Below are 72,089 nucleotides of genomic sequence, written 5' to 3'. Positions count from 1 at the left end.
AAAGAGCCACATGGCACTGGCCACAGCCCAGGAGCTTCAATTAAAATAAAAAGATGTTCTTTTTTTTAGGGGTAGCAGGGGAGAACTCAAGGGTCGCAGATGCGACCCCCAAATGTCGTCTGTTAGGAGAAGTGTGGTTAGCTGAACACGCGTTGTGCATGGTACTGCGCCGGCTAACAGCATTCTCGCCTCTCCTATGCAGGTGTCGGACTTGCAGTTTTCTAAAGTTCCTGGGAATATGTTTAAGGTTCTTAGCAGTTCCTCAAGGTCATTGTTGATTTTCTTTGTTCTACCTCTTATTTCCAATACCCAGTCTAGAAATCCATTTTGTGGTTTGTTCTTGGTAAATAGATGTATTTTGGGAGAAATAGTGATCAGGGGTTTGGTAGTGAATGGGCCTAGCCGGTGCATCTGGGTTCTTGGGAAAAAATGTAACCTATGGATATTCGGGTCCATGTTCTGGGATGGTGAAAATGTAGCATTTCGGGAACTGTAGTGCAAACGTATGTGTGGAGTTTGTAAAATGATATGGTCAGCTGACTGGATTCCAAACAGGCAAAGGGTACTCTTGTGGAATGTAGCTTTTCCTGGCAGGTTTTTCTGTTCCATACGGTTCAGACTTTTTAGGGCCTGCTCCGTTTTTAAAAACGAAAATGTGATGCATTATGGGAGATGTAGTTTTCAAATCTCCTCCTCTGTCCAGATGCTGCCTTCGATTTGAAACAAGTCAGGACTGATGACCCAGGCGTTGCAGAGAATGGAAAATGGATCTATGAAACCCCCCTCATACCTCATCCAGAGTGCACTTCACAGCGCAGATGGGCAATGCTGGTCCCCAAAGTGGATCCAGCCTCTGGATCTAGCTTCATGTGATGGGTGAATTCATCACAGCATCTATCTGCTCAAACTCCTCCCCTTTCCTACAGGTTATCACCTTCCCTGTTCTGTTGGATGCTCATCTATCTTTCTTCAGGTCTCAGAGAACTAACCTTCCTGTGGACCACAGATCTGTATACTTGGACGGGGTCAGGAACCTGACCTTGTCAAGAGGGAGTGGGGACCTCTCTCAACCTTGGGCAAGAGGCATACCAGGGTGTGTTCCAGAGCCTGTCCTCCCACAGAAGTGGGGTGAAAGAGTTGAGGGACCCAGACTCTGTTCCCCCACAAGAGCCTGCTTGCAAAAAGAAAGTACCACCTTTTTATCACCCCATGCCTGCCTTATAACAGCATTGCGATCGAAAAAAGAGGGAACCACTATGAGAACTCAAGGCTACTATGAGTCTTGGCAGTGAACCAAAGATGCTCTCACCCACCCGAGGGAAGAATATGAAATGCCCCAATCCCACTCATCTGTGGAGACAGAAATTGCCCATGGCCTGGCACGGACACTGAGACAGGCAATCCTAACACTGGGCCGAGAGCATGGAGTCCCGGTGGCTCCATCCTGAAAAGGGGGCGGGCCAGAAGGATCATATCTGCAACACAACCCAGCCCCTGGTGAAAAGGTAGTAAGTGGTTGGCTCACGGGGGCAGGTAAGAGTGGCAGCCAATAGAAGGGAAAGAAAGGGCTACTTTGTGAGGGAAGTACTATAAAAAAAGGGGACGATGGAGGGACTGAGTGTGGGATGTTGGGGTGAGGTCCAGGGGCAGAAGGTGAACAAAGAGACCAGGGCGAGGCAGGACGGTGGAGCAGAGCATGGAAGAGACATACAGAGAGCATGTGCAAGAGGAGGTATTGGTTGGTTGGAGTAACTGGTACGTAGGTGTGAAAGTGGATGTATAATGGGTAAGGTGAGTGCGTGAGACAGTGGGAGTGGAGGAGTAAATGAGGTTGAATGACAAAGGTGATTAAGAGAGTGAAAGGAGTGGGACTATGAGATAAGGCGTCACGTGTCTGCCTCTTTACCTCTGGGTGGCACTGTCTGCAGACCTGCAGGGTCTTGTGAACCATCACCAGAGAAGACCCGGAGTCATTATTTAATATTTTCTTTCATAAATCTGTATTTCCAAAAACAGGGACTTCCATTCCCATAATGCACCTACAAGATATCTGGAAAACCTGTCATCCCAATCCATAAACATTTTTAGAATCTGAGTTGCATGCACACTACTTTCACCATGACTGGAAGGATACAGACTCATTTCAATGGACTGCAACATTCAAAACGTCACAGCAATTATTGTGTTTTTGTTTTTATACAGTAGCTCCTGACGTTTGTCAGCGCTGGATCTTCTCCCAAAGACCATGTCAGGGATATATCCGTCAACCAGGCCCCTGACTGCGTGTGTGCAATCCAATCCTACAGCTCCCCTTGTCTTTCCTCCCAGCCAGCACTGCTTGTAAGTTGATACGCCCTCACACTCCCTATTCTTGCATTGAATTCTGGGAACCTCGTGCAGCTGTGTCCCATTTGGAATCACTCCCTGCCTTGCTGACCGTTCTGCCTTGAGCTTTGCTTATATTGTATTGTATGCACCATGTATATAGCTCCCTTTGCTCATTTGCATGGCCTCAATGCGTTCTGTGGTTGGAACACCCTCGGTGACCATAATCCATATGTAGGAGGTTCTAAGAGTTTAAGTTAAAGATGCTTGTGTGCATTTGGCCAGGTTAGAACTTAGGTGGACTGGCTGGGCTCCAGTAAGCATCCTGGAGGTCAGGCACATGGTTGGGTGCTGTAGCTGGGTTAGGATAGATTTCTAGTGCTGTAGATTCAATGTGTGCCCAGCTAGACTGATATTTTTAGTTGGTTGTCGCTGTATACTAATGACAGAGGAGTTTATGTATGTCAGGGGTTTCAGTGTCGACGGCTATGTGTGCTGTTAGACCGTAACAGCGTAGGCATAGCTGCATTCTAGGGTGCAAAGATGGGTGGCTGTGCCTGTGTCCACTGACGTGATGTAAGGTATACGGACCGTAGACTTGGCTGGGTTAGAGTGCAGTGTTCTCCTTTTCTTGGTCCAGTGCAATTGGCTGGTCTTGTTGTTCGTGGTTTCCCTGCAACGAGAGTCTGAATAGTAGGATGGGGCCAGGAGGTATGACGGGGGTTGAGGGAAGGACAATAGTTGTTGCAGTGTGTCTCTGTGAATGCTGCCTGCATCTGTGGGTTATTATTGTGCTCGGAGAGGAGGAGGTGTCACGGTGTGCTGCTGCGTGCGCTGCCGGCATCCGCAAGGTAATGGTGGGCAGATGTGTTGTGTTTGGGAGGGATACGTTTGTCTCGGTATGTCTTTGCGAATGCTGCCAGCATCTGTGGGTTTTGTTGTGTTTTGGGAAGAATTAGATTGTCTTGGTGTGTCGCTGTGAATGCTGCCGGCGTCTGTGGGTGCTTAGGGGGTTTGTTGGGTTTGGGAAGGAAGAGATGGTCATGTGTGCCACTACGAATGCTGCCTGCATCAATGGAGTATTGGCGGATAGGAGTTTTGTTGTGTATGGGTCAGTGTTTCTGTGCACCTATTGAGCGAGTGGAGAGGGACGGTTTCAAGCAGAGGGAGGGAAGAGCCAGATTTTGAGGACTTCTCTGAATGCCAGGTGATCGTCAATATTATGCATGTGCAGGGCTAGGGAGTTCCAAATGATTGGCGCTCGGACGGAAAAGGAGGATCTGCCGAATCTGGAGGAGTTGTTCTGTGGGACTATTAGGAGAGATGCTGTGCCAGATCTGAGTCCCAGATCTGAGTCCTTTAGGGTAGTAGCGGGTGACTTTGTCTTGAAGGAATTCGGGCCCTGTGTTGTGGATGCCCTTGTGGGTGATGCACATGGCTTTAAGGATAGTGCGCTGGCCAATAGGGAGCCAATGGAGGACACTCAGTGTAGGGCTGATGTGTTCTCTGGGCGGAAGGTTAATGAGAAGGCGGGCTGCAGCGTTTTGTATTCCTTTCAATTTCTTTAGCTGAAATGCTGGTGCGCCTAGGTAAAGGCAGTTTGAATAGTCTAAGCGGGAGAGGATGATGGATATGATAGCTGAGAAATGGTGAGGGTAGGAGAGGTAGGGGAAGATATGTCTTTGGATGCATAGGTTGAGGTAACTGGTTCTGGAGACAGTGACTTGTTGGGAGAGGGATAGATCAGAGTCCAGTGTGCATCCAAGGTTTTTCACTGAGGTCAAGGTTGCCGGTGGGTGGCCTAAGGATTGTGGCCATGACATTGGCCCTGAGGTCCCTGATCACCCTCCCTCCTCAAGAACATCCTAGCCTCAACCATGCCCCCCTAACACCTGGAACTTTCCCAGAATTCCTGAAAGCATCCTACATCAAACCCCTCCAAAAAATAAAACACTCCCAAACCCACTCCTCCCCCAGAACTACCGGCCAATCTCCAACACCCACTTCATGGCCAAACTCATGAACGCATAGCGTACAAGCATTGTGGCCTGTTCACAGAAGCCAACAACCTCCTGGACCCTGCGCAATCTGGGTTCAGACCACTCCAAGTCTTTGACACATTGTGGGGCAAATGTGAACCCGACTGAAGGATGTGTGTGAATTCATTGTGATGATAGAACTGTGTGAAGGCTGACTGGGGGCTTTAGAGAAAGCCTGACTGGGGGCTGAGACCCAGACTTAGGTAAAGGGAAGAACCTACGGGTTCTAAGATGACTTTTTGTTGAAATATGAACTGTGACAAATGTAAACCTGACGGAGGGATGCCAAGAGAAAGCTAGGGGAAGGGAATCACTGCTTTCTGATGGGATGTTGAAATTGTGAACTCTGGAAAGTGTGAACCCGACTGAGGGAATTGTGGAACTGGCGTTTGCGCCCAGCTGAGGGAAACGCTGTGCGAACTGTGATTTTGTGAAGCCCGCACTTGCCATAGGTTAGCAGAGTGATCCAGCGAGACGAGATCGCCCTTAAGAAGCCTCTGTTTTAATTGGCTAGGATTTTGAGCGAGGCTGACGATTGAGAGAAGGATTGGAGCCTGGCTGAGGGGGATCCAACGGTGAACCACAACCACTGACTTGAATAGTAACTGAAGGAACTTTTGTTTTTTTGTATTTTTGCCATATCAGACGAGTTGAAGCAAGAAACTTTGCATGAGGCGAGAGTTGGGTACAGAAGGCCCTGATATAGAGAAAATGAACTGTAAGCTCGTGCCAGAGAAGCCCAGGAGTGTGCTGTGCTTAAGAGGCCCGCCTTGTCCCGTGCTAGAAACATGGCCTGACTAATCATTTCGTGAACACTTCTTTCGTTTCTTTTGAACATCATCCCTCACTATTTTGTAGCATAGTGTTAAGGATTGGCAATAGTTATTTTTTAGTATAGGCCCTTTCTTTTTGACTAGACTCTACTAGGACTGAATTATTATGATTGACGTTCATAGCTTGCTCCCATCTTAGATTTAGGTTTAGATTAGGCGTTTATCTCGCCCATTTTTACAGTTTAATAAACACCCTTGATCCTTGCAGAGGTTGGACTTCTGAAGCCTTTCTTATAGAGATTGGTAAAAGTCTATAAACTTATTGGTGACACTGGGCCTCATTACACGGACGGCGGTAACCATGGCGCTATTAGCGCCATGGTTGCCGCCGGTATTTTACCGAGTCTACCATGGTGAATGGCGGAATTACCGCCCTATTCCAGGGTGTGTGGGGGCGGTAATTCCCCATTCACCATGACACTTCCCCATTCCCACTTTTGCCCCCATAGGGCTCAATGGGAATGGGGAAGCTGGTACCGTAATTACCGCCTAGGTCACTTTGCGGGTCCCGTCCTTAACGGCTGGTAAAACTGGATTGCGTTTCCATAGTACTATCTTTTGTCAAGCTTAGAAGCGTAAACTAGTGCTTTTATTATTCGATGAAATGATGGAGATTGCTCTTGCACAAGCTTTAGAAGCATTTGTTATTGGTGGGCAACGTATCTCTAGTATTGGTGAACTCAAATAAGTTCGAGATTGTTTTAGACCAGGTGTCCGTATTCCACCAGGGCAAGTTCGGTATTCATACGCCAACCGTGGAGTTTGTGGACAGAATTGGGGGTTGCGAGGCATAGTGAAACTGTCAAGGGATTTGAGCTACGCTTGATTTCAATCCTGGGGGAGTTTATCGATTGAACGAGGCCTCTGGAAATGCAATGTAATCTAACTTGGAGTGGGAGCCATAAAGGCAGAAGAAGACACACACTTTAGTGACATTTAGATGCAGAATGTAAAAAGACAAGGATTGGGGAACCTGTTCTCTGTAAGCCTATCAAAATGTGGAATTATATTTTAGGAGCAATGCAGTTGATTTGCGACCACCATTGTTAGAAATATGTCAATGGGCTATGCATCACAGGTGATGCCTTCACCTAGTCCGGGCTGGTGTGGTGTCAACCTTTTGCACTGTGGGGCTTATGGCAGATATTGATAAAGGGCATAGACAAAGATACAAGTCTCGAAATTAGCCATTTCAGGCCAGTTGGGTACCACTCACTAGGTTACGTGCATTCATCAACGCGTCACTTCCTCTTGTGCAGTGTTATGGTCTAAGGAATGTCGTAGGACAATGCGTCACAACTTCCTGGAAGCCCCCTGTTGCAGGACACTTTTTTTGAATCTGCCCTGTTCTGTTCCTTCCTGATTGCGTGGCATCCCTCTACCCACGCTTCTCTGCCTCCCCGGAATTATTATTCTGTCATTCTTTCAGCTGTGCTTCCCCAGCTGCTTCCTGGTCTGCTGCCCGTCTCTATCCGCATTTTCCGCTGGGTTCCTGGGCTACTGCCCAGACCACACTAAATCCCCTGCTGACCTTCTGGGCTGTTGCTACTGCAATCTGCTAACCCGGCTACGTTCCAGGCCTGTCCCCGCTTCTCACTGCATCTTCTGCTGGTCTCTGCACTTCAAGCCTGTCCTTCCTAGCCTCTCCTATGGAATGGGCAAATGATCATGAGAGACTCAGATTGAGATCATGTGATAACGTTCTAACAGCTTTATTTTCAAGATTGCAACATGGGTTAGGGTTGAACAATCACCTATAAGAACTTGGGGAAGCACTACAACTGAAAAGGGTCTTCTATATAAAACAGAGTCGGGATGGGCTAACGAAATAATTGATTCTCAGTTTCTGATTCTCTCAATATTTCAATTCAAAGTAATGCCTAATCTTTATACGTCATTGTTCCTCCTGGGACACTGTACACTGTAAAGGAAATATTGGAACGATGTGGCCAGCAGAAAGTCTTCAAACCTAGTCCTAATTGTTTTTAGCCCTCTGGGCTACTCTTCACCAGAAAACAATTTATCTAAAGTTTGTCCAACAAAAGAGTTCAATAATCCTAAACTATAAGCGTCCAGCCCTGTGATAATCAAATCCAAAACAAACAACTGTTCGTGGGAAGACTCTTTTGGGAGTTACTCACAGTGTAGAGGTTCATACAGCTTGTGTGCTTTCCCTTATGTCCCAGTCACTCTGCATTGTATTTAGCTCCACACGTGTCTCTTTTTAGGTCCCTTCAGGCCTTCAATATTCACTGGTAGGTTTCTCCCCTCTCTCTTGTCTTAAGGATCCTCATGAGGTCTCTCGCGGGTGTATTGTTTCTCACAATGATTTTACAGCCGTTCCCTCCTGGACTTTGAAACTGTAGAATTCACACTTTGGATTTAGGATTCATGACAGGTCCCTCCTGGAGTTTGCCTTTAATTAGTATTTCAGGCAGCAAATATTCTCTTTCCTAGGGGTCGCTGATGGAAAACCTTTGGATCTGGCTATGGCTTTCCATTTGTTCCAAAGACTTGAGTGGAGCTGTTATGCCCTTCTGGACCGCTTTCCTCCTCCAGGGATTTAATACTTTCCCACTCTCTTCTTTCAGTTTCTCTAGGCTTGCACTGCTTTCCCAGAGGTGGCAACCTCCTCTTGTATCAAGGGAATACTCTGGGCAATACTCTCTGCTTATATCAAGGGCTCCAAGACAAGCATTATGAGCTCTTGCTGGGTGGGCTGAGTCTAGCGAGCTCTTGGCCAGTTGGAGAAAGGGGATTGGTCCGTTTCCTGATCGGTTAGTTGTACAGACAGGGAGGGAGGAGCAAAGGTTTCAAGAGGCGATTCAGCAACCTTGATTTCCCCATTAGTGTTTGGTATGGATGCTTTCAGACAGGTTGTTTGTCCCCTTGACCCAGGGTTTTTATGACGTTTGTACGTGTTTGCTGGAGTTTAAGACCTGTCTCATGAAAGCTTGTACCATTAGAGCCTCCAGTACTGAGAACATCTCACTGCTTGCTGAAAACGTTGCTTTCATTATGTGTTGGTGTAAACCAGGGACATCATTTCACCAAAATGCCAGGGGTAGCAGAAGTGACATCACACGACCCTTGACCTCTGAAGACATCACAAGAAGTGATTTAATTTGATCCCACCCTGAAGTGACATCAAAGGAAGCAATGGAACACAACATTTTACCCCTTTAATGAGTCTCGCAATTATTGTATAGAATTCCAGAAAGACAAATAATGTGTTCAGATTCTTTCTTTTTTAGGGTCACTGCACAGTGTTACACTTGTGGAACTCCTTGTTTTTTTTTTAAAAGGCCCCAACAAAAAAAGCCATCCACTCCAGAAACAAAGAGCCACATGGCACTGGCCACAGCCCAGGAGCTTCAATTAAAATAAAAAGATGTTCTTTTTTTTAGGGGTAGAAGGGGAGAACTCAAGGGTCGCAGATGCGACCCCCAAATGACGTCTGTTAGGAGAAGTGTGGTTAGCTGAACACGCGTTGTGCATGGTACTGCGCCGGCTAGCAGCATTCTCGCCTCTCCTATGCAGGTGTCGGACTTGCAGTTTTCTAAAGTTCCTGGGAATATGTTTAAGGTTCTTAGCAGTTCCTCAAGGTCATTGTTGATTTTCTTTGTTCTACCTCTTATTTCCAATACCCAGTCTAGAAATCCATTTTGTGGTTTGTTCTTGGTAAATAGATGTATTTTGGGAGTAATAGTGATCAGGGGTTTGGTAGTGAATGGGCCTAGCCGGTGCATCTGGGTTCTTGGGAAAAAATGTAACCTATGGATATTCGGGTCCATGTTCTGGGATGGTGAAAATGTAGCATTTCGGGAACTGTAGTGCAAACGTATGTATGGAGTTTGTAAAATGATATGGTCAGCTGACTGGATTCCAAACAGGCAAAGGGTACTCTTCTGGAATGTAGCTTTTCCTGGCAGGTTTTTCTGTTCCATACGGTTCAGACTTTTTAGGGCCTGCTCCGTTTTTAAAAACGAAAATGTGATGCATTATGGGAGATGTAGTTTTCAAATCTCCTTCTCTGTCCAGATGCTGCCTTCGATTTGAAACAGGTCAGGACTGATGACCCAGGCGTTGCAGAGAATGGAAAATGGATCTATGAAACCCCCCTCATACCTCATCCAGAGTGCACTTCACAGCGCAGATGGGCAATGCTGGTCCCCAAAGTGCATCCAGCCTCTCGATCTAGCTTCATGTGATGGGTGAATTCATCACAGCATCTACCTGCTCAAACTCCTCCCCTTTCCTACAGGTTATCACCCTCCCTGTTCTGTTGGATGCTCATCTATCTTTCTTCAGGTCTCAGAGAACTAACCTTCCTGTGGACCACAGATCTGTACACTTGGACGGGGTCAGGAACCTGACCCTGTCAAGAGGGAGTGGGGACCTCTCTCAACCTTGGGCAAGAGGCATACCAGGGTGTGTTCCAGAGCCTGTCCTCCCACAGAAGTGGGGTGAAAGAGTTGAGGGACCCAGACTCTGTTCCCCCACAAGTGCCTGCTTGCAAAAAGAAAGTACCACCTTTTTATCACCCCATGCCTGCCTTATAACAGCATTGCTATCGACAAAAGAGGGAACCACTATGAGAACTCAAGGCTACTATGAGTCTTGGCAGTGAACCAAAGATGCTCTCACCCACCCGACGGAAGATCGAGGGAAGAATATTAAATGCCCCAATCCCACTCATCTGTGGAGACAGAAATTGCCCATGGCCTGGCACGGACACTGAGACAGGCAATCCTAACACTGGGCCGAGAGCATGGAGTCCCGGTGGCTCCATCCTGAAAAGTGGGCGGGCCAGAAGGATCATATCTGCATCACAACCCAGCCCCTGGTGAAAAGGTAGTAAGTGGTTGGCTCACGGGGGCAGGTAAGAGTGGCAGCCAATAGAAGGGAAAGAAAGGGCTACATTGTGAGGGAAGTACTATAAAAATGGGGACGATGGAGGGACTGAGTGTGGGATGTTGGGGTGAGGTCCAGGGGGCAGAAGGTGAACAAAGAGACCAGGGCGAGGCAGGACGGTGGAGCAGAGCATGGAAGAGACTTACAGAGAGCATGTGCAAGAGGAGGTATTGGTTGGTTGGAGAAACTGGTACTTAGGTGTGAAAGTGGCTGTATAATGGGTAAGGTGAGTGCGTGAGACAGTGGGAGTGCAGGGGTAAATGAGGTTGAATGACATAGGTGATTAAGAGAGTGAAAGGAGTGGGACTATGAGATAAGGCGTCACGTGTCTGCCTCTTTACCTCTGGGTGGCACTGTCTGCAGACCTGCAGGGTGTTGTGAACCATCACCAGAGAAGACCCGGAGTCATCATTTAATATTTTCTTTCATAAATCTGTATTTCCAAAAACAGGGACTTCCATTACCATAATGCACCTACAAGATATCTGGAAAACCTGTCATCCCAATCCATAAACATTTTTAGAATCTGAGTTGCATGCACACTACTTTCACCATGACTGGAAGGATACAGACTCATTTCAATGGACTGCAACATTCAAAACGTCACAGCAATTATTGTGTTTTTGCTTTTATACAGTAGCTCCTGACGTTTGTCAGCACTGGATCTTCTCCCAAAGACCATGTCAGGGATATATCCGTCAACCACGCCCCTGACTGCGTGTGTGCAATCCAATCCTACAGCTCCCCTTGTCTTTCCTCCCAGCCAGCACTGCTTGTAAGTTGATACGCCCTCACACTCCCTATTCTTGCATTGAATTCTGGGAACCTCGTGCAGCTGTGTCCCATTTGGAATCACTCCCTGCCTTGCTGACCGTTCTGCCTTGAGCTTTGCTTATATTGTATTGTATGCACCATGTATATAGCTCCCTTTGCTCATTTGTATGGCCTCAATGCGTTCTGTGGTTGGAACACCCTCGGTGACCATAATCCATATGTAGGAGGTTCTAATAGTTTAAGTTAAAGATGCTTGTGTGCATTTGGCCAGGTTAGAACTTAGGTGGGCTGGCTGGGCTCCAGTAAGCATCCTGGAGGTCAGGCACATGGTTGGGTGCTGTAGCTGGGTTAGGATAGATTTCTAGTGCTGTAGATTCAATGTGTGCCCAGCTAGACTGATATCTTTAGTTGGTTGTCGCTGGATACTAATGACAGAGGAGTTTATTTATGTCAGGGGTTTCAGTGTCGACGGCTATGTGTGCTGTTAGACCGTAACAGCGTAGGCATAGCTGCATTCTAGGGTGCAAAGATGGGTGGCTGTGCCTGTGTCCACTGACGTGATGTAAGGTATACGGACCGTAGACTTGGCTGGGTTAGAGTGCAGTGTTCTCCTTTTCTTGGTCCAGTGCAATTGGCTGGTCTTGTTGTTCGTGGTTTCCCTGCAACGAGAGTCTGAATAGTAGGATGGGGCCAGGAGGTATGACGGGGGTTGAGGGAAGGACAATAGTTGTTGCAGTGTGTCTCTGTGAATGCTGCCTGCATCTGTGGGTTATTATTGTGCTCGGAGAGGAGGAGGTGTCACGGTGTGCTGCTGCGAACGCTGCCGGCATCCGCAAGGTAATGGTGGGCAGATGTGTTGTGTTTGGGAGGGATACGTTTGTCTCGGTATGTCTTTGCGAATGCTGCCAGCATCTGTGGGTTTTGTTGTGTTTTGGGAAGAATTAGATTGTCTTGGTGTGTCGCTGTGAATGCTGCCGGCGTCTGTGGGGTATTGGTGCTTAGGGGTTTTGTTGGTTTTGGGAAGGAAGAGATGGTCATGTGTGCCACTACGAATGCTGCCAGCATCAATGGGGTATTGGCGGATAGGAGTTTTGTTGTGTATGGGTCAGTGTTTCTGTGCGCCTATTGAGCGAGTGGAGAGGGACGGTTTCAAGCAGAGGGAGGGAAGAGCCAGATTTTGAGGACTTCTCTGAATGCCAGGTGATCGTCAATATTATGCATGTGCAGGGCTAGGGAGTTCCAAATGATTGGCGCTCGGACGGAAAAGGAGGATCAGCCGAATCTGGAGGAGTTGTTCTGTGGGACTATTAGGAGAGATGCTGTGCCAGATCTGAGTCCCAGATCTGAGTCCTTTAGAGTAGTAGCGGGTGACTTTGTCTTGAAGGAATTCGGGCCCTGTGTTGTGGATGCCCTTGTGGGTGATGCACATGGCTTTAAAGATAGTGCGCTGGCCAATAGGGAGCCAATGGAGGACACTCAGTGTAGGGCTGATGTGTTCTCTGGGCGGAAGGTTAATGAGAAGGCGGGCTGCAGCGTTTTGTATTCTTTTCAATTTCTTTAGCTGAAATGCTGGTGCGCCTAGGTAAAGGCAGTTTGAATAGTCTAAGCGGGAGAGGATGATGGATATGATAGCTGAGAAATGGTGAGGGTAGGAGAGGTAGGGGAAGATATGTCTTGGGATGCATAGGTTGAGGTAACTGGTTCTGGAGACAGAGTGACTTGTTGGGAGAGGGATAGATCAGAGTCCAGTGTGCATCCAAGGTTTTTCACTGAGGTCAAGGTTGCCGGTGGGTGGCCTAAGGATTGTGGCCATGACATTGGCCCTGAGGTCCCTGCCCACCCTCCCTCCTCAAGAACATCCTAGCTTCAACCTGTGCAGGCAGTATGCACGCTCAATCCTCAACCATGCCCCCCTAACACCTGGAACTTTCCCAGAAGTCCTGAAAACATCCTACATCAAACCCCTCCAAAAAATAAAACACTCCCAAACCCACTCCTCCCCCAGAACTACCGGCCAATCTCCAACACCCACTTCATGGCCAAACTCATGAACCGCATAGCGTACAAGCATTGTGGCCTGTTCACAGAAGCCAACAACCTCCTGGACCCTGCGCAATCTGGGTTCAGACCACTCCAAGGAACAGAATCCTCCCTAGTGTCCGTTTGGGACGACCTTAAATGAACAGCTGATGCAGAATTTGTTATGGGCCGTAGGGATGGTTCTCCAGGTCCGTTACAACCGATGCTTGAAGGTTTTTAATGATTTGAGGTCGTTGGTGTACCACCTGGGTGTGGGTCCTGATCTCTGAGAGGACCGTTTTGTTGGTGTGGGGGGTGTAAGGGCATCTGAGAGCCAGCGGTTGAGTGGTTTGAGCAGCGTTGACCCTTCCTGGAAGGATAGTGTTGTGAGGGAGGAGAGGAAGGAGTTGGCTAGCTCTGGGGTGATCACTTTATTACATATTGGAATGAGAGGAGTTAGGGTTGTGGAGGTCCGCGTTACTTTGGGTGTGAGTCGCAGTGATCAGTGGTATGGGGAAGAAAATTGCTGAGTGATCAGTCCATGATAAGGGACGTGGGGACAGTGTAAGTTTGCAGTGGTGACGACTGCATCAAGGGTGTGACCCCCGGTTTGGGTGGGTGTGGAAACGTGCTTTGTCAAGTGGAATGTTTCTAGGTTGTCTATGAGAGATCGGGTCATGGGGTTTGAGGGCGAGTCAAACCAGATGTTGAAATCTCCTAGGATGGTAAGTGTATGGTAAGTGTTGGGTGGAGATTGAGGGTGGTTGCCAGTGCATCGCAGAGCATGTCTGCAAAGTTTTTGTTGTAGCCTGGAGGTCTGTAGATGAGTAGGAAACAGCGAGTTGGAGGGCGAGAGTTGAAGTTTTACCAGAAGGGATTCGTAGTCCATGCTGTTGAGTGAGGTGTCCTTAACTATTAGTGGGAATCGTTATTTTTGTAGTATTGCAAGTTGTCCCCCCGATTATATTTTGTGGGGAAAATAACAATGTTGTAGCATAAACCTTTATGCAGCACCCCTTCACAGTACCAGCATCGAGAAGTAAGAACCAGATCCAAAATGTAAATTGCTTTGCACACTCGTAGATGGTAAACGTACTTTAATCCAGCGCTGTGATAGCGTTCATGGGGCTGGGCGATAAGAACCAAAACAATAGCGTCCCAGGCCAGCTCCCCAAACACAAAAACACTTGTCGCCTGTGTGACTCTATGAGTCTTCAGTAAGGCCAGGGCTAAAAAACATAAGCAAGTATTGGAGGACTCCTTGAATGGGGGTGGGAAGGAGCTCCCCAGGTTAAGGGTGGTCTCAATATAAGGAGAGGCCAGGACTCACAACAGTTGCTTAACCTGTAATGGGTGGACTGTGCAGTACCACAACTGTGCCTAGACCGAGTACATACCTCTATGGAAAAGCTACTTAAAGCACTGCAAAGAAGTGTGTGATTTATTCTAAAAGGAAACCTTGTTTGATTTGAAAGTAAGGAGTTGAATTCTATGAGATTGGTGAACGATAACCAAGGCACAAAAGCTGGGAAGGATCCCCAGGAATTGTGTTGTATTAACTCTGTAGAAAGACTTGAAAGCTTGAGGAAGGGAAACCTTTTGACACAGAGCTGGACGAAGTTCAGAACTTTTATTTGAACACTTATCATGTTGAGGCTGACATCCCTATACATTGTATACGAATAGATGTGAAGGCAAGTATAGGTTTTGGATACAGCCAGACATTTGCTTTGGACGTCCTGACACAGACTATGCTTAGTTTTATTTAGGTAGGGAACTCTGACGTTAGCCTCTTTATTTTAATAAATGTTTGTAGCCCAAACTTTCAGTGAGTTGTCGGTGCTGTGTCTCATTTACGGTGCCTTTACAGTCCCCAGTAACACAGCTTTCCCTTTATATATAGTCAACATGTGTGCTCGTGAGGAATGCCTGAAGTTTTCCGCAAATCTAAATATCCCTCCTGTAGTCTGCCTCATTTTTGTTCCTAGTTTCAAAAGATGGTCAGGTCAGCTTAGTCCGTCATTAAATCTCAATCCAAGATAATCAAACCTCAATTAGCTGCCCATTCCAATAGATCCTTGGCAGAGACCTTAGTTTCCCAGGTGGACACATTATCTTACATTTATTTGCATTCCCTTTAAGGCCCCTATCCGCCTTGTATGACCCGTACCAACCAACAAGCATCTGCAAAGCGATCGGAGTGGTGGCAATCAGAACCACATCGTCCGCATAGCTAAGCACCGGGAGTCTCCTCTCCTTGCATCTTAGTACGTCTGCCCCTAGAGTGAGCAGAAATTCCTCTAGCGAGTTTGTGTATAAATTAAATAAAAGAGAGGCCAGGACTTACCCTTGGCATACCCCTTTTCCCACCTTAATTTCCTCAGTTGTCTCACCTCCTATTCTTTATCGGATCCTAACCTTAGAATCTTCATAAAGGGCTACAATGGCTCGCAAAAGGGATACTGATACACCTAAGCCTTGCAGTATTGTCCACAGGAGATTCCTGTTAACCTGGTCACAGGCTGAACTCAGATCCTTAAAGGCCACATAGACAGTGTATTAAGAATACTTGGCAAGTATAAGAAAAAGTTTAAGACCCTGAAAAATCATGCCTGTACCTTACCTAAAAGCGATTTGGGTGTCCAGCAGTATGTTGTTACCCCCAGCTCATGCCTCTAGTCTCTTAAGGAGCAGGCCTGCACAAATCTTAGATGTTTCATCCAAGAGCTTCAATGTCCAGTAAGCACAGGGATCTGATACATTCCTCTTTCTTAAAAATGGGGACGACGATGCCTGTGCACGAACTTGATTTGAAATAGTCCCTGGCTGAGAGTGCCTTAAGCACCTGTGCCAGGGCTGGGCCCCAAACTTCCTGCTGATTCAAGAAAATGTAATTTGTCACCCCATCCATCCCAGGGGATTTAAGGCGCCCATGCCTCAATAATACCACAAGTATCTCTTCCAAAGCAAATAGTTCCATCGATTTGAAACACTGTTTGTATCTTCCACTCCCTCCATGATGGCAGGAGTACAGAGATCAAAAATGATCCTCCCAAACTGACTCCAAGTTATATTGATCCCAGGACATACGAGTGCCCACATCTAACTCCTTCATGTTCCTAGATACCAGGGACCAAAAGTCCCTAAAACTATTCTGTCCACACACTACCAGGAATCATTCCAAACACTCTGGCAATCTCCTGCCTCCTTTCAATCAATTCCTTCCTGTACTCTCTTCTTCTTAATCTAAAGAGGTTAGTGTCAGGCGATTTAGACTTCAGAGCAGATAATAACTCTCTCCTGCTTTCCTTACATTTCCGGGAGAGCCATTATCTTCTAGGTTTAGTAACACCTTCCCTGCCCTTTCTTGGAAAAACAAACCTCATGTCACATTTTTATAGGATGTTAGAAAAGGCACCACAAATCCCCTCTGGGTTACTTTGAGGTTGCAAACAAACCAGGATCTCCTACTTACATGAACAGAAGATCCTATTTGATAATATACCCTCATTTTCAGAAGCCCACCGGACTATTTTAAGAGCCTTCTGCATTTTATTCATCGTCCGAAGAGGTGAAGGTCCAAAGTCAATATCCTTGGTTTCCCATATACAGCTTAAAATCAGGCGGTTTAGGGTCGCTTTCTAACCTGTGACGAATCTCGAAGCCCCACACATTTGCCCACCATGAGACTGGAATTAAAATGTAATCCATTATGCTGCTAAATCCTCCATTTGAAAAACTATAATGGTCCGATACGGTGATACAGTCCTCCCATCTATGACTCTATAACCTACGTTAAATAGCATCTCCCATACCATTTGCGATCCATTGGATGTAGTATGGTCCGCCAACACTGCTTTGTGTATACATAGAGCCACTTCTTCTTCGTCTTCGGTTAGCAGGTAACCCCCATACCGATTCTGATGTTAAAGTCTCCCCCCACAATTACAGGACATTTTTGCCCATCACCTTGTTCATGGGCAATAACCTCTTTTAATAACTGGAATGATGCGTAAACTGCTTTGCCCCCTTTGCTATTATAGAAATGTATCAACTTGAGTTCCTCACACCCTTTCCATTTAAAAGAGATTAGGGAGAGGTTTTAGTCCGTCCTAATGGCCCAAGCATCAGAAAGTACCAAATTGTTTGTTATGTAAGTTGCAAGGCCTCCCAAAGGTCTCCCTTTTGCACACTGCCTCAATCAGTATCATCTAATAGGTTTGTCTCTTGGGAAATGGGGAATAGTGCTTTTTTTGTAGGGAGTATTCTCGTGATTGTAAAGGAGGATTTTAACATAGTCCCTGTAATCTGGGTCCATAATCCTTTCCATCACGTCCAACCCATGTCCCCAAGCCTAGCATGACTTTGATGCTCCTCGTATATATATGTTCCTTTGGGAGGGGCTAGGGTAAGACCTGTGGGTATTAGGCATCCTTCGCCTGGAGGTATTAATATCTCTGTAGTACTTTGAAGATCAAAGCTGATAGATTCTCAGGTAGTTACCATGGGTGCTTTGGTCTCAGGACTTAACTTGGTATAACGTATGGATTCCAAAGTTTTATCATTTGGTTCCTATCCCACCCCTGACACCATATGTGGTGGGTCAGAAGAACGATGCAGACTTGGATGCACCATTTTACTTGTGTTTTTATTAAAGAATAGAAAGAGGAAAAAAAAACGGACTCTCCCTATTCTTCAAGGCTTCCCTGCCTAACATAACTAACTAAGGTGCTCATCAGTGAATGTCTCAACATAAACTGTCTGCCGTCCCAACTAACTTAACTGACCCTACCACTATAACAAAAACTGAGTACAGGAGAATGACTCTCTTCTCCTGTGGGGTATTTTGCTTCTTACGCCCTTTTACTTCAATAGTTAATCTTCCAGTAATCTTTGGTTCGGTTTTCTTTTGATTAGTTCATATAGTTCATATGTGACTTGTCTTGTCTTTGTCTTTTTGGATGCTTCTCCTTTTGGACTTAATTACCTTCCTCTTGGTTCTTCTGACAAAAACCTATTCTTTTCTCTTGCTTAGATAAATGGTTCCACCATTTATAAGTCTCTTCTACTTTACTTTCTTTTGATTTACTCGTAGGCGACTGATTGGTCAAGTATTGACTCTTACTCCCTTCTTGAGGGTTCACTATTGAGATTTCTTCAGCTTCACTTAGATGAGTAAGATTGTTCTTATAACGATTTCTATTCACTTCTCTTGCTTGGTTTAAGTATTAAGTTATTAAGTCTCTTTATTCCTATTGGGATAAGTATGATTAGTCCCATGAGGAATTTCACCTACTCCTCTTGGTTTTATTATAACACTTTCTCCTCTTGATTCAAATATCACAGTCTCCTTAGCTTGACTGGGACGAGTAGGATTAGTTCCATAACGATAACAATTATCATTCACCTCTCTTGATTCATGTATCACAGCCTCTTTGCTTTGACTGGGACGAGTAAGGTGAGTCCCATAATGTTTACCATTCACCCCTCTCCCGGGTCTCCCGTTCTCCCCATTACCTGGGATCTTTAGGGGCAATGTCAATGGGGCTTCTTGCGGCTCAGAGTGGATTCTCGGTACTCTGTACTCTGTGCAGTATTTTGTTATAACCATGATGGGCTGTTAATCCTGCTTTTTTTAAGGCTCTTACTAAAGTATATAGATGCTACCAATGGTCTTCCCAGGTTGGACTGTGGATTACAATGTTGTCGATGTATGCCCCTGTAGTGATACACAAAATTGCAGCCTTGCCAATCAGGGCTTTAGATGACAGCATTAGCCGCTGAAAGCCAATAGTGTATTCAAAGTATGTGCTAAAAATGCTGACAGTAGTCTGTTGTAGCACTTCTATTATGCAGTAGTGAGCTACAAGGAATATGCAGGCCTAGTATGAGTGATAGGTCACATTATGCATTGTTGATAGACAGGCAGGGAGAGGGCCCTAGCTCTGTAGCTAATAGACATTTTTGGAGTGTTTGGAACATTATGGCACCTATATAGCGCTTAGATAGCCAGTCTTAAGCGCTATGACCACTAAGCTATGAGTGCATGCCTTTTAGAGCTTGCAGATGGGGTTAATACATCCCTGCTTCCCTTAGAATATTCTGCCTCACTAACGGTAGCCCTGCATGGCCCCTAAGCTAATCTCCTTTTCTCTGGGAAGGCACTGATAAGACATTCCTGAGCTTTCGCGCAGATGTGCTCCAAGGAGCCAGGGAGGGGCTCAGAAGAAGCACAGTGGAAATTAACAGAGTTGGGTTTTTTCCATGAGCCAGCCTATATTTTGCACAGGGAAAGTTCTGGAACTGTGCGTCATGGATGGGCAGCACGAGATTATAAAACATGCATGCTCACATGACTCAGGTGGGAGATCGTCCTGTGGACTTGGTTCGAGCAAGATCAAGTGCCCGGAATTGGAGCTCTGACGGCACCCAGCAGCGCTGTCCTCTGAGCGGGGCTTGTTACAGCTAGCTTATGAGGGCCAGGGTCTCCCAGTGCTGATTGAAGGGGCGTAAGACTGTGTTTCTCTATGTTTCTCTATGTTTATCTAAGTTTTATGTTTCTCTATATTTTGCATTTCTCTAAGTTTTGTGCTTTGTAATCTTCTCTAACTTGAATCCCAAATGTATATGAAATTCACTGTTTAGAATAAATACTAAAACTTATTGAAGGTGTCATTTGTCACTAGCATGAGATCACTGCTCAGCACAATAGAACCTGTATTTTGGGCTGAATTGGGTAATTATTGCTCCCGAGGGTTGGTCCCGAGGACGATTTGGCCCATATCAAGACAGCCCCGCAAAATTCCAAATAAGGCTGGAGAATCTTATCCATCAACCTTTGGAAGGTTGCTGGGGCACAATGTAACTTGAAAGGTAAGACTTTAAACAGATATAGACCTATCAGGGTTGCAAAGGCTGTCTTTTCTTTATCTGGTCCTTGTAGTGGGACTTGCCAGCAACCCTTGGTTAAGTTTAGGGTAGACAAATAGACGGCACTACCCAGTTTATCAATAGGATCGTCATAGCGAGGCATTGGGTAGGCGTTGAAGGCTTAGATGTTGTTCACCTTTCGGAAGTCTATATAGAACCTCCAACGTGTGTCTGTTTTTTCCACTAGCACAATGGGAGAGGGCCAGGGACTGGTATATGGTTCAATTATTTGGCCTGGAGCATTTGCTCTACCTCTTTGATGACAATATTTCTATGGGCAGTGACAATATTGGTTGAGGTGAGTGGACACCACCTATCCTTTCTTCTTGAAATAGTTCCAAACAAAGTTGAAAAAATATCTGTGTAAATATGTGAGTGTGATGCAGCCCACTAAGAAGTGCCTCCGTATAGGGCACTCGAAAGTGAAATCAAAGGCAGGGGACCTAGGCTAATTAGCCATTGGTGTAGGTTGCACATCCTAATAAACACTCCTTGGTTATAAATGTTTAAATTCAGTACTAAACATTCAAAATCAACCTATAATAGTCTTTCAGTGTAAGGAAATGAATTCATTGATATTCAGGTTTTCAAATAGTATCTTTTTGTTTTAATCGCAAATCATAGTAGTTGCAGATGCAAAAGTCTGCCAATGCATTTCTGGTACAAAAATAAGGTCCTTCATCAGGGTGTTAATACTTCATCTGATCAAGAACAACATTCCCAAGGTAATGGACATTCCCCAATCCAAAAGCCAATGTAAATTCAATAATTCAAAATGTATATCCATAGTGGTCACAAGCATCAAGTAAAATGCAACAAAAATCGATTTGCCATATAATCATGTTAAGCAAAGATAAATATAAGTAAGGCATCCATATGTGTTTATCATGGAACATGATCAGGTCATGGTACATCCAATTACGAATCAAAATAATAATTTGACCAAAAGACGCACATACACAAAACAACAGATAGCAACATATAAAGAAAGATAAAACAATAATCTCATAAGACATTGTACAACCAGTTACGTAATTATAGGTGTGCAGTTGTGATCGCATATGTTGTCAGTAAACATCCATCCTTGGATTCACTATTACGGTATTACGGTTACCATTAGTGAATAAGAAAATGTACAAAACTGTGACACAGCGTGTGATCTTTGTCAATGGTTAATCCTAGCCTCATATGGTGCTAAACCCAACCATGTAGACTCGTAAAGTGCAAACAAACAACGTGGTAGGTAAAATAGTCTGCAGAGTACTAACCTGACGTGTCTTAGAAAAAGTAATCGACTCGGGCCACACCCGTGCACGAAGAAAGATGCGTATCTAATCCAACACATAACACAAGCGTGTCTATCAATGAGACTAGCATTAAAAATATAAATGCCTAAATATAATGTTAGCTGTGTAAGGAAGGCATGGTATCAAGAATAGACAGACACAAGTGAATACAGTTCAAGGGTGTTTATTAAACTGTATAGGTAGGTTGGAAGAATGCCTAATCTAAACCTAAATCTAAGATGGGAGCAGGCTACGACCATCAAATAATAATAAGGCAGTCTTAGTGGCGTCCTGTCAAATAAAAGGGCCTATACTAAGAAACACCTACTGCCAATCCTTACAGCTAATACAAAAAGAGTGTGGGATAGTGTTCACAAGAAAGAAAGAAGTGTTCATAAATGATAAGTGTGCGATCTCAAGCACTATCTGTTTGCAACTTTGGGGAACCACTAGCTTGTTTTTGGTATCCCTTACGAAGTAACATCTCCTCTATAAAGGAGTCCTTTCTTTAAAAAGAAAAATGGCCCCCCTCCTTTCCGACTCACAGACTCCGGTATAACTTGTAGGATGGCTTCAGCGAGTAAGGGATTGTTTTGCTGAGAGAAGGCTAAATCGCGAAGTATGTCCGAATTTTCATCACTGATGGGTGGAGGTTGGATAGAATTAGGTTGGGCATCAGCTTCCCCAAAGCCTAAAGCACCTCTCTCAGTGGTATCTTTCTCAGCCTCTTCTTTGAGAACAGTTAGCATCATCCTTTCAAGTATCTCCTGAGCTATTTTATCCCCTGCCTGGATCTGAAAGGCCCCTTCCCCATGATTGTGGAGTAATACTTTCACGTTACTTTGATTCATTTCAGTTTGGGCTTCTGCCTGGGAGAGGCACTGAATCAGTCTTGAACTCAGTGCTGGACGACCTGGTGCGGTTGGAGGATCAGGTTGCTGTCGGAGCATTCTTGCTGTTAGATCTCTCTGTTGCTTTCGACACGGTTGATCATTCCACCCTGATTTCCTGTATCTCTGCCGCTGGTCTGTCTGGCCGAATCCTTGCCTGGTTCATGGTCTTTCTGGCCGATCGTTCCCTCCATTTCGTTCTAGCCCTGTTTCACTCTTTTGTGGTGTCCCACAGGGATCGGCGATGTCTGCTATTTTGTTTAATGTTTACTTTAGGCCTCTCCTGCTTCTTATTCTGTCTCATGGGTTTCCTTATTATTCATATGCTGACGATACTCAAATCCTGGTCTGCCTGGACCTCACCCAATCTGATATGGCTATCCAGTTTAGGAAGTGTGTTGAGGATCTGGGGGCCTGGATGACGACAAACTGGCTAAAGTTAAATGGCAGCAAGACCGAGGTATTGGTTGCTGGTACTACTTCTCCTCTTCTGTTTTAGACTGCAGACTTTTGGCCCACATCTCTTGGCCCTCTCCCCACGCCTGTCTCGTCCGTTAGGAATTTAGGTGTTAAAATCTCTGCCTCCCTTGCCATGGACGAGCAGGTTGCAGTGGTTTGTAAAACTGGCCATTTTAAGCTCTGTATTTTTCGGAATGTCCTCCCTTTCATTCCTGTAAAGTGTCAGGCCCCGGTTGTGGCAGCACTGGTTTTGAGCGTATTGGATTATTGCAACTCACTTTATCTGACACAGCCCTGCTATCTGATTAATAGGCTTCAGCTACTCCAGAACGCTGCCACCAGATCCATCCTTCAACCCCCGTTTGGAGCCCACATGTCTCCGCTGTTAAGGCAGCTCCATTGGCTCCCCATTGAAAACCAGATTTTTTTTTAAATCCATGTGTATTGTCCATTATGCCTTTTATGGCCTGGGGGCAGAGTACTTTCATGGGAAATGTTCACACTATGTGCCTACTCACGCTCTCTGCTCTTCTTGTAATGGTACCCCGTATCAGACTGTCACGGACGGGTGGGCAAGCCTTCTCGGTGGCTGCATCCAAAGCCTGGAATGCCCTTCCTCTCATTCTACGGGGGACTGTTGATCACCTCACCTTTTGCCGGCTACTGAAAACCTAATTATTCTAGAGTACCTTGACGTATTATTAAAATCTCCTTCCACATGTTCAGCGCCATGATGCCTCTGGGCGTACGTGCGCTTAATACATTCAATTGACATAACATAGCATAACATCCCCTCTAAAATCAGGGTCGATCACCTCTGCCAGGACATCAATGCCAAACTTCCAAGCAAGTCCTGATTTGGGTGCCAACCTGATGTAAGTTACGGGAGGTGGAATAAGGACAAGATCAGTAGGGATAAGACGTCTTTCTTTTGGCGGGAGGGTTTCTAACCAACTACTACAAAGATCCAACCCAACAGAACCTTTAGTGGCCTCTGTGGGGCTGGAGGCTCTACTACTTCATTTCCCTGCCGGACAGTGAGCTAGCCAATCATCACAGAGTGTATTTGGGTCTCATAGGAGACTAAGCACACAGGGTTTCGGGCACCTCCCACAATTCCTCCCTACCCCAGACACCCTGGGCACCGTGAATCCCACCAAAGGCAAAACGAACAATGGGACCAAACCTGGTTTGGCGCGCAGAGTAAATCTCAAGAAGGACCTTTCCACAAATAAATGGTGAAAAAGGAAGACTGGAGCCATTTTGACAAAAATGGCACCCTTGGGTGCTTTACTGCAGCTGCAAACACAGCATGCGGCAAATGCACACCACGGTAGTTAAAATGAAACCACTGCCACCAGCCGTTCAGTGAGGAAAGGGTAACATAAGAAATGTTACCTGAGAAGCTAGACAAAGGGGATACTAGGTAACCCCTCTACCACCCTATTGTAAGATAGTGTGTGCTGGGTCTAGAAAGTTACAAATGTAAGTAAAGTCAATTTCACTTTACTGCTCTTGGAAACAGTAGTTTAACCAAGAGAAGGTATTCAAACCTTTGGGAAATCTGAAAGACATCCCTGTGCCAATGCACCGAAGGTGCTGTGTGACAAGGTAAAAGAGGATGCCTATGGAGTTTGTCAGACTCCACAACCAAAAGAAACACAGTGTTCAAAAAATCGTATTCAAATACATAACAAAGTTGGAAAAAGGGTCTCACTCTCTCCAGGTTGAAAATATCAAGTCCTCAAAATCCAGCAAAGTTGCTGGGGGTCACTAAGGTGGAGGGAATTGGCACATTTCTGAGAATTCTCCCTAACAGGTAAGCCTCAGGTGGACTGCAAAGTTGTGGGATGCTAATATTGATGGTATAGAGTGCCTGCACTGCAACATCAGGATTGAATAGCATTAGATCTGAACTTCTGTGAGAGAGCTGCTGTTTTAAATTACCATCTGGGCTATACTTTAAATGTTATCTATCACCTTAAAAAATGGCTGCCCTACAAAAAAGCAGCTAAGCCCTCACCTCGATGCAGCCTGATGCTGCTATGATTGGTTTGTGACCCACACAATTCAGCCAATCAGAAGCCGGCAGGCGAACGCCTGCCCCCCTTCCAAAGGGCCTCTTCTAAGGGCCTGTCTGTACCTGTCCGGGCTGGGCCCCCCAACCTTTGTGCTCCATCAAACATTGCTGCAGCCCCTTGGTACACCCTTCTCCCGAATGAACTTGGCTCCTGGACCTCCTCGCACCCTTGTGGATCACGTGAGTGATGGCTGAACATTTCGTTTTCTTCTTTTTTTTTTAACAACTTTATTTATTATGGTAACAGCATTATCTATGCATTACATGAGTTATTGTGATTCCCTCTAGAGCTAATATGCAAGCAGCATGCCCATTACCACCTCCCATGGTCCCTCCTCTGCCATCTCTTTAGTCTGTGGTGCTCTTATGGGTTGGCGACCCGTTAGGGCTTTGGGGTCCCAAAGAGTTCAACACCAGGCGGGATTGAAATGTTAACGCTGGGAATCGGGCGTGGTAGTCCAATACCGGGGCCCAGCAGTCGGTGAAGCGGCAGAGAGCCCCCTCCTTCTCCTGTCTTCCGCGATCTGCAGGACCTCCCTCTGGAAGGTCTGTATTGTCGGGCATCCCCACCACATGTGGAAACAGGATTCCCGCTCGCCACAGCATCTCCAGCAGCTCGGGTCAATGTCGGCATTGCAGTGGTGCAGGCGAACTGGGGAATAATACCAGCGGTGGAGGAGCTTCAGGGCGCATTCCTTGTTTGTGACGCATCTGGTTGTCGAGTTGATCCTGGACCATGTCTCCACCCATGTCTGGTCCTCTATTGGCTGAACATTTCTACTGCCTCCTCCTCTAACACCTGAACCTTAACTGTTGGCTACATCACTCTGCATCTCTACCTCTCCTTCCTACTCTACTTCTCACACTACACTTTTGTTCTTTTAAAAATTGTTTTTTTTGTGGGGGTACCCTTTACATCACTTCATCCATTTTGCATTTCATTGTGCTCTGTTTAAAATCGTTTTTGAGAGTGTGCTTTTTACATCTTGCACCGTTTTTATGCGCTGCATTCATTGTGATCCTTTTTTGCATACATTCCTGGCACCCCCACCTATTGCTCTGTAGTTGTGCTCTCCTTATCTACTAGGCCTACTAGAGACTGGCCAGGTCTGTGCAGTGCACCCCCCCTTTTCTACTTCCTCTTTAAATCTGCAGTCACTTTCGTTCTCTGTACCTGGTGTGCCTCTCCCTGACCCCACCCCTCCACTCCTACTACATGTCACATGTACTTATCACTATCAGAAACGCTGTCAGGCACGTATGATGGACTCATTGCTTTGTTCGTCTTACCCTACCCTCCTCTTACCCCTCTCTCCTCTTTTTATGTATAGAGCTCTTGCATCATTGAAACGACCATCCGGCACGTACAATAATTATGTCATATGCTGTAATCACTTTGGATTCATCTTTGTTCTATGTTGTACATCCAAATACATAGCACTTGCCCATTCTGAATTTTCCAATACCTATTAAGAATGTCAGTTATGTTTGCTTATCTACTCTCTCTCCCTGCGTTGAAGCGCTTTGAAATGCTGGTGGTATATAGGTGCTATATAAATGACCAATACATAAATAAATAAAGTAAGTCCAAAACCAGAGTTCGTCTGTGTCCAAACCTATGCTTGCCCTCACTCTTAAACCAAATGTGATAGGGGATTTTCTTATAGGAAAAATGGTGACTCAAAAAAAAAGGAAATGTAACCCACACCGGGTTCAGACAGTCTTACCAATAGGTGTAGTTCTGCCAGTTCAAAATAGTTCAACTTAAAAGGGTTGCCCTTGGAACCTTCCACGTAGGGCTCTTGCCGTAAGTCAATAGAGTTCACAATGTCTCTGGGTCTCTTGGGGTTCCCTTGCCCAAGCTTTGATCGTACCAGTTACAAACAAAAAAGACACAGTTCCTTTTGGGCCTCTCAGGGTTCCCTTCACAAAGTTGAACAATGTCTTTAGTGGGCCCCTTAGTGTTCCCAAGCCTAGGCCCCTTTTTACTGCTCAACAAAGAAAAGATTCCTCTTGTCAGGATGTACTTTTCAATGTACAGTTCTTTCATGGGGGTAGTATCAGAGACTTTGGAGAATGCCAGGCTCTTTGATCCTCCCAGGCGCGACCACTCATCCCCTCTCCTTCTTTTCTGTAATTGTTTCCCCTTAGCGCCTCCTTACAGGTGCCTCTTGCACCCCTTTTTACTTCATCTGTATTTCTTTTACACTGTTTTGTTGTGCACACTTGCACCTTTCCCTTTGTGCTTTCTGGTTGCTTGCACCACTTTCTTGCTTTCCGGTTGCTCGCACCCTTCCTATTTTTTGGGTCGCTTGCACCCTTTCCTTGATTTCGGGTTGCTTGCAACCTTTCCATTTCATTCTATTCTTTAATGTTCACTTTCCTCTTATCTCTCTTTACTTCTGCGCCGCTAGCATATCTTTCTTTATGCTTTGTCTCTTGCTTTCTGCTTTCTTTATCTTTGTGCCGCTTGTAAATCTTGTCAGTTTCCACTCCCGGTCCAGCCACCCGCAAGCTCTTGGGTTTCTCTCTTCACTTCCAAGAAACTCACCAAGTAGCGCAGCGCTGGCGAGCGGTCTTCTCGGTATACACTGGGTTGAGGTCAGGGTCTCACCAGCTCCCTGCTCCTTGGCTCTCCTTGTCCTGTCGGCAACTCCAGCTTGCTCACTGCTTCTGGCAGAACTACCCTTTTTATAATGCAGGTGAGAGTCAATTGGAGTCAGGTGTGCACAGTTGAAGTAAAGTGCCTGACCTTGCCTGACTCTATTAGTGGGACAATTCAAAGGTGTTACGTGGTAGGCCTCACTTTGTATTCCTATGTTGTTTCTATGGGTAGTCCTCATTGCTCCTGGTTGCCTCTTCTTCATCTCAGTACTTATTGGAAATGGGGAGGGAGAGATGGGGTGTGATTGGAAATACCCCATTAAGGCTGAGGGACAGTGGGTTGGTGTATAATTGGTTAAGGGGGAATACCATGTCTCGCCCTTGGGTATTTTCCTCCAATTCCCTTGTGACCCTCCACTCAGGTGATCCTCGCTTGTCCACCCCCAGGATCGAGATCCAAAGGGATAGCTCTTTCTTGGCCACCTGATTGGAAGATCCCAGGGAAGTAGGTGGGAGAATACCATCAGGTTTCTCACAGTGTGCTCTAAAAAAGATTGAAGTCCTGAATCTTTCGCAAAGATAAGGGAACAGAATTCCACAATTTTGGTCCAGCCACAGAAATCCAAGTGATATTTTGGGACTTTAAGAAGAGATTGAGAAGCAGAATGTAAAGGTCAGCCAGGACAGCAAGGAATAATGATTTCCTCTATTCCTTGCCAGCCTGTGAAGGCATCATGTGAAGGCATCATGACGTAAGACACTGACAACAGATTCTAATCGAAAGCTTTATTTTATTTATATGTTTGGATGGAGTAACGCCTAATTTGCCCTATACTAAGGTGGGATTTCCCTACCTATAGAAAACCAAGGATAGTCTGTGTCAGTAAGTTCAAATAAAAAGTCTGTCTTTGTCCAAAACCTATACTTGCCCTCACAACTAACTATATACAATGTGTAGGGTTGCCAGAAACATATGGAATAGTGTTCAAAAATAAAGTTCCAGCTCTTGGCTTAGACCCAGTTTCCCCTTCCCAAAGTTCATAACAGTTCCAAAAAGACCTCAGGGTTCCCTTCCCCAAAAGTTCAACCAAGTTTACAAGGTCTTGGGATTCCGTTCCTCAAGAGTTCAACACAGTTCCCAATTTCTCTGGGTACTGTCTCCAAGAATGCAAATCCTTCAACATGAAACGAGGAAGAAAAATAAACCAGTACCAACTCAAATCTTCCTTATCATCTAGGCTTTCCTCTGGTTAGATTCTCAGGGTTCCCTTCTGTAAGAGTTCGACTTTTCCATCTTTCAAAAAAACAATATCAGTTCAAATCTTTCAGCTTTCAAAACAGTACCAGTTCAAATATTTAGTCTTAGTCATCCCGGTTTTCCAATAATTCATATTTAGGGCTCTGTATCTTCATTCGCTGCTTACTTCAACAACTATGGCAAAACACACCCTTCTTTATATTCTCTTTTCTTGACTCTTTCCAAGTGGGAGCATTCGATCTGGGTGTAGTTGTTGGACCACACAGTCCACCCATTACAGGTCATGCAACAGATACCCCTGTGTACTTCAATATGCTTTCTGTATTCCTCCAGCTATTGCCAACACAGGTTTTCTCTTTCTTAACCTGTGGTTACTCTGATTCTTTTATCCTTGGCCATCACTCAATTTCACATCTCATATCTTTCATAGCAATCTTTAACTTGGCCGCCGTTTGTGGCTTCCACTTTTCATTTCCAGCTTTCTGACTTTGCCCCCACTTGTGTCTCACACCTTTCATTCTGTGGTAGTGCTCATCAGTACCACCTTGCTTCTATTTACTTCATAATTGTTCATTAGGTGGCTTTGTTTTATATGGCATCCAAATATATTCGTACTGGGCCTCCTTAGATGTCTGCCGGTCTGGAAATAAGGGTGCCGGCAGACTACAACAAGGAAAGCACTGGAGTCACGAATGCGGCTTTGTTCCTGGAGTCTGGGGTCAGTTTAATCTGGTCGTAGGTCGATGTTAAATCTAGAGGAGGGAAGACCTTGGCCCCACTCGTGAAGGTCTCCATTTCATTTATGTGGGGTAATAGATGGGAATCTATCAAAATGTTTTTATTTAGAGATCTGAGGTCGACAAATAGGCATATTGCGAAAGTTCCTTTTTTGGCAGCCAAGACAATTGGAGCTATCCATTCTGATGAGTTTGTTGGCTGTATTATGCCTGATTACTCTAATTGTTTAATGTGCTCATGGTATTTCGGCTGCATTCTCAGTGGTACTTTCTTCACTACGTGTTTGGTATGGTAGGCATTGACATTTGTTTAGGATGATTGTCTGTTTGTATCCTATTAGTTTTCCTCAGGTGAGAGGGAAAGGGAGGAAGGACAAGATGGAAGGCAGAGGTAAGTATGAGGATGCTTTGAGTAACGCTGCTCTGCCAGATGTGTAACACGGGTGAGCGTGGTGCGCCGCCACACAGCTCTCCAAAGTGTAACACTATCCGTCCATTTCAGACTGCTTGCCACCTACACAGAATCACTTCTCATCTCTCTGCTGTTCCTAACATTGCCAGGTTCCTCTTCTATATGAATCTCATCTCCTCTCATCCTTGTATTCTACCCAAGTACATCTAGTCCATGCTTACACCCCCAGGCCCATTGTCCCAACTTCTTCTCCTGCTCACTTTCAGTAGTTTACTTTGCCTGCAATTTCTACTCTAATATGTCCAAAGTCTGTAACACCATGACTGTCCACTTTTCCTGTCTTCCACGTTCCCCCCCTCCTCCATGCCCTCCCACCTATGCCCTCTCCTCCTAGCTGACCTTCTCCACCACCACCCAGGGCTAAACTGGCAACCATTCCTGCACTCATGTTGACCGGTAGACATAAATTAGTCGAGGAATAGGTGCCCTCTAGAATCTTCCCAGCCTGCTCCAAGGTCGCTGAAAGTTCTATCTGTCCTGAAGAAACCAACAGCCGACTCCAACAACCCTGAAGACGATGGCACTGACTGGCCCCATATTGCACTGAATGCCTTCTCCCCTGACAATTTAAAAAGTTCTTGAGTGTGTGCTGCTCAAACATATTGCTGTGACAAATAAGTTGTGTGAATGCATCTGATCCAGATTCCACACCAGACACTTACCTTACCCGCAAAGTGTCACCGTACCTGCTTGCACCAACCTCTCTTCAACCTATCAATTGCCTCTAGAATCTTGCCAGCGTGCTCCAAGGTAGGCAAAGTTCTTTCCATCCTTAAGAAACCAATAGTTGACTCCAACAACCCTGCAAACTATGGCACTAACTGTCCCCCCACCCCACCTCCCGCACCCCCCATTGCACTGACTGTCTTCTCCCGTTATTATTTCAAGGTTCTTGGTGGTGTGGTGCTGAAACATATGGCTGCGCTATGGGTGGCAAATGAATTCTGAGAATGCCTCCAACCCAGATCCTGCACCAGACACGGAAGCCCTCGCTAACATCTACAACTTTATTAAAAATGCTCAACATTGACATCCCTTCTATATCCTCATCGCCATTCTCTCAGCTTTCTTCCATCCTTCAAGACAGTGGGCCTCATTCCGAGTATGGCGGTAAGGGATAGCGGCCACCGGTAACGAGACCGGTGGTGGTAATCCCTTACCGCCATACTCCGAGTTCCCTCTGCGTCCTCGCCCTTAACGCCTGCTTTGAGCAGGTGTTAAAGTCGAGGGCGCAAAGGGGCCTCCAAGCCAATAACGGTGACCGTAATGAACGGTCACCGTTATTTGCATCTTCCCCATTCCCATTGAGCCCTATGGGGGCTCATTTGGGAATGGGGAAGAGCCTTGGTGAATGGGGAATTACCGCCCCGCCAACCTTGGAATGGGGCGGTGATTCCGCCATCCACCAAGGCGCTGCCGGTCCGGGTACGGCGTCAACCAAGGCGTTAATAGCGCCATTGGTTAGCGCCGTGCTCGGAATGAGGCCCAGTTAGTTGATCATTCTCTCTCCATTCATGGCGTTGTGAGGAATTGGAAGAGTGTGTGCTCTCCCGCTTCTTTGGGCACCACTTGAATTCCCCTAGGCAGTGCAGGAAGGGCAAAAGGACTGCGCTTAAGATGCCAGAAAGCCTCTGCATGTGGGGCTTACAATGTACAGTCGCCACTTTGAGTGTTGTCCTTATAGCCCGGCGTGCATTATTGTACCACCTTGCCTCTAATGTAACACTCTCTCAAATTGCATTCCAGTGGTTTATTTACCAATCACTGCATGCAAGGGCAACACGTGTTCTCTCTCCTCCACCTGAAGCCAATCTGGCATGGCTCAGGTTGGGTGAGATCATTTTTGTCCAACTCTACTTCTGTGTCCCCCAGCAGTCATCCTTCACGCCTCCTATTCCTGGCTCTGGCTTCTTAGTCAGTGTGCTTGGCTTTACCAGAAATAATCTCGGGCCATCGGCCGGAGGGGATCTAATTGTAATTATCTGGTTAGTAGTGTCCACACCTCCCAGGAGCTCCTGGGCACACCTCAAGTCCATCACGCATCCACAACATGACTTAACGTAATGCCACTGCCACACTAGTAATGGCAACCATAAAGGTTCTGCCAGCAATTAAGTTTATCTCTCATCCCTTCTTTTAATTACATTTAATTTTGGGGAAACTGTACCTCCCTTCCATCGATCACCATCACTCACGGTTCTGTTTTCATTTCCTCACATGTTCTGAGTTAAGTCTGTGCAATTGTTTCCTTTTCACCCTACAGACCACAGCGCGGCTGCTCACCTGTGCGTTGTAACAATTCTGCTATGCATGGACAAGGCTCTGTGCTTTAAGGCCATTACTGTAGCAGTGTGTGCAGTGTGATAGCGGATTACCATAACATAGTGTCCGTGAGGCCACCTTGCCTGGATCCCTTCCAACCTCTCTGATCGATGCTTCTCCATTTCCCAGAACACCGCCACCTCCTCTGCCACCCACCTTCAAGTTGGTGTTCCTTGTCACACGCTACACCACCTCCCTCGTCAAAACCCAACTGTCTATGTGGCTTCTCATACCCTCCTTTTGCTGATGGCAGTCATATCTTTTCTAATTGCCCTCCTTCACCCCAGAACTATCCTCTCGCATCACCGACTGTTTCTCTGCTGCCCACCATTGGATGGTGCTGTGATGCCACATCCTTAATTCGGCGTCCAGTCATTCGAATACAAAGGATCGAATGACAAAATGTTTGAGTCAAAAGGATTGAAAAACAATTTTTTCAAATGCATTTTTTTTTAATTTAAAATAGTGAAAAAATATTTTTTTTAAAGAAAACAGGGACCTGGGGGGGGGGGGGGGGGGAAACCGGGGAACCCCCCCATAAAAAATGCATTCGACCATTTTTTTTCCCGGTCCTTTTGACTCGAAAAAATGGCATTCGATCCTTTGTATTTCGACCCTTTAACTTATAACCACTTAATTCTCTTCAGACAGAAACGATCTTGCTCTTGGCCTCTTTTACCCCTGTATGCCCCTGGTGACCCCTATGATCATCCGGTGTCATTCCCCATGACTCTCAACCTTGGAATCTTCTTTGACAGCAACATTAAACTTCAGTGGTAGTTCACCTCCACTGCGATGGCTGCCAGGCCTGACCTCCTGGCCATGTGTGAAATATGCCCCTACCTCAGCCATCACTTAACCAAGACTCTTCTCTCCACCCCAAACCTCAGCAGGCTGGACTACTACTCCAGCCTCCTCATGGGACTACCCCGCCAGATCTTTGCCTGTCTCTCCAAACTACTGACCATTGCCACTAGCAATCTCCATTACCTCCCATGAACCCCAGCTAGCTCCACACAACCCCTTCATGTGAGGTGTGTTCCCATACACAATTGCTCCCGCCATTACATTTCTTCTTCTGCTGTTCAAGCCCTCGTCTCTCTCCCATTCCGCTCCCCACCCCCACTTCCCCATATCTAGCCGAGCCAGTCTCCCATTGCCGCCCCTGGCCCCCTTTCCTCTCGAGCCCTCCTCGACGTCACTCCCCAGTTCCCCTTCTGCTAATGCACCCCCCTGGATCATCACTACGGGGACTACTTACTCCCTGAACTCAAGCGCAGCTTCACAGTAACGGGGTTCAACAGTGCTGTGTATAGGGGGAGCCCTGAAACATACAATGACAAGACCCTTCTCCCCTTGACCCTCTATTCCTTCCCCATTCACAGCCAACTGTAGAATACAATTGTAAATAGTTATTCCGTAACATGTATCCTGCACCCCAGATTCATGTATCACTCATGATATCCATGCACAGCGGTGGGACTGCTCCGCCCTCTCCATGGCGTAATGTATGTACCAAGCTGCCGATTCTCCCGCCAACGAATGCACATACATTCAGGGCCGTTTTGAGACTGAACGTGTATGTCATCGGGTTTCCTCCTAAGATAATATTGGGGGGTAATGACTCAGGAGGCGGGTACAGGATGTGTGGAGACTGCCGCTGCTGTGCTTCAGGCTGGGAATTGCACTGTGTGTCCGAGGCAAGGTCGCAATCACTGGATTTGACTTCATCTCAAGAATGCAGGTTTGGGTGCGAGTTCTTTGTCCAAGGGATGCATTTCTGGATGTATGTGTGCGCCAAACCCCTTGCATCAGGGACGTGTGTGTGTGTGGTGTGAGGGTTTGCACTAAGGGCACACTGTGTTGTGATTTAACATATTGCAGGGCATGTGGTATGTGAAGAACGTGGATGGCTTTTCTTAACTAGTCTCCAGCCGTGCATTTGCTCTGAAAACACTGCAACATGTACCAACATGTACGTTCTAGCCACTATTGCTGTGCCCTCCCTGAGGGTCTTTGCAGAGAGTGATAGGTAGGTTACACTGACCTGGTCAAAGGATCTAAACCCCAGAACCTCATCCCCACACTGTCCATGCCTGGGCAGGAACCTTGCCTCAAACCGGCTGAGGGACTCTAGAGTACCCGTGCCCTGCCCTGTAGGTTTGAGGTTGGCACAGGTGAGCAGTCTCAGTTAGGAGCTACTACTCGCCGCCTCGGTGGGTTCTTGCGTTGCCAGCCTTCTGCTCTTGCAGGGGGTTTGTGACTGGGAAATGGGCCAGTTGGATCTACTTTCCTAGCCTATGGAAGAGGGATGTTTGGTCTAAGGTGTGTCAGTTCAGGTAGCCAGAAAACGGGTCACCGTTCATAAAATAACATAGAAGCCACATCTAGCCCAGCTACATTTGGGGAAGCCGGGTGCAGGGATTGCTGACACCTAATGAGAACATTGATACTGGTTTTTCTAAAGTAAAGTCTCCAATTCCCTTTCTCGTGCAAAAATGTGTTGCCAGTACAGAAGGGGAAACCCCATGCTTGTTGCTACCCCAAAAGAGGAGGTTCAGCCCAAACAGCTAGGCCACATACCAGAAGCAGTTAGTTTTACAAAGGTAGCGGGCGCCCCTCTCTCGCAAGAACAGACATGATAACCTGTTCAGTGGTTATTAACCACTTGAGAGTTTGCAGCCACTGCTTATACTCACTGTGCCTTTCACAGATGGGAAATATCCATTTGCATATCAGTCTTTGTCCTGCCCAGGGGCAGTCCAGCACCGAAATACAATGGCAATTCCAATCTGAACGAGAGTACCACCAGCAACCCCATACACGTGTTTCACCCTTGTTGGGGATCATCAGTGAGGTGAAGCTGATGCCTCTCTAAGCACAGTGAGAGGGAGACCACGTCTGGTTGCCCCCAGGAGACCTAGGGTTACCAATCCCAGGGTCCTTAACAAATAGTTTTACAAAGGTAGCGGGCGCCCCTCTCTCGCAAGAACAGACATGATAACCTGTTCAGTGGTTATTAACCACTTGAGAGTTCGCAGCCACTGCTTTTACTCACTGTGCCTTTCACAGATGGGAAATATCCATTTGCATATCAGTCTTTGTCCTGCCCAGGGGCAGTCCAGCACCGAAATACAATGGCAATTCCAATCTGAACGAGAGTACCACCAGCAACCCCATACACGTGTTTCACCCTTGTTGGGGATCATCAGTGAGGTGATGCCTCTCTAAGCACAGTGAGAGGGAGACCACGTCTGGTTGCCCCCAGGAGACCTAGGGTTACCAATCCCAGGGTCCTTAACGAATAGTTTTACAAAGGTAGCGGGCGCCCCTCTCTCGCAAGAACAGACATGATAACCTGTTCAGTGGTTATTAACCACTTGAGAGTTCGCAGCCACTGCTTTTACTCACTGTGCCTTTCATACCAGAAGCCGCTCCACACACCTTGCCACCTCGCTGTGCATTATACTTGAGGTTTGACTTGGATCGTGCACAACTCGCGTGGAACCCACGCCTGGGCATGCACCCGTGCAGGGCACCACTGAAGAGGGTTGAATTCAATCCTAATGACTGGGCACTGCTTTGAACAGACGTCCATGCCATCCGTTTTCTGCCTGTAATGCCAATGCAGAAGAGGAAACACATGGGCAACATGGGTTTGGTCCAAACCATAAGGAGCATTCCAGCTTGCGCTGCCAGGCCACATCAATTCCGCACAAGATAACGACAGCTTAAAATGATGGTATGGGGCGTTGCCAAGAGCATTACTAGTAGTTATTATTAATTCTAACTCTTCTGTCCAGTCACCTTTTGGTCTTAGCTTATCTGTGAGAGGGTAGACCCAGACATGAGTGCCATTTGTGATCTGCATATAGCTGGTCTCATTTAGAGACAGGCTAAAAACGATGGAGTGTAGAGCAATGCCACTAGTTATGATTAATTCAAAACACTCCATGCATCGCTTTTTAGTTTTCAAATATAGTGTTAGCCTGACAAACAACAAGAGAACAGCGTGTTGCTTAAAGAAAATACTACACAGGATCTTGCAGAGATGATGTTAGGACAACTCCTTCGTCGGGCTGCTAGGCTTCAAGGCGGCATGGATGTCTCTGTCTGAGGAAGAGAGCCATGTAATCTGGAAAGCTAGTTGCCAACAATACTAGCTAGCCCAATACACCTAGCACCTGATCTGCCCTGTGCTTTTTAGTGATAACCAACATGTTGCGCTTCTTATGAAGGAAGACTTGAGGATATGTAGGTTGGGTTTTATAATGAATATTATTTTGTGCACATTTTCCGCAGAGACAGGCAAGTTTACTCATTTGTTTGTGTAATGCGTAAAGGTCCCAGCCCTGGAGAAGAGGTGGAGCCAATCCAGATCCACTATTGAGGCTCTGGGACCTCATCCAGTGGAGCCAGTGGAGGTGAGCGGTCACAGGTGCCAGCCATATGGAAACCCATCCGGCTCATTAGAAGCAGTAGTATGAGAACAGCAGTGTTTAGTGGCTTTGTTACAAGGAGGCTGTAATAGAACCGCCTTATGTTATAAAAATTCACATTTAGCACAAAGCGGAAACAATTTATTTGCATAGGAAACTCAAAGAAATATAAATAATTTACACACAAACACACATGCAAAAATAAGTTAAAGGTGTAAATGTGCCACCCTGCTTTTAGAAGGCCCTTCTCCCCCAGAGTCTGTGATTGGGGCTCAGAGTCGCCAGAGTCTGTGCTTGGGCTGCACCGTCACCATGGCCTCCACATAGGCTCTGATGATGGGGCTTGTAAGAGAGACTGACTGTCTCCCATGGATGCCAACTGTGAGGGCCCAGAGTGGACAGGGGTGGCAGCTTGTGTCCTTGCCAGGCTCTCCCTGGCCAAGCGTAGGGCACGCAAGGCTCTCTTCTTTATCGGAGTCCGGTGGGCCTTCTGTTGCTCCCCTGTGTTTGCACCTGGGGGTGTGAAGGCCAACCTCCTAGCCCCCTTCCACGGGTGAGGGCGAGTGTCACATCCCAGATCCCCTGGGCGCTCCCAGGGCCCGGGTGTCTGGTCGAAGCCCTGCCATGACCTAAGCTCCACCGGATGAACGTTCTCCTTGTCTTGGGTCTCGCTCTCCTTGCCGTGGGTCTGGTTTGCCTGATCATCCTGGGTTGCGTTTTCCTCATTGCCGGATTGAGGTGTGAGATGGGTTCTGCTTGTGGCAACTCGGTGACCGTTCTCTGTGGCTTGGGTTTCTCTGGGCCGGGGGGCACTGCTGTGGTTCTGGGCAAGGATTGTTCGGAGTGCACTGCCCTCTTTATTGGTCTGCTGTATTTTGAGGGTGCTGCCCTGGTTCTCTACCTGCAATGGCCTCAGCATACTGTCCTGAGCCTTAGCCTGCAGCGGTTGGGGGGCACTACCATGGTTGTAGTTCTTAACCTGCTGTAGTCGGGCGTTGGCCTGGGTATGGGTCCCTGTCTGTATCGGTCGGAGGGCTCTGCTGTGGTTTTCGTCCTGCGAAGGTTGGAGGGTACCGCTCTTGTTACTGTTCTGGGCTTGCATTGGCCACAGGGCACCACCCTGGTTTTGGGCCCCTTGTAGTCTGATGGCACTCCCCTGGTTATGGCATTGCAGCTGTATTGGTTGAAGGGTTCTACTCTGCTTTGCAGCCTGCATAGGTCGCAAGGCACAGGCAAGGTTCTCGCCCTGCGTTGGCCGGAGGGCTCTGCTCTGGTTATGGTTCTGTGCTTGTAATGGTCTAAGTGCAGTGCTCTGATTCCTAGCAACCTGGAGTCTGACCTGGTGTTCAGCTTTCTGTATCCGGCAGGTATTGCCCTGCTTTTCGGGCTGCATTGGTTTAATGACAGCATCCCTGTTCTCTGCATGCATGGGTTTGGGTGATCCGCCCTGTTTCTGGGTCCGCAATAGTCCTAGCAAACTAAGCTGGTTCTCAACTTGTACCAGTTGGCGGGCACTGCGCTGCTGGTGCTTCTGGGCTTGCACCGGTGGAAGGCCAGTGTCCTGGTTTTTGGCTTGCAGCAACCGGAGGGCACTGCCTTGGTTTTCAACCTGCATATGTTGTTTGGGCCTGCCCTGGTTCTCATCCTGCGGTAGATGAAGGGTATTGCCCTGCATCGCTCGAAGGCCATTTCCCTGGTCCTTGGCATGTTGCAGTTGGTGGGCACTTCCCTGGTTGCCAACCTGCATCTGGTTCCCAGACTGCGGTTGGTGTAGGATGCTGCCCTGGTCCTTGATCTGCATTGGTGGCGGGGCACCAGCCAGGTCCTCGTTCTGGGCCTGCATTGGTCGGAGCGCACTTCCCAGGTACTGTGCCAGTTTGGGTTGAAGAGCGCTGCCCACGGGGGTCTGTGAAGTGAGGAAGGTGTCGATCAGAGACAGGCAGTGGGTGAATCCAGCGGAGAAACCTTTGTCCTGAGAGGCTGCAAAAAAAGAGTAGGATCGAGTTAGTAACTTCATGGCATGTGTACAGCACAGAGCACCCTGCCGGCATGATACTGGCCTGTCACTCCTATATACCCCTGCAAGTCCCGGATTGCTTGCGTGCCGTACTGTTTCTGACCCCTCTCCACACCCCCCAGTTATTTGAGCCCCTGAGCCTCCAGGAATAAGATTAATGATGATGATAAGCAGGGGCCTATGTCAAAATATGTGTGCCCCCCCCCCCTATGCCTAAAGCCATCGTCAAGCCCACCGGTGTGCCCCCACTTTTAAAGTGCTTTTATGTGGTGTAAAGTTTTTGAGATCTAGAAAGATCATTATCGGGTACAGGTAGAGCTGCCGCTGGGGCAACCTTGCATACTGAGTTACATATCTCAACACACCGTCAAGCTATGATAGAACACACAGAGATTATTGGGGTGATGGTATTAATAGAATGGAGATAGTGACACATTGTACCATCCCTAGGGGGTCAATGCTGGTCAATTGCCATTGATTCCAAATGTGTCTTATGAGACTAAATACTGGTTGAACAGAGCTTTAACAATGTCCAAGAAAATTATCTTAAGAAAATGCAAAGGTTCGATAAGCCACAGCCTGAAGACTGGACGCACGGCGCGGTGTTATTGTCAGCAAAGGAAAAGGTCTCCAGATGATTATAATGCATGATGGGGTCCCTTTCATGATGTATATCTTTTGTTCATGCTGGGCTCCTCCCCTTCGTGTCTCTCCTCGTTGCTCTATTTCTCTCCTGATTGTTTATAGCGCCTGTTTTTGCCATAGATGCTGTCCTTTATTTGTTTTTTATGTTTACATGGCTATGTATTGCACCTCCAGTCCTTGCTCTTGTATGAGACTGTGTAATAAAACATTCTCTAAATGAATGTGTTTGAAACAAAGAATTTTCAGTATCTTGTTTGGATGACCTCAAACACCATGAAAGAGTAAAGCCTTCAGCGCTATCTGTTGACAGCGCTCTTATTATTTACACAAAAGCACATCTTTTTATTATTATTTTATTTTCTTGTTTATAGCACAATTGTAGCATCGGAGCGCTTTACAGTGGGGGAGGGAGGTGCAGGAACTGGCCTTGGCATGTTATACAGTAGCGCAGTACTGTTGGTGGAGCAAGGCAGTGATTTTTATTCGTCTGCCGGGTGGCTGTCCGGTCATTTGGTCGACAGAAAATTGGTCGACAGACAAATGGTCGACGCAATTTGGTCGAAAGACAAATGGTTGAATTTTTTTTTTATTTTTATATATATTTTTCAGGTTTTCGTTTAGGAAAAAAAGGGTTTTAAAGCAAAAAAAGGGGGCTGGGGGGGACCCCCCCCCCCAAAAAAACAACAAAATGTGAAAATACAAAAGAAAAAAAATTCGACTATTTGTCTTTCGACAGGTTGTTTTCATATTCAAACCTGTAATGTCGCAAAGTTACGGACAAGAACATATATACATTCAGTTTTAGTGTCCAGGTGTCACGAGCGAAGTTTTTTTTTGCAGCTAGTTTATATTGTTTAGGTAACACAAATTGCGTCGACCATTTGTCCTGTCGACCTTTTTTTTTTCGACCAAATGACCGGTAACCTGCCGGGTGCTGATGAGAGAGCCATGTTTTTAGTCTTCTGATGGGGCATTTGCAGCCTCTGCCAGCATTGAGTTCCAGATGGTTGGGGCGAATCTTCTCGTTCCAGGAGCACCGTAAACTTTTTTTTTTCTTTCTTTAACGTATTTTTTTTTGTTTGTCTTACTGTCAGTAATCAGAAATTTAATTTGCAACTCAAAACGAAAATGTTACTTTTCTGATGATATTTTGCTAATATTACAAAACATGAGCCACATGGGCAGTTTCCGTATTTACAAAGTTAGTTTCCATTTGTCATAAGCCAACACTGGTTGCCAGGTGTATGGCCATGTGTAGAGTTCCGCGCTGCTTCCCTTGCATGTCATGTCAGCCTTTGATGTGAATCTCCCATCACGGTTTTATCTGCCTGCCATCGGATCGAGGTCTTTAACTCAATATCAGCAGAATGTTACGGGTTGTTTTCATACTCAAACCTGTAATGTCGCAAAGTTACGGACAAGAACATATATACATTTTAGTGTCCAGGTGTCACGAGCGAAGTTTTTTTTGGCAGCTAGTTTATATTGTTTAGGTAACACAACTCTCTATATTGGTCTAATTTCACCACTGTAACGCGAGGTGAAGGTACTCTTTAGCAGACTGGCTGGACCTTTTGGTGTATATGATATGATAGGTTATTTATAACGCGCTTAATACCCAGAGGTTTCTAAGCGCGGAACCGGGGATCGAACCTGTGTTGCTCCGTGTCGTCTTGTTTCCAAGGCGAGCACGTTGCCCCTGAGCTGTCCTCCCGGGTATATATGACAGAGCTCTCAAGTTTCCCCTGCCGATGTAAGGAGGCCATCCAGTGCTGTTCATTTTTTCCCTTTGGATTCTGGGACTTTTAGTTGTTTTCTTCCCCATTGAACATTTAGGAAAACTACAATTCCTAGAATCCTAAGCAAAAAACAGAACTTAATGGCCATCTCGCCGTGGCCACTGGCACCGAGAGCGCGGATATTCGGTTTGTGAGAACTCGCTGATTTAGAATCGCGTTTTGTTTTTCAAACCCTGAGTCTGCCTCTTGCGACACGCAGCGGTTATTTCCTATAATAGAAAGGGGTTGCTGCCCTTCTAGTAAGTCGGGGTACTGTACAGGCCCGTGTATAGTTGCGGGAATCGAGTCCATTTTAATTAAACCGGCAGTACGGTGTGCACACTGGAATTTGGGGTCGGTTCTATTCCTGTGGTATATTCCAAGGGGGTGAGGGGAGGGGGGGTATTTAGACGGGCACTGCTGCGTGCAGAGTTACGGCGTCGGTGACCCCGGTGTATTGGAGGAGGGGTGGACCCTCAGGGTGGACCCAACAAAGAGGAACACGCTTTGTCTCTGGGGCTCCCCTTAGGGATAAACACCTCTTTTAACTCTGGCCTTTTATTGCCTCACGGGGCGGTGGGGGAGTTCTGAAAAGCCCCTTTCATGTCCTGGAAATTTACTCCAGGCCAGCTGCAAAACGGTATTGACTGGGGTATCCCCGGAAGCACACATCCCGCCTGGCCCCGGTTTTTTCTGCGCATTCTGATAGCTGAAGTTCTACGTGACCCGTTATCGGCGCAGGGCTGCGGATGCCTACCCGGGGGCTGGATGTTCCGCTTTCCATTGGAATGGGCAGAGGCGGCGGTACACGTGCCACGCACACACCCCGGGCCCCGTTGGTCTGCATGCGTTCCGTGTGACTCGGCGTGCTACTGAGCGGAAGGGACTTACCTGCCTGCTGAAGGCACTGCACACGCAGGACAGCCATCTCCAGGATGTGAGCCTTGTCCAGGCGGGAAGAGACCGACTCCTGCGGGAGAGAGAGAGAGAGTGCGCGTGTGAGAGACAGTCTGGAGGAAACAGAGAGACACGGGACGAGAGATTGCGAGAAACTGTGCGAGAGCCAAGGAGAAACCCCCTCCGAGAGGCAAGGAACAGGAGCGAATGTGAGAGACCAAGAGAAACAACAAGCAGAGAGACGCAGAACGAGAGATTGCGAGATAGAGAGCGAGAGACAAGGAGAAACCACGCCAAAGAACAGGAGCGATTGGAGATAGAGTGAGAGTGGCCGGATTAGAGCGATCAAGAGAAACAGAAAGCAGAGAACGATAGATAGAGAGCGAGACACAAGGAGAATGGGAGACTTAAAACTAGCGCGAGTGGGTGGGCGGATAGGATTTTTAGCAGCCTGTCACCGGATGGGATTCCCAAGGGTTAGTCGCAAACAGGCAGTGCTAGGTGTCAGTTTGGAGCAGTGCTTTATATGGGCAGGTACTTGCGGGCCTGAGTACCTGCACTTCTCAACAGTAAGCAGGTACTCTGGGATCGTGAGTGCCTGCACTTGCGTGTTTCCATTTAGAGCAGGGGTTTTGGAGGTCCTTCTGTAGGTGAGGTCTGGAGGTCACGGATGCCTGTGTCAGAGTGGAGTTCCAGGTGCTTAATCCTACGGTGGGTAGTCTCCTGCAGGCCCTATTCTGCCAGAGGGTCTTCAGTTTGAGTATTGGATGTGCAAGGTATCGGGGGTCAGTCCTAGCACAGGGCCCTGAGGCTGTGCCCCAGGGTAGTCGTGCAGCAGCAAGTCATTCAGTGGGGGTACTTGGGGGCCTCCGTCACCAGGTAGGATCTTTAGGGTTTAGTAACAAGGGGTGTCTACAGGGACAGAGGACCTGTGATTGGAAACCTTACTGTGGGCTTCTCGGGCAGATCAAGAAGCGGTTTAGTACTGGGGTGTTTTGAGGTCAATCTGAGGGTGGGGATCTCATCTGGGTTTTATTTATTTATTTTATTGGCGCATATACAACAAATGGTCTTTCAAGGCGCCACAAGACAAAAAATGGGGGTGGGGGGCACAAGAGAGAAAGATAACAACTCTCCTACTAGGCCTTATGACACTCGGATTGTGTGTGTACAATGATAAGAAGTGCAAGCAAAGGGGGGGGGGGTGCAGGTCTGTGCGATAAAGAAAAGTACTAGGGTGGGAAGGGAAGTGCAGGGTACAGAGGAGAGAGTGCAAATGAACAGGGCGTGGTGGAGGAGGGGGCGGTCACAGGCTGGGCGGGTGATAAGGGGAAGCCAGGAGGGCAAGTGCCAGGGAATGCATGGGGCGCAGAGTGTGAGGGTCAACATGCTAAGTGCGAGGAGGGGGGTGGACTGGGCAGCGGGGCTGATGCCCTGTAGAACTAAGAGGAAACCAGGGAGCCAGTCAATGTGGCAGACCTAGTATTAGCAGGGGAGAGGGAAGGAAGAAGAGGAAAGGAAAGTCCTGAGGAGATTCTGGAACTTAAGGTGATCCGGCTCAAGCCTGAGACGGGCAGGGAGGCTATTCCAGAGGGAGGCTCCTGCAGAGGAGAGAGATCTTCCCCCACCGCTCTGCTTAGAGAAACGTCTGATCTGCAGAGAGTTGCAGCTTGAAGACCGAAGGGCTCTAGCCGGGAGGAATTTAGGGGCAGAGAGATGAGGATGATGCAGAGGGTCTTGAACTTGATCCTTGTAGCAACCGGGAGCCAGTGGAGAGATTTCAGGGCTGGAGAGATGCGATCCCTCGGGTTGAGCCAAGGATAAGTCTCAACAGTCTTATTCTGGATTAGTTGCAGGGGCTGAAAGGGGCATAAAGGAAAATTGAGGAAGGAGCTGTTGCAGTAATCTACCCTAGAGAGGACCAGAGCTCTGGAGACATTACGAGTCCGGCGATAACCGAGCCAGAAAAACCGGCAGGTTACCGCCGGACTCGTATTACCATTCCGCCTCTGTGATTCCCGGAATTACCGGGGCATTACGACCCCGGTGACCCGGGAATTCCAGAGGCAGAATTCGGTAAATCCCCATTCCCATGGAGTCCTTTAGGACTCCATGGGAATGGGGAAGTGGAAACACCGGCACCATGCTGTAATGGTGCCGGTGTTTCTACGTCCGCCTGCAGGCAGGTGGTGTTAAACCCGCCAGGTCAGACCTGGCGGGAGTGACACCTCCCACCTGCAGGACTCGGAATCAGCCGGTCCAGAAAGAACGGTGGTGGCGGATTTACCACCACCGTTCTTTCCGGACCGGGTGACTCGTAATGAGGCCCATTGAATTCCTGGGGAAGGTGAGGAAATGGAGAATGCCTTTGAGGAGGTGCAGCTGATAGTGGGTCTTTTTGGCAATGCAAGGGTTCCCGGGATCCAACCCCAGGCTGGAGGTGCCATGCTTTACCCGGGTGAGGTTCTTCAGTGGGAGCCCCAGAGGTTAGTCTCGGCTGGGCGAGGGGTCTTGCAATGTAGACGTGTGGACATGGCAAGGGCGGGAGTCTCTAGGGGTTCTCCATGGAACTGTGGTCTCAGCTTTCAGTCCCAAGATCACACACACACACACACACACACAAGGAGAGTACTCACCTTTCGGCCTGGTTTGGTGGGCTCCTGGAGGAGGGCCCTCAGGTGGCTGAGACTAGCGTTGATTCTCTCGCGACGCTTCCTCTCAATCTGGGGCTTGATTACCTGGAGATATGAGAAAAAGGCTTTTACAGCGACATGACTACAAGCGCTAATTAGCACCTCCCCAAAGAGCCGCTTTCCACCAGCAACAGCGTTGAAAAAGCACCACCCGTCTGCCACCACCAGTGCCGGTGAGATAGTACCACAGTCACCTACAATGCCATCTGACGGTACCACCACCAGGCTATCAACGCCCTGAACTCGCCGCCAGAGCCACGCACCCACCTACTGTGAGGCAGCATTCACAGACTATGCCATGGTGTATGAGATGGACAAACATTTGTGTTTTCATTAAGATTTTTAGTCCTGCATTATTGATAAAAAAATAATGAAACCACAAGTACCAGATCACAATGAAATGTGACCTGACCAGCCTGGGCTGACATTTATCAAAGGGGTGAGAATGTTGTAATCAAGGTGCACAGATCACCGTTTCTCTTGCCCACCAGTCCTTCTATTTCACACATATTCTCCGCACTTTGGCTGGCTGCAGGTCCCCCTTCTCCCCCCCAGTGCTCATCCTTTTTTGCACTTGTGTTCTCGTTGTTGGCTGGCAACCTGAAAGATTCCTTCCGTGCCCCCTCAGTCCTGTGAGGTGCCCTTACTGTGGCATAACGCGATGTACAAGTTCTCTTGTTTGTACTTTATTTCGATAAGAATTACCAATGATGCAAACGCGATAAAACATCAAGTCATTATTACAATATCAAGGCTAATCGTAGAATAACACAGTTAAGAATTATGGAATATAATGAAACAAAGAAGTACAAAACAAATGCATATAAGCCATCACACTCGGAGGATCTGGGCCCCATCTTACAGGCACTCGCCGTTCATCTGCCACTGGCCCTCAACTACTATACCTCAATGAGGCCAAGAAGTAGAGTAGGTCCGACCGGAAGTCGAATGGGTAAAAGGCAGGCCAGAAAGGTCTCTCTAGATCAACCAGTAAAAGTACTTCTTCTGCAAGCCCTCAGCAAACACCAGCCTGTAGCAAAGTTTGCAGCAGAAGCCTTTGCAGCTAGGCACCAGGGGCACAGCCTCTGCCACTGTGCGAGGCTTTCAAGATCTTCTCCTCAAGTCACCCTGCTGTGGACACAGCCACAGGAAGTCAGCCATGTTTTCCATTGCCACCTTAACTAGTGGACAGATTGGTGCAACATCCTGAGTCCATGTGTTCCTTAAGGCGGCCAGGGGCAGAAAGCCGATGCGAATGTATGATATGATATGATAGTTTATTTATATAGCGCCTATACACAATGTGTTTCAAAGCGCTCACATCTGCTCTGGTGCAGATAATGTGCGCAGCACAGGGAGGACTTCAGGGGCCAGTATCCGGTGAACTGGTCCCATGCTACCGGCCTTGCGCTGATTTCCTCTAAGAGCCTTTACAGTGGGAGTTTCAAAATCTCCATTTATTATACCAGGGCGAGTCCAGCACTCGGACCCATGGCCTGTAGCTCCTTCTTTACAAGCAAGAACCATGGTAAGGACCCACCCATGTCCAAGTAACAAAGCATGCCATGGGCTTATGGTAACCGCCAAGGCATAGTAACATAACAGAAGGGAGCCAGAGTTCCACTCTGTACAGAAGGAAGGCACCTGGCTCTTCCCACACTACCCACCCTGTGTGTCACACGTGCACCTCTGCCGCTAACACAGTCTAATGGACGCAGCCGGCCTGTGGCAATCAGCCTCCAGTTTCTCACTGTGGATTGCGGTGGATTAGGCACAGCACACAGAGGTGGGGGACGCATTCGCCCCCAGACTCCCAGGATTGCTGAAGCCCACTCTGAAGACCCCCGTGCATGCAGCCGCGTTCCCTTGCCCGCTACCCCTTGCATCACTCCCACACGCGAGGGCATCTCGCCCCCCCCCCGTGTTTGCAGAACGGTGGGCCACCTAACAGGCCTGACATGCACACATGCTATCGCAGCCCATCCTTCCCCGCTGCCCCGCCCCCCACCGCGCCCAGTGTGTGTAGCATGCATTTCCCGCCTTCCCATTCTCTAAAGTTCCCCACACCTATTTTGCCTCCTCCAGCTGTGTAAAGTCTGGGTACCCCTGGCGGGGCGCGGTCTGCCACTGCACGGAGGCGCCTGGGCACTGGGACGCTGCCAGGGCGGGGGTTTGGCGCCGTATAAACGCCTATGGATCCTAACCTCTCGAAGCTGGCATGGGGCCCCTTGAGCTTGTGCAAGTGGGGCTGTGAGAGTGAGCGGATCATGCGTAGCGTGGGGGTGGGAGAGGTAGTATAGGCGGGGGAGGTTGGCCAGCAGTGAGACTCTGGGTGGGGAGGGGGGCATTTGGGGGAGGAGTTTAGGGAAGTTATATTGGTGGAGTCGAGGCGGCATCAAATGTTCCGCAGTAGGGACTACACGGCACAAGACCGCGAGCCCTGCAGTGTGGGGTGGGGAAGTCTGCAGTGTGGGGCACAGGCCGATTAGGGAGACATGCAGAACAGGGGCATGGACCCATGGCACAGCTGAAGTGCAGGATAGGTATGTGTGCAATACGAGATAGGGAAGTGTGCAGCACACGGGCATAGACTTGTTAGCAAAGGCACACCTGTAGTGTGCAGAACAGGGGCATGGACTGCTTAGGTGGGCGAGGTGCGCTTGCACTGTGGTATATGGACATAGACAGGGCCCGATGGCATTTTTTTGCACGGTTCAAAGTGACTGCACTGCTGAAAAGTGAGTGCACTGCCGACACAAACCCTGATTCATGGAACTGTGCAAAGTGTATTTTGCAGTGCAGTCTTTTTTGTGGTACAAAATAAACTTTGCACTACAAAAGTACACGTTGCACCCTGAATCAGGGTTTGTGTCGGCAGTGCCAAGCCACTTTTCAGCAGTGCAAAAAGTTGCATGAAGCGGGCCCACATTGCGGGGCGGGGAAGTGTGCAGAGCACGGGGCAATGGACTGAGGTCCAGCTGCAGTGCAACGGGAAGGACATGCACTGGAAGACAGGTCGGTGCAGTGCAGAACGGGCAGGAGAGATGTACCGCATGCCGGGCGATCCTGCGGTCCTGCACCGGAGAGCGAGATGTACAGGAAGGGGGGGGGGAGTGCAATGCGTGCTTTCTGTGCACCGCCCGCCACCTGTAGATCTGTCCTGGTGACTGCAGGCGGCATTATGTGTGTCTGCGCCTGGGTGGGCGGGGTGTGTGTGGAGCCATGTGAACAAGGGACAGACTGGGGTTAAGGTGGTGTGTATGGGGGCAGTCTCTATGTGTCTACGATACGGCTATGTGTGCACGACTGTTGTGCGTGGGAATCGGGGTATGTGTCTGTGTAGTCATGTTTGTGTGTGTGTTCGTCACTATGTATATGAATAGGTGTGTGAACGTGTGTGTGTGTGTGTATCTCAGTATCTGAGCGTGTGTGCATGGGGATTATTTGAGTATGGGCCTGTTTGTGTGTGCGTGAGTGAATGGGGGTGTGCACGTATTCATGTCTGTCTAACCGCCTGTACGTGTGTGTGCACGTGTGTTGTTAGTATGTGTGCTGGAGTCTGGGCATATGTGTGTGTGTGTGTGTGCACAGATCTGTTTTTTGTATAGGCGCGTGTGTGTGTGTGTGCATAAGGGGGTGGATTCTTTGACGTTGCGTTTGCGCCCGTTTCTATGTGTGTGTGTGTGTATAGGAGCATGTGTGTACGCCTTTGCATATGTGGCTGCCAGTATGCTATGCCAATGTATGTGTGATTCTGTCCGTGAGCATCTAGAAGAGGTGTGGGTGTCTTCCTAGCAACTGGGCAAACGTGTGTATTGAGGCCCACGTTTCAAACATGAATTGAAAATAGACGTTAGTTATAAAGAAGAAAGACCCCTTGCGTCCCTCCTTGGCGCCCCCCCCCTCACCCCCGGGAACTCACCTTCTTATACACCAGGTGCTTGGGTCTGTCCAGGGCGCCTGCGTCCTTCTGCCCCTCCATCTGTGCCTGGGACTCTGCCACCATCTGGATTTCAGGCATCACCTTATGTGGCTGAGACAGTGGCGCCACCATCAGTGGCCGGGTCCCTGGCGCCACCATCTCTATGAGGGTCCCTGGTGGCGCCACCATCAGTGGCTGGCTCCCTGGTGCCACTGCCTGGGCCCCTGGTGCCATCGTTGTCTGGGCCCCTGGTGACACCACTTGTATTGGTGTCCCTGGGGACCCCCTCCGATTCTCTGATGCCAACACCTCTAAGAGGGTCCCTGGTGGCGCCACCTGGGGCTGGCTCCCTGACGCCACAGCCTGGGCCCCTGATGCCATCCTTGCCTGGGCCCCTGGGGACACCCCCTGTATTGGGGTCCCTGGGGACGCCCCGCGAGTCTCTGATGCCACCATCTCTAATAGGGTCCCTGATAGCGCCATCTGTTTCTGGGTGCCTGCTGCCTCCATCTGTCCAGGGATGCCTTTTGTCACCACCTGTTGAAGGGTCCCCGGCTGCTCCGTCTGTCGTTGGGGGGCTCCTGGGAGAGGGTGTTTAATGAAGTCTTGGGCACTCTATCGGCTCCTATGCCCACTGTCCCCTCTGTCCCCTGGGAGTCTTCTGCCAGTCCAGGGTGCGCGGTGGCGTTGTATTAAACGTCCTTCCCTCCTACCATCTGCTTTATAGCGCGCTTTGGGCTTGGCAGCCACCTGCGCCCCAAACTCAATGCCCACCAATCCCAGCGGCCTATCCCCCTCTCAAAAGAAGCGGGGGAGGACAATGGTCGGAAGGGGGGCGCTTGTTTGTTTCGTGTGGAAGGGGGACACCCGCGAGCCCCCACCGACCCTCCAGCGCGCTCCTCCAATGGTGTCCCGGCGGCCTGGCTGGAGGGACATTCGAAAGCCACAAAGAGAGCCAGCTGTTGCCATCTGACTCGAGGGGGGCGGATAATAGGGTCCTGCGGATGAATTGCCGAGGAGACTGACAAGGGGGCAGGGGGATGTCCCCGAGGACCCGGCGGCCCTTTGAGATGTTAATCCAGACAACAGATGGGCACCGAGGCACAACAATGCGGCCTGTATCAGCCTGCTCCGGGCTGGATGCCTTCAGTGACACCCACACCCCCAGACCCCCTATCACTTACAGGCCAGCGACTCCAGCCAAAGAATCACGTATTCATCGCGTTCCGCCTTTTCTATAGCACGCGCATCGGGCCCCGTTGCCAGGGTAACCGGGGACCCCGCGTCCACGTTCCATCAGTTTCGCAAGTCTTTGCTACGAGGTTCTTAGCTCCAATGTGTTAACTTGACGCTAAGCAAGACTTCAAGTCCCACAATGCAGTGATCTGTTAAATGAAATGACAGGATCGGAACATGGCGGGGCCACAACATGCAGCCGTGTTCTGACACTGCCAGCTGGCTGCTGGCTGGCAAAGATGTAATGCATCGCCTAGCAGTGTCGCATGCCACCAATGCTAGCGGCCCAATAACTCCATCCCCCCAGGACACCCCCTTTGCAGGCCAGGCTTTCCTTTTACTAAGGCTTCTCGCCAGGCCCTTTAGACCAATTCGCTCAATCGGAGTTTGGAAAGACTACAAGTCCCAGAATGCGTTCCTTTGGTAAAGACCCAGGCTGGAAACAGGGTGTTCGCATTAGAGCTGGATATACCAGGGTGGGGTAAAACACGTCAAGGCCCAGACAAGCGTAGGTTATTGGGGCCGCCCAAATTACCATCCCTATACAATAATAATATGTCACGTTTATGTAACGCTTCGTGAAGTATTCCCCCCACTTCTAAGCACTGTAATTAGTGTTTTTTTATTTCCAAACTTTGTTTACGACTTTGGCGATTCGAACCTATTGACTGCAAATCGCCCAGACATCTCGGAGGCGAGGGTTTACCACCATTGCTCAGCGGGCAATGCTCCTGCTGCAGACACGAAGGTGACCCACAGGCCACAGCTTGAAACCCCGGCGCGACACCTGGGAAGCGTTGATATCCCTGTTGCAATCACCCTTTGAACCTGCAGGTCAGGGGTTCGCGTGTTCTGTGGCCGCGGACAGGCACAGGTAGTGCCGGCCCTCCTAGTCGTGCACGGAGATGGGAAATCCGACCCTCTCCTCGACCCCTTCCCCTACTCCTCTTTCCCACGCCAGCACCTGTTGCGGCCCTGGCGTTACCTTTGTTTTAAGGCGTGCGCGCGCTCCTAGAAACGCGGCATAGGATAAATGTATTCCCACCCGAATTAAACATGTAATTTCCCGGGTTCCCCCTTTTCTTTTGGCGGGAACGTGGAACGCTCTCTTGGTAAATGCCCTGTGTGCGTTGGGCGGCCCTTTTCTGTGGGGTGCTGTGTAAATGGCCACAGTCATTGTTTTCTCATTAAGCCCCAGTTTTGGCGGTTTTTGCCACTGTTTCCCCACCCCCCAGCGCCGGAGGGAGATAAGGAGAATTGCCCCCCCCCCCACTTACTCCCCCCAGGTTCGAATTTCCTCAGAACAAAGCGTGACGGGATGTTGCTCCTGCCAGCACAGCACGCACGCACGCGCGCAGACAACAAGCACAGAACAGACACAAACAAACACTGGGGTCTCAACGCGCGCGAATACACAAGTAACACACCACAGACCAACACAGTAAACAAAGGCAGGCACAGACTGAGGAAACGCACCTATGAAACACCCTTGCAGTCACACAACTCACAGGCATAAACAACACATTATGCACACAGTCACCGAGGTATAGAGATAAAAAAAAAAAACATTACACACATTTACAATAAACAAGTCACGACAACACATGCATGAACGCCTTTTCTTGCTTAGACGCAAACGTGCTGCACAGAGACACGCACATGTAAAGACACAAAAAGACAGTGTAAAAAAGCACCCGTACACTCACGAGTACAGCACAAGGAAGTACACATTCTCATACCTCCAACGCAACGTGCAAATACACAAACTAGTGTCCCACCATGTAAACATAATCAACCTGCAGCCATACAGACTAGGCAAACACACACCACCCAAATGAACACATGTAGTTATACAAACACAACGGGAGAAAATCTCACATAGCGGTGTACACACAAACTTCCACACATATACACTGAATCATGGAATTATTTGCATGAAAAACGCGGATTTGCTCACCTTTCTGCCCGAAAATCCCTGTTTGAAGTATGGGGATTTTCGGACAGAAAGGCGCGCAAATCTGCGTTTTTCACGCAAATAATGCCATGAATCAGGCAGACAGAGTGACACTCTTGCAGATGCGGAACGCAAACTCACACATACTCGGACATTCGTGGGCACATATTAACGAAGCACCCAACAGGCACACGCACAAACAAGTTGTCACATAAAGAGGAAACATGGCTTATCTTGACACCAGTGCTTTAAGTGGGGTGAGAAATCGAAGGGTTGGGGGGCGGGGGGGCTGCAAAGAGGGGGCGTGGCCTGACCTATGGGCGTGGCCTGAATTGTCCCCAGAACACAACAATAAAAAAGAAAAGCAGAGGGGCTACTTATTTTTTTATTGTCTCGCGCTGGGGATTTTTCCCAGCCTTGCCTCCCAATAGACTGTGTCAGGCAGTCATTAGAATAAACCCAACGCCATCCAGCACCTACGGAATAGCACAGTGTGATGTGATGCTGCCTTGTCATCAGCAGGGCTCGGTTCAAATCCCCGCACAGGGCAATTAAATAAATAGCTTTTTTTTATTGCCCCGTGCCCGGTATTCCAACACGAGGGCTGCTGCTGCTGCTGAGAAACCAGTGTTGCCGTGCACTGTGCTATTTCATAGGTGCGCGATTTATTTTGTTTTGCGCAATAGACTGCTTCACACATAACACCCGTGATGGGCTTAATGTGTCAAGCAGTCTCTGAATGAAACACACAGAATCCACCAGCTCAGTAATAGCGCAGTGCAGCTGGCACCGGCTGGTCACCTGCAGTGCGCCGCCACGCAAGCTGCCTGGGGTAGTGTGAACCCGGCAGAGCCCGGGCCCACTTAAAGCCCTGCTTGACCCCCAAACATCAGTGCAAAGCCTGAAGGAACTGGCATGGTATGAGGGGGCAGAGCAGGAACAGGGTGGGGGAGTCAGATGGGAACTATCAGTTTCCAACCTCAGTGCCAAGCAGTTTGCCTTGGCTCTAGAGTGGGGGCTTGTAGGCATAGCCCCTCTTAGGCCTTGGGGCAGTCCCTGTGGTGCACAGACAGATAGACGCTTCTTCTGTGGGACATGGCTGTCTGAACCAGCGCTTTTTGGTTTTTGCTATTAGGTGGCGCTTGACAACAGGGTTTCATAGGAGTCCTGTGTGTGAGGCGACTGCCGCAGCTCTTACTATTGATTCAATCAGAGGGAGGCGGCTCGCTAAGCTTTGCAGAGCCGGATGAACTGGTGATCGAGTGCGCTATATTTAATGGTCCACACAGTTGTAATCTTACTGTGTTCACTTATTCCAGTTTACAGAGATTACCATGCGACACTGGCAGCATTTTATTGAACAGGCGCTGAAGTGCATGGTTATGCACAGGTCCATTCCACACCTTAGGATTTTTTGCAGCAATTAGAGCTTGCAGTCTGCAGGAGGGTGCATCCACAAGAGAGTCCGTCACCAGATAAGGACTGATTCACAAGAGACAAAGGCTCAGAGCATAACTATTATAGACACCCACGAATACAAGACAATGTTAGGACTGGTGTATACTGCACATTTCACTCCCGTCCTGATGAAGGCCAGAGCACCATAGAGTAAAGGCTCAAAAATTCTGTCTGAAACACTTGTCAACTACATTGTGTTAAGAAATGGACACACTGGGGGGCGTGGCTTGGAGCGCCATCAATGTGGTCGCTCCTCTGAGGCCGCCCGTGGGATGCCCGCCGCCGCCGTCGAATTCCGGCGCTTTTAAGCGGGGGTTCCGCGTCGCCAATGCCATCTAAAGCGACCGGAACCGACATGGCACAACCTGGCTAAACATAGCCTTCGACCGAGGAAGCGTTCTACCAGAATTCAGCGGCTGAACTTCTCCCCCGTCTTCGACCGAAGAAACCAAGATGGCCGCCAAGCCGGAACCCAGCAGCACACGCCGCACCCAGCGGTAGTGGGGCCCTAGAACACCGAGGAGCTGGAGAGGGGGAGCAGAATCTAAAACAAAATCACCCGATTCTTACCACGGCTTACATACACTCTGAGGGACTGAGAGAGCAGGCTTCCACCCCTCCCCCCGCTACGCGGAACGAGTCGGGACCCCCGCGGCCATCCTGCATCATCCCCGACGGAGACCCTCTCCCCACACCAACGTTTTCTGGGGCGCCCCTGCCCACTCGCCCAGATCTAGTCCAGAGCGGGGGTCGAGGGTGAGGAACTCCCCCAGTGCAGTCTCCCGCCGTCCTAGGCCTCGCTGCTACTCTCTTAATCAAGACCGCCTGACACGAGCAGCATGTCGAGGCAGACGAAGGTGAGCAAGGGCACAGATATCTCCGCCATGTTTACGGCTCCGGAGAAACCCAAGAAACAGGATCCTCCTAAACTGACCCCACAGAAGCCACAAGAGGATAGGGGTGCTCTTGCCACCAAAGGAGACCTGATAGCCTTCATGGCGGACATCAAATCGGAGTTCCGCGCCTGCCTCTCGGAACTCACCGCTAAAGTTGACCAAACGGATCAGAGGGTCACAGAACTCGAACAGAGTCTCAGAGAGATCGAGGACCATTCCCAGGATCACGCTACCACACTGGGGGAAGTGCAAAAATCTGTTGATTCCCTGCATCACAAATACGAGATCCTGGAGTTCATACATGAAGACCTTGAAAATAGGGCACGTCGCAATAACCTCCGCATTCGGGGCGTCCCGTCCTCTATCCCCGACAACAAACTAGCGGACTACGTGGGAAGCTTCTTCGAGGCCTTACTCCCGGATCTGGACAAATCCCAGCTCCTGCTGGACCGGACCCACAGACTCCGCCCGCGCCGTGGGACAGATTCGGACCCCCCCCAGATGTTATCACCAGGGTCTATTTCTTTACGACGAAAGAGGCAATATCAGCGATCAGTCGCCAAGGAGATGAGATCACTTTTCAGAGCACTCCTCTTCAAATATACCAGGACTTCTCACCACTCACTCTCCAGAAAAGAAGAGCACTTCGGCCTCTAACATTGTTCCTCCAGGAGCAACAGATCCGTTACAGATGGCTGTTTCCGACAGCTCTCCAGTTTACATATAATGGCACCCTACGCCGAATCAGCCACTTGGAAGACGCTGAGAAAATCTTACACCCAACCTCACCCCGAGATCCTTCCACGCCAATCCCAGAGGGGACCGAAGACTCTGGACCGCTTCCCTCTCCAAAGCCCAAACGCACGCCATGGTCGTCGACCCAGCGGAACAACAGAAAGAGATGAACGGGGACGCTTCCACGATCCCAGGCTCCGTCAGCAAGGAAGCCTGGACACAGATGCCCCTGCTTGAAGTAGGACCCGCCACCTAGATTTCGAGCTCACCAACCTTGAACATGGTGGCGGCGGGCCACACCCATGGTTCATACCCACTCCAAGGATACTTTCCATCCCTTGTTCCTTGGAAACCCACAGTACACGATACGTGATGGGACAGTTGGCCCTGTTGGCCTTAGGTACGACCGTACTGACAATGTCGGTCTACCACCCTGTTAAAGTTGCGGCCCCCCGTTGGGGCTCCGCGTTAAAACCTCAAGTGCAGGATGATATCAAGAGTTTCCCTAACAGACATGGCAGTTGAACCACCACCCCATGACCCCCCCTAACCCAAGGAACGGGGAATGAGTCTTCAGAGGACCTTCAGTCGCTTCGGATCCTTTCCCTGAATGTTAATGGCCTGAACTCCCCCAACAAGCGAAAGGCAATTCTACTGAAACTTCGTGACGAAGACGCAGCGATAGCTATGCTTCAAGAGACCCACCTGCTGCCGGCAGATGTATCCCGCCTTCGATCCCGGTTATTCCCGCTCCAATTCTTCGCCTCTGGCACAAATAAAAAAGGAGGTACGGCGATTCTCTTCAGGAAAGATCTGAACCCACAGATTCTGGAAACGAAAATATGCCCAGAAGGCTGATTTACAGCGATTAAATGCCTCCTAATGGGAGACCTATATACCCTCATTTCAGTATACGCTCCCAACACTGGACAGTCACACTTCTATGACTCCTTGGGCACATCTCTCGCTAGCTTTGTGGAGGGCCAAACAATTGTCGGCGGGGATTTCAACGGGGTTCCCGACCCCACCAAAGACCGATCACACCCCCCGACACCAGGCGACTTCGCCCAAGCACTCAGCCTCCTTCGATTCTTCAGGATGCTGGAGATAATAGACTCATGGCGGGTGTTCCACCCTGACGAAAAAGATTTCTCCTTTTACTCTTTTGTCCATCGCACCTTCTCAAGGATCGACCTGTTCCTGATCTCCCCGCATACGTTCCCCTCAGTCAAAGAGGTCACCATCGGCACAAGAGCGATATCTGACCCTGCCCCAGTGCTCCTGGAACTCCGGGTTCATAACCCTAACCCCAACATCCTGCGTAAATGGATGCTGTACGACCCGATCCTCAACGACATGGCCACCAGAGACAAGATCGCAACAGGAATAAGAAACTTCTTTAACGAAAACCCAGCCTCAGACACCTCATTAGCGAACAACTGGGACGCCATGAAGGCAGTAATCAGGGGCTCCCTAATAGCCCAAGGTGCGGCCTACCATCGAGACAGACGTCAGACCAGGACAGCCCTAGAGAACGAACTAAGAGAGGCCGAGGCACTCCATAAGGAGAAAGGCTGGTCCCCCAAAACACAACGGATCATCCGTACGGCACGGAAAAAACTGGAAGCCCACTATGCGGAACAAACCACCCAGCTAATGGCGAATGCCAAACAGTCATACTACGCGAAGGGCAACAAGGCGAACAAGTTTCTGGTGGCCAAACTAGCCAAGCAGAGACGCATCAACGCAATCACGGGCCTGCGTGATGCCAACGGGGTCACACTATACTCAGAGCCCGAGAAGCAACGCCTCGCAATAGATTACTTGGCCCAAATCATGAAAGCAACCCCACGAAACTTATCACAACAGCAGGAATACCTGCAGCAGGCAGCAGTGCCCCGGCTCTCCGACGCAACGAGAGATGAACTGGAGGAGCCCATCACAGGGGAGGAAATTGAGGAGGCCATCAAATCACTTAAAACACGGGCCCCCGGCCCAGATGGCTTCTCAACCAGGTTCTACAAACTATTCAGAGCACAACTGACCCCCCACCTGCCTACCCTATTCAACTCCTTCAGGGAAACGGGTGCGGTGACCCCATCGATGCAGGAATCAACCACCATCCTCCTGCCCAAACCTGGAAAAGACCCAAGAAGCATAACATCCTACAGACCAATCGCACTCTTAAATATCGATGCGAACATATACTCAAAAATTCTAGCAACCCGCTTGAATCACATCTTGCCGAAGATCATTCACCCCGACCAGGCAGGTTTTATCCTACACCGGACAGCAGGTGACAACATCCGGAGAACCCTGAACCTGGTGGACCTCGCCTCCCGGAACTCCCAAAAACTAGTCTTAGTGGCTCTCGACGCAGCTAAGGCGTTTGATAGGGTGGATTGGATGTTTATGAGACACACCCTAGGGGCCTTCAGCTTCGGACCAGCTTTCCAAACGATGGTTCTAGCCAACTATGATTGCCCTAAAACAAGCCTGAGGATCAACGGCCACAACTCGGTCCCAATCCCCTTATCATGCGGAACCCGGCAAGGCTGTCCACTGTCGCCCTTGCTCTTTGCACTCACCATGGAGCCCTTTGCACAAAAAATTAGGCGGAATGACCAAATCAAGGGCATACAAAGTGGCCCCACGCACCATAAACTCGCCCTATACGTGGATGACATTTTACTCACGATCTCGGAGCCCACTCATCCCTCAAACACGCGATACACGAAATCGCCAGCTACGGCGAAGTCTCAGGCCTCACCATAAACTTCGATAAATCATCCGCCTTGGGTATTGGCCTCACCCCAGCAGAACGAGAACAATTGACTAGGATGTGCCCAATAACATGGGAACAGAGCGCCATCACCTATCTAGGGGTCTACATCCCGGCTGACCCAAGGGATACGTACAAAGCCAATTTTCCCCGACTCTTTAAAGAACTGGAAGGGGACTTGAAGCGCTGGGAGACCCAAGAGATCTCCCTGCTCGGGCGCATCACTGCATGCAAGATGAACCTCCTTCTGAGATTCCTATACACATGCGCCTCACTACCAGTGGCAATCCCCACGCCAACTCTCCGAGGGATCCAGAGGAAAATGCTGAACTTTATCTGGAGAGGTAAGAAAGCGAGAATCCCTCTCAGAACTATGCTGGGGAGCTCCAAATTGGGAGGGCTAGGGGTCCCAGACCTACAGGCCTACAGAGTGGCAGCCCAACTGGCCCAGGTCCAGGCCTGGCAAAATACGACAAACTGCCCCAGATGGGTGGAGCTGGAACAATCACGGGCACCCCTACCCCTGCGATTTCTACCACACATCCCGCCCCCCCTCAGGACCCATTGGGGAGAGCTCCTGCTATCAACTAAACTCACCCTTAGCACCTGGGACTGGGCGCTAAAACGAAAGGGAGTGCCAAGAGGACTGAGCCCACGTTCCCCGGTCTTTCATAATCCAACGTTCACACCGGGTACGAATCCTCGCAACTTTCGTAACTGGATCAAAGGTGGGCTGGAGACCATAGACCAGCTGTATACGGGGGAGAGACCTCTCACATTCGTCCAATGCAAGGAGAAGTTCCAACTCCAGGAACGGGATAGATTCACATATATTCAACTACGCCACTGGTGCTCGCATCCCCAAACCTTGCAAGCAGCAACACGCCCTCCTACTGCCTTAGAACTCACCCTGGGAGACCTTCCAACCCGCGGCAGAGTATCCACCCTGTACAGACGCTTTCTAAGCGACTTCCTTACCACAAGAACCCGCTGCATGGCCCAATGGGAAGCGGACCTGGGTCACCCGATAGAGGATCAAACCTGGGTTGACATATGGACCAGAACACATACCTCGTCCATCTGCATCACCAATAGGGAATGGGCGTATAAGATCACGCTGCGGTGCTACTATCTGCCCCTCAGACTTCACCATATGAACCCCCAGGTGGACCACTCTTGCTGGAGAGGATGCGGACACCCAGGTTCCTTCTTCCACATGTGGTGGGACTGCCCGAAGATCCAACCATTCTGGAAAGCTTGCCTAGGGTCCATCTCACAAATTACCGGAACAACGATTCCTTTGGAACCAGAACCGGTTTTGCTGGGTGCTCCAATTCCCGGGACCTATCCGCGCTCCGGACCCAGAGCGAAACTATTAACTCACTGCCTACTAGCAGGGAAAACGGTGGTGGCCCGAACCTGGAAAACCCTGGAAGGCCCTCACATAGCCCAATGGTGGACCAAACTTTGGGACATTCTGATAGCGGAGAAGGTGACGGCAGCACAAGCGGGAACTCTTCATCGTTTCCAGAATATCTGGGCCCCAGCGCTGGAATTCGAACAGCGCTTCCCCGCCCAGACCTACAAACCCACCAGGGCCCGCTGGATCTTAAAAAATCAGGAGATCCCGGAGGAAGACACATAGTCGCTGAGGCCCAATTCGGACTGCCCGGGAGGGAGGAACCCCCTACAGGGCCTATGGGACAGATGGACCAGGGGGAGGAAGGAGGGAGAAGACGCTGGGGGGGGATAAAGGACTGGGGTTCAACATGCCTAAATAACCACTGCTTATAATGTCTGTACTTATCATCCTGCCTTGATTTAAAATGAACAAAGTTAAAAAAGAAATGGACACACTGTGACAAGAGATCATAGGTGGATGAATAGTAGAAGGTCTATGTTGCTTGTCCCTTGCCCTGGTGCATAGAAAGGGCTGATTTATGAGATGTGATTGGTATTGGTTGTGTGGGAATGAATGGTTACGTATGATAAATATGGTATGCATGTATTCCAATGAGTGAAATGAGGTGTCATCATTTGTGTATATATTTTGACATTGTAAATCCTTTGACCAAAGAGGATAAAAAAGAAACAAATACATTATTTTCATCACTGGAGATGCATGACTATAATTAGATTACGGTCAGCGCTCTGTTTGCTACTTCAGGTCTTGATATTTTCTTACATGTATGCATTGTAATAACCTGGGTGTTCAAGACCATATCAGGTCCCCTTATATATTCTGCACCTTGGAACATGGCTTTACAATTGTACTTTACCAAGTAATTGGTATGTGGTGTAACTTAAATGGATGGTAGCGCTTTTCTAGAGTCCAAAGGATCGACATGTGCAACGCTCTTTATTTCTGACCCTCCTGCACACTTTCCACCTCTAGCAACATTCTAGCATAACACTAGTATTCTGAAGGGTACCTGGTTACTGCCTTGCTCTGCCCAGGTTGGTACAATAATATCAAAAAACGAATGAGCAAGGTCAGGTCATGTTTTATATGTTGTTGTTCAACTCTTGATTGTGCCCACACTCTATGGGCCCCCCACCTATTTATGATTCCACTGAATTCTCCCCAAGGAACCTATAGAGAATGAACAAACTGAACAAAGTAGATGCCTCAAATATTGACTACTTGATCATTCGTACTTAGGTACTACACTTTGTATGTCCTCAAATGTGAATGTCCTATGTTTTTTGAAAAATCCCAGTGTATTACTACACTGCTGCACTTCAAAATAAAACACTTTTGTGCAGAAGAACAGTTTCATGAGAATTCTGGGACCACCCACACAAGGGGTCACCCACTCAGGGTGTAGCAGTGGTTACTCTTCAGCAGAGATCGACCTGACCTTGCTCATTCGTTTTTTGATATTATTCTAGCATAACAGACATTGAATAAAATACCATTTTCAGCATATAATGAACATCTTTTCTTTGCCGCTAGATAGTAGGAATGTCCCCCTTCAATTTGGATCTCCTAGTTCCCTCTATATCTAACGTGTGCTTTTAAACCAGCTTTGTTCATTTGGCTTAACCATGAAGACACTTTTCTGCACCGCACAGATCCAGAGATTCAACTTACCATTGGGAACCCCTCTGCTTTAAGGCAGGGTCCGGGGAATGGCGGACAGTTGGGGATTTCGTTTTAAATGCACCCCTCCCCATTAGGGGATGGTTTGGGTTGGCAGCAATAATGTAGGTGATACCCAATTACTTAAAAAGACTATGGCGGTCATTCTAACTTTGCTGCTACAGTAATAATGTGCCAGTAATTCCATTTACCAGCAAGTTATCGCACCAGCAAAGTACACGTTTGTAAGTCAGGTGCTTTACAGGCAAAAATAGCGAGTAACTGGTGCCAGTAAACTTGGCAAATCCCCCCCATGGACTCAATGAAATTGTGATTTACCGCTCACACCAGCACTTGTAATCTGGTGGTAATTCCGCCAGGCCAAGTGCCAGTAACAGTAATCCCATTTGCCAGTATCCTGGCTGTATTACCAACAGGATACCTGCAAACTCTTAATGAGGCCCTATATCTTTATCAGCACGTGGATAGCAGATGGAGATTTCAAATTGCCCCCAAATCACTCCAGTGTTCGTTGACTATGTGGGAATTAAATGATTAATTAGTAAGCAAATGCTAAGGATCTACTCTGGATGCCCGCTCCCTTAATATGTATATAGGGGGAAGATATTAATTCAAATAGATCCCCACATTGGTTTATTATGTTGGACAAATTTACTCACTTTGAATCTCTCTGGGTTTGTGCACAGGCGCCATAATCAGGGAGTCAACTCCTTGGAAGCAATAGGCCCTGGGTGGACTGCCTTCCAGTGTGGCCTCAGTTAGGCAGGGCACTCCAGACTCAATCCTGCTGTCGGCCTCTCCTGGTTTCTGTTATGGAGCCACTCCAGCCTCCGCCCTTGTCCAGATCTCCAGCCCCCAGCTCTGCTGCTTCTCTCCTGATTTTAGTTCCTCTTTTCTTCCTGGACATTTTTAGTTATCAGAGGGCGGGGCTAATAAAAAAAAGTGGGCATGGGTATTGCAGAATAGAGAAGTAAACCTCAAAAGTAAGTCCTGAGACGAGGAAGGACGACGTATAGGTAAGGCCTTGGTTATCTGTATTTCTTTTCCCATTTGTGCCATTTCTGTAACCCCATCTCTTTTGTTCAATACATGAAATTACAAATATACAAATAAGAGCTGCCACTGAAAAAAATAACTTTTTGTTAGATCTGCCACCTTTGCAAGCCTTGAGCAATTCACTTGCATGTTTGCATAGCTTGTCATGGAATTATATTGACCTCTTTCAAAATCTTCTTGGGGGCTTTGCAGAGTTCCAACTTTCTGGTGTTCAGTTTACTTGTGCGAGCGTCTTTGCTATTGTCTGTTTTACAGCGGGAAATGTGAACTAAGGGTGGTCTCTGGGTGGGGAGCAAATCTTAGGAGTAGGTACCCGTTTCATAGGCCTGTTTTAAAAAAAATATTCATTTCTAGCTGGGGTACCCGGCGTTGCCCGTGTCCTGATTGAGTGGTGTCTCATGTGCCCTGGAGGATGTTGCTCTTGTCCTCTTGTTGGCAAGTCTTGTTTCAGTTTGCTCTGGTGTCTCATGTGCCCTGGAGAAAGTTGCACTTGTCCTCTGGGCGGCAAGTCGTGCTGCTGTTTGTTGTTGTGTTTCAGAAGCTCTTGATATTGATTTTCACTCTGCATCAGATGGAGCTTTTCCAAGTGATGTTCGTTTTTTTTGTGCGGCATGTTTCAGTCACTTAATAGCTTCAACACATTTGAGAAAGTGTCCAAGAAAGATTGAGTGATTGTGTTCTCTTCTTGTGAATGAACTTAAGTAAACTGTAACCTTGCCATTTCCCATATTTCGAGTGGGGTGCTAAAACATGTTTTAAATGTCTTTTAACATTTTCTTTAAAAATGCTTTGATAAACACTTTCTAGCTTTATTCAGTAGTAACACATTTCAAAGGAATAACCAACACATCGAACATTTAGCTTGAGATGCTTTTCCAAATGTTGTCTCCTTCTAGCACCTACTGTAGTGAATCGGGGTGAGCATCGGTAAATGAGGGTGTCTACGGAGTGAATTCTTTGCATCCAAACATAGACTACAATCTTGCTCCAGACAAAAGAGGAATCCATGCAAAAATTGGTAGCAGTGGGTTCAACAGCATTGACTTGTATAGCCGGACAAACATACACACACACATACATATATAAAGATGTTTGGGATTTTTTTAAATGGATGAGTGATGTGTTTTGGGTTCCATGTGATGATCTCACCATGAAAAAGTCGTGAGGTAGGCGACTTTTTTTCAGACCCCTCAAATTCTTTCCCCAAATATTTTAGGAGGGGTATCATTTTATACGATTACCTCTAATCTTAGAATATTTTGGAAAAGTGTTTGATTGTCTGGAGGGTGCATTTTTCGGTAAATGTCGCCACCTGGCAGACATTTCCACAGCAACATTATCTCTGTATACTGAGTTTTGTAGGTCCAGCCTGATTACCAGACATTATTCTAAAGTTAGATGGCGCCCATACGTTAGGGTGCCCAGATTTAAAGAATACAAAATTATGACAGGGCATCGACATAAAAATAGGACTTTAATTTGAAATCCCACCAGTAGTGGGATGAGGGAGCGGGGCAAGGGTGTTTGCGTCCAGTCACTCCCCTGGAAATACACTTTAAATATTTGGTTGGGACTGTAAGCATGCTGGAAATGAACCAACATTTGCTCTGATCACTATTTTAGATCTTGCTAATGAAGCCCGTACATCCGCAGTCTCTGTGGCATGATCGCTCAATGCACACTACTGCTAACCAAAAGGTTGGGAGTTTGAGGCTGTCTCTGGACAGCTTGATGTAAAATAGCTAATGACATACTTGGTTTATAATTGTTTGATAAAGGGACTTTTACAGTCACACCCGTGATTCTGCCAATGGTCACCCGGCCTGGGACGGGGGTTTTCCATGAAAAAAGGGGGACATGTCGTAATTCTGGGACAGTCCTGGCAAAACAGGGACATCTGGTCACCCTGCCACACATCCAGAACTCCTGTTTATTTGGCTGCCTTGCAGCCTCTTATGCATTTTTCCCGGACAGGGGCCTGTTGGGATAGTTTTCTACTGTAAGCAAAGGTTCCTGTCGGCTCCAGCTAGGCTGGGGCGGATGCAGTGTCCTCTCTATAAATCAATATTAGAGGGGGCAAACCAGGGGGCACAAATAGAACAAGGTGTATGGGATGGGGCCACATCAAATAATGGTCAACAGGGCAGACTGATTTCAGTAAATATAGATTTTAACAAACTGGATAAAAAAGGTGGAATTCTTCATGTACAGAGTAGTTTTAGGACCATAAAGGTTTTGCATCAAGTTAATATGCACCCTAAAACGTTAACTCATGTTTGACCGTTGCAAGAAGACCCTCCAACCCTCCAAAAACTTCCAAATGTCTTACGTCTTACACATGCTTTACTCTGTGTTTTCATTGAACATAATTCGTCATTGTAGCTGTATCTTTAACCAAATCAATTAAAACATAACCAAAGAAATTAACAGTCTGAAATCTCCCCTAAGCTTCCCTTTTTATCAAGAACCTTGAAGGTCCAACCTACAGCACCCTAAATGGCAGTTTGACTTTCTTCCTTAATGTGTCATTTCAGGGCCAGATTTACAAAAGGGTTTTACAATGGTGCAATCCCATTGGAATATGCTTTGTGAACTAGGCCCTGCGTGTTTTAAACAGTTCATCCATAACACTCCTCTATCTAATCTTGGTACATTATTTCAAGGTTAACAATAATAATATCACGTTTTTAGTTAGTGCTTCGTGGTAGATACCTCTGACGCCTACTCCTGTAAACGTGTTATTATTACCCAAATTAATGTGTCAGACCACTCTCCCCTTATGGTGGAGTGCACTCTTGCCACCCCTATACACCCTGTCCCGACATGGCGTCTACCCACAAATGCGCTGACTGATGAGCCCTTTCGGAATGAATTGCTAAAATCCCTGACCGACTAATTGGACTGTAACATTGGGAGTGTTGATAGCTGGGGAACTATCTGGGAAGCAATGAAAGTGGTAATAAGAGGGGAGGCTATAGCGAAGGCTGCCAGCATTCACCGCAACCAACGGGACGGTCTGGAAACTTTTGAAGAATGAATCAAAACACTAGAAACCCAAGGTCCACACAGTCGAGCGACTGAGAAGTTATTTGAAAGGTACTCAGTGCAATACTTCAGGTAGGCAATCGATAACCTGCCCTGGAATGACTCCAGAAGTAAGAGGGGATGGGCTAGTATGGCACATGTATGAACTACAGGATGGGCCGCCCACGGTGAAGGTAACGACTGAAAAGGTTCAGTAATGCACTCGATAGTGGGGTAGGCTTACAACACTATCCGCTAGATGAAACTGGTTATACAGCCTGTGCCCCTCTAGTTGCAAATAGTTTGAGCATTCACTGTCACTAACTGCTTTATCACAGCCACAAGAATCGACAGAAGAAGCCAATTACCTGAGCGGTCACACAAACACCTAATCAGCACAGAACTCTGGGCGGGTACGCATAAATGCATCACTCTGGTAGATACTGGCTTCAGGAATGGCTACCCAGACACATCAGAATACAGCAGAGACTAGGTCAAAATGTGGTTGTGCTGTTCACATAACTCTCTGTCTAATCACACCAGACTACTCCGCAACACCTCTGGTAGCAGAATGAAGTGCAGACCTATGACAAATTTGGGCCCGCTGGACACATGGCGAGTCTATAGCACTCACACCATCTCCTGACTCCTCTCGGCACCCACCGCATGCCTGTTCACATGGGTTGCGCTCTACTGGAGCCTGGCCAGCCCTGCTAAGCCTTATTTGGCCAAATGCACACATGCATCCTAATTCTACTCCTTGATCTGCAACACTCTGGACTTCAGTCCTCCGAGGGCGTTCCCAGTAACAGCGCAATGAGACTACAATAATGGTAAAAGGTGCTATACAAATGAAAGCACAATGCAACAATTCAATTATAATATCTGGGAGACCCCTGCACAGGCAGCACCCAAAGAAGAACCTGGCAATTACTTTTTTAACCTGTTTATTTTTTATTAGCATTGCCTTTTCTTATGCATCAATGTTTAAGTGGTTGAGACTGTGATGGGATGTTTGAGACTGAAAACCCACACACCACCTCATTACCCAACACATATTGACCTTCTTACTAGGCCATGAAAGTGAGCAGACCTTTTGAATATTAGTTTTGACCTATAATGTCTGCTAGTTTGACAAGCAAAAAAGCAAGAATTTGCTTTTATGTGGATATTCAAATATTTGTACGCCCATGCATAGCAAGAAGCTGAACGTTTGTCTAAAACAATTATTTAGGCAGGTGACTCTTATCACAACATTTCTTTTGTGTGTCTTTAAGTTCTGAAAGCAAAGTGTAAAAAATAAAAAGAGGGGATTTTTTAGGGCCATATTAGTTTGCTTTCTGGGACATGTAGTTGTCCTTTAGGGTGTGTAAAATATAGATGTAACAACACTTATTGATCTTAACATGTGTTAAATGGATGCCTCGTGCCAGGTTGCTTTACTATGTGATTTGTGTACTTTGCAATTAAACTTTAAAAGATTGTTCTTGACAGGCAAAACCTAAATATGTAGCCCAACAGCAGCTCCGATGGTATGTGGTCAGGGGTCTAAATTGCACAGTGGGCTCAAATCGCATCTTCACAGCTTAACAAACTGTATTCCTTGGGAAATAATGTAATCTCATGGGGCCTTATTTGCAAATATTGGGAGTTCTCAACTTCTCGTGAAGAATCCTGTAGATCCCTCACGAAAACCCTGCCTAAAGTCTCCCCCAGGTGGCCAGGAGAGGGCAGACGCTTCCTGATCCCAATCCTGGGGGGCGGTGTACTGAGGGTGGATCACCTGGGTGGAGACAGGGCCCAGGGTGGTGAGGAGAGCCTGTGGGGTGAGACGCAGCATTTGTCCTCAGAAAGGGATTCTCTTGCCATCATGCCAGAAGAGGTTATAGCTTATTGTCATTTTAACATCTCTCACCCTGCTGTCAAAACTAGGATGGTAAATTCTAAGTTTGTAACATCTAGACCTATTACATCCAAATAACCAGTTCTTTTTATCCCTAAAAACAAAAGCACTGCTCAATACCAGAGGTGCACTACTAGAAATAATGTAAATGTTGCCTTATCTACATCTTCTGCCTCTAATAAGGTTAAGACATCCAATCCTTCTTTTGAAAATACTAAGGGAATGAAATCTACCCATAAGTCTACAAAAGAAGTGGACAAACATAACCTCACTAAAGTGAACTAGATGTTTCATAATTCCACAGAGACTGACACGAAGAAGAGGCCTCAGGGGGCATGTAGAGGTGAAGGGACAGGAAAGTAGGCCTAACAGCCTTTGTCATGGTCAGGCAATTAACACTAAGGGCCTGCACCTGAACTTAATGGCCCCACTGGCATAAAAGGCTGCAGCAGGAGGTGGAAGTAGATTGGAGCTGGAGCAGGAACCGGAAGGCTGGTGGTAGTAGCAGGAGAAGAGCACACGGCTGGCCGTTCATGAGGAAATGCGATCACTTAAGGGACGCCGTGGCAAGAGGATTTCACCTGCAAGTCCTGAGAGAGTCCCTGCTCTCTCAGGACTCTGCTAAGCTGCTGGCTAAGGGGTGACACAAACCCTGCTTTTTCCTGGCTGCATTGAGAGAGACATGCCAAGGTTGAAAGTCTTCCCATGTGCACCTAATGACTGTGAATACAGAGCCAAGACCGTGCCGCAACCCAAAGCTTGTGTACTGAAGCAAGCCGAGGGATCGACGAGGAAAGGAGACTCCTTGTGGTGAAGGCTGGACCGAAGACACCTGTGCTGCCGATGGGTGTGGGTCCCAAGAGTGCCAAATGTAGTAGCAGAGCCCGAAGAGGTTTGGAACTGGAAGCAACCCGCAAGCATAGTGTTCCTGGAGCCGGTGAGTGGAGTTCCTTATGCAGGTTCACTTTGAAAAGTTTGCCGGAATTACCAGTTTAAGAATATCTCGCGTAAGCATGGAAGCGAGTAAAAATTCTTCATTGCTGTGAAAGAGACTGGCTAACTATGAGAATGTATCACACATAACTAAGGCAAGTCAGAGTTTTTGAGTATAAAAGAAGTCCTTCATTTCCATTGTTGAACTGTTGAAACGTTACCGGAGAGATCAGATGTCTCCAATTAAGAAGGGGAACGCTCTATGGATTACAGAAACCTAAAGATGACTGTCACAATTTGTTACAAGGTATATCCCATCAAAGCAAGGTTGCGTGCAAACAATTGTGATTTCCGACGCGAGTCATAGTGTAACTCTGTGATAATAAAGGGAAATACAATTTCTTGCAAGTCTTTAGAAGTGGTCGCATGTACCTAAATCTGTTTCTATATTGAAGACAAATCCTTGTAACATTCAGAGCAAATTTTCTAAGAAGATAGAAGTTGTTAAATTGAAGAGAAGAGCAAGCATTGCCCAAGTCAGTAGGTGAATCCTTCCTATAGTAAAACCAATCCTGTTAAGAACTATTCACCCAAATTCTGAGAGGGTTTAAGTTGCTAGAGGTCCAGCGTCTTCTGATACAAGTGTGACATTGTTATCCCAAGCTGGAAGTGTGGCAATACAGTTTAAGGGTAGCTACTGGAACCATAAAGGTGTGAATGAAGCTGGGGAAGGGAGCTGGGTGCTTGTAAAGAGATTAAGTCAACAATCTGTAAGGCTGAGAATGTTGAAGGTAAAAAAGTAGCAGTCTGGAAGCAGAGGCAGATTACATTAGTGGTAATAAGACAGATGGAATAGGCAAAGAGGCTGCCATTTTCACATAGCTCAGGAAAGGAGAGGAGTGCCTTGCCTACCTATGGAGGTCGAGAGTCTTGTCTTCATCCCCCCTATAATTCTAAATGATCATGTTGGAGTAGACCTAACTGAACTGTGGTTGTAGATTGTTGTCAGTGCATCTTAGACTGATGCTGACTGAAGTTGGTAGTGCACTGTGGAACAAAGTAGCCTGCTCCCGCAGTGACAGTAGTAGAAGGGGGTTGTTGTCAAGAGGAAAGCATTACCCTGAGAAGAAGCATCCTGACAAGTATACTCAATACACTGCTGAGGTCAGGAATACCAAGGAGGTGGTTGAAGCAGAAGTTGTCTCTTTGTTTACCACACTGTGCCAAACCCATCCTGGAAGAAGGATATCCAGGGTTACCATTGGTGCTGTTATCGTAGCTAAAATTGGAAGGGGAACCTTTCAACAAAAGGCAGAAGAAATGCACCAGTGGGATTTTTGTTTGATGAACTTTTATTTCCTTTTGGAACTTATAAGAACTAGTTCAAGACTTTGGTCCTCATTACGGCGTCGCCGGCAAACCTGCCGGTAGGCCATTTACTTTCATTCTGAACACTTGGTGGAAAGTGACTTTGAGTAATCCTGGGAAATCATTCAAAGTATTGGATATTCTTTTATTTATGTTGTTTAAGTTTTATCTTCAATGTTTTGTTGTTTAGTGTGAGGGCACGTTTTGTTGATAATAGGAATCCTTTAGACCTTACAATAGGTTGGGAACTCCCTGAGAGAGTAGGTTTAGTGAGGTTTAATTAGCACTTTTTAAGTTTAATAAAATGTCTTATGTGGATAAAAACAGAAGCAGTTGTCCGCCTTGTATTACTGACCCCGCACACTCTCCAAATATTTGTACATCAAAATACTGGTTCAAGAAACAGGGTAAAATCGGTCTGTGATTCACAATCATCTTTGAGAGATTGCTGCATTAGACTGACAATTACATTTAAAGTTAATGATTTTAGATGAAACCATTATAATCAGATTTTGGTTGGAATCACTGGCTGAGATGTTTCAGCTCATCATGCTCCCAAGGCCCAGGCAAAAAAAGGGACTTGGAGACTTAAAGAGGGGGTGAGATCTGGACTCGAGTTGGGGTGTGGGTTGGTGAGGAGAGAGACAAATAAAAAGGGACACAAAGTTCGAGACATACAATGAAAGTGAGAAATAGAAAACTATGCAAATGCACACACAGAGTGCGATCAGAGTGCGATCAGTAGAAATGGCTCCAGGAGCACCGGCGTAGATTGGTGAAAACCTGCACTTCTTTTTCCAATTAAAAGCACTGTCCCGCGTGTTCTATATTTAAGTGTTGTGCATAGGTGTATTGCACATGTCAGTGAAGCTGACCTGAATGTCTCCGTCTCTTTCTTCCTTGTTTGCGAGGTTGGTGCTCTGATCAGTCTTTTCATCCATATTAGGAATGGCTATTATGCTAAAATCTGAGTGGCCCGTGCCTTCAGAGTTGAAGAACCATGCTGCTTCAACGGAGTGGTTTTGGTGGGTTTTACGTTTGAGCCTTTGGTGGCTAGAGGTTGCAAGGTTTGCTTTCTTGGGTCTTTGCAGGGGTCAAATATTTTGAGAGATGTTCCGAGGGCTAAGAGCCTGATCACAAGTTTAACGTAAATGATCAGGCCCTTAGCCAAAATCAAAGTTTCATTTTAAAACAGATGTTTTTGTGTGACGGTAATTACCGCCATACAAATGCAGCACTGTATACAGTAATTACTAGAACCAAAAAAAACTGTCTCCCATAGCTCCTAGCAGGGCACTGAGTATTGCCAAATGTGGTAAAGATAACAGATTGGTCATATTACTCATGGTAATATTGTCAAACTCTTAATCAGGCCCCAAGTGATCACACTGACTTAGTACCGAACCCCGACATGGACTAATTTTAGATGTCTTTAATTTTCCAGGTGAGTTATACATTTTATAGCCATCTGCTATGAGTTGTTGTTTGAAAATGGTATGCAGTTTGTAGTTATGCATAATGTGCATAGAGGCGAGAGACAGGATACTTCTAATGAGAAGATGTCACTCATAGTTTAACCACCTAATAGTTTGCACTGAGCAAGAGACAGTTTCCTTTTAACTAAACAGGCGTCACTCCAGGCTCAGCTTCAAGTAATATGTAGTAAGAGATGAAGCTTAGCATAAGAGACACCACTCTCAGCTCAAGTTAAAATAATATGCACTCAAAAAAGAATCAGTCTAACAGAAGAGATTTCACTCATAGCTCAGTTTCAAATGATAAGGAGTCAAAGACAGCTGACATGATTACACATTTTTAGTTATTACCAGAGGGAATACTGTTACACTCTGGTAATGGTACCGCATGTGGTAATTAACGGGTGCCCTGGGAGGTCTGTATGACTACAAGGTATGCCAACCTTTCCATTATTTCCTATTTTGGAGTGAAATAGGACTCTATTTGGCTGCAGTAACTACACCTCCCGGTATATATATGGCATATAGTAATGCTTTTGTGTGGTGGTAATTGCCACCTGTAAGGAAGACACAAGTGATCACAGTTCAAGGGTGTTTACTGAACTTTATCAGGGGTGTGAAAAACACCATCTAAACCTATATCTAAAGTGGGAGCAAGTATCATGCCCGCGCCGCTGGCGCACGCATTGGCAATCATCATGGACTACTTGGTACTCATTTATCCTCCTAATACTCTTTGAACAACTCCTATTCACGCCTTGGTCTTTAATTTCCATTTGCTCGACTTTGGTTCTTTCTTATTTTATTCAATTAACTACATTTACCATAATGCACCTTGCTACAGTCCTCAATTCCTGGCTATTCTCATTCATCGTTATTGGGACCACAATCCCCAGAAGCCCTAGCGGCCAGTGCCGCTTCCACCTGCTCAGGACCAGAGAGGGAGGAGGCAGATTGTCTTCAGGTGTGCTGCTCCAGGTGCTGTCAATTAGCCTGCCTCAGAACAGGGCAGGGCTGTATATAAGCAGCTGCCTGCAGGAGCACAGTGTCTTGCATCTTGAGATCTCCCCGCTCGCCTTGACCCGCTACTTTGTACGCTGTTCCTGCTTTGATCCAGTGCCTCACTCCAGCTGCCTACAGTCCTTGTCCTCTGGGCTCCCTGCCTTGCAGCCTGCCTCACTCCGGCTGCCTACAGTCCTTGTCCTCTGGGCTCCCTGCCCTGCAGCCTGCCTCACTCCGGCTGCCTACAGTCCTTGTCCTCTGGGCTCCCTGCCTTGCAGCCTGCCTCACTCCGGCTGCCTACAGTCCTTGTCCTCTGGGCTCCCTGCCCTGCAGCCTGCCTCACTCCAGCTGCCTACAGCACTTGTCCTCTGCGCTCCCTGCCTTGCAGCCTGCTCCCTCCGCTGCCTACAGCCCTTGTCCTCTGGGCTCCCTAGCTTGCAACCCTCTGCTGTCTCCAAGCCCTTGTCCTCTGGGCTCCCTACCTTGCAGCTTGCAACCCTCTGCTGTCTCCAAGCCCTTGTCCTCTGGGCTCCCTACCTTGCAGCCTGCACCTCTTCACTGCCTACAGCCCTTGTCCTCTGGGCTCCTTCCTTGCAGCCTGCTCCCTCCGCTGCCTACAGCCCTTGTCCTCTGGGCTCCCTGCCTTGCGGCTTGCTACACTCCTCTTCCTTACAGCCTGTTTTACACTTAGCTGCCTACAGCCCTGCTCCTCTGGGCTCCCTACCTCGCGGCCCTATTCTTTTGGGCTCTCTGTCTGTCGCCTACTACTAATCTCTCTCTGTCCTGTTCCTCTGGACTCCCTGCCTTGCAGCCTACTACAGTCCTCCGCAG

General features: G+C 47.8%; 1 protein-coding gene across 1 annotated transcript; it reads right to left on the bottom strand.

The window, feature by feature from the left end:
* Nucleotides 1-36,505: 36,505 nt before the first annotated feature.
* Nucleotides 36,506-48,977, bottom strand: LOC138579519 (protein FAM186A-like). The gene is made up of 4 exons (XM_069649835.1): nucleotides 48,334-48,977; nucleotides 44,355-44,456; nucleotides 41,713-41,791; nucleotides 36,506-38,361 (listed from the first exon to the last, which is right to left on the bottom strand). The coding sequence occupies exons 1-4, from the start codon at nucleotides 48,841-48,843 to the stop codon at nucleotides 36,689-36,691; spliced, it is 2,364 nt and encodes a 787-aa protein (XP_069505936.1). The 5' UTR covers nucleotides 48,844-48,977; the 3' UTR covers nucleotides 36,506-36,688.
* Between the last annotated feature and the right edge of the window lie 23,112 nt (nucleotides 48,978-72,089).

The sequence above is a fragment of the Ambystoma mexicanum genome, chromosome 3p (assembly GCF_040938575.1).
Source record: "Ambystoma mexicanum isolate Mex_15411 chromosome 3p, UKY_AmexF1_1, whole genome shotgun sequence".
Classification (NCBI taxonomy): Eukaryota; Metazoa; Chordata; class Amphibia; order Caudata; family Ambystomatidae; genus Ambystoma; species Ambystoma mexicanum.
This window is presented reverse-complemented; position numbering and strand designations above follow the sequence as displayed.

What these genes read in the sequence shown, in the direction of transcription:
- LOC138579519 (XM_069649835.1), bottom strand. Translation starts at nt 48,843, where the DNA reads ATGGAGGCAGCAGGCACCCAGAAACAGATGGCGCTATCAGGGACCCTA. An exon ending in AGCACCTGGTGTATAAGAAG is followed by an intron (nt 44,457 to 48,333) that starts GTGAGTTCCCGG and finishes TCATATCTCCAG; the next exon opens with GTAATCAAGCCCCAGATTGA. An exon ending in CCACCAAACCAGGCCGAAAG is followed by an intron (nt 41,792 to 44,354) that starts GTGAGTACTCTC and finishes TCTCTCCCGCAG; the next exon opens with GAGTCGGTCTCTTCCCGCCT.